Consider the following 72089-nt stretch of genomic DNA (forward strand, 5'->3'; position numbering starts at 1 on the left):
CCTATTCTGAATGGAATTCAAACAATAACAAACCAATAGATTTTATTGCTACTAAGTTATATTTTTTTATTGTATTAATGTTAAAAAAATAGCATTATACTTGATCTAATACTATTAAATGTGGTAGTGGATGAAATCTGTGATGGAGCAAGCACATCAGATATAAGTTGATTACTTTTTAATTTGAGATGCATCACATTCCCCCACTTTGTTGTTTTAATTCCTTAACTTTCTTTCATTTTATTATTTATTATTGTATATAAATATATATATACAAATCTATTTATACCTGTTGGTTATTTTTTCTTAAATAAAATAAAAACAAGGCAATTAAAATTTAAACAATAATTAGTAACCAAAATTGTAAAAAATCGCTTAGGAGTTTGTTTGAAGAAAACAAATTAAATTCTTTCCTACTAATACTAAATTTATAAATATATAGGAATATATATACACACGTACAAAAGTCTTTATAATTACATTGTCATATTCAAAATAATAAATTTAGAAAAGTCAAGATTATATTTGTAATTTATAATTAAACAAAAAATCTGTAAATAGTTATTTACAATAAAATAATCCTTAATATAAATTTGATATTCGGTTAACTTATGATATTGGAATTATTATTAACATTATTATTATTTATTCATAAATACTTCCAAATGTAATTTGTAAATTGCAGGTGTTGTTAAGATAAATATTTTTTGTACTCTTATCCCAGTGATTCAGACACCAGTGAGCAATAAATTTATTGTTTTAATTATTAAGCGTTAATATTTTCAATTGTTGTTAGATTATGTTACTAATATTAATGTTAATTAATAATTATATTTAATTATTAAAATATTAAAAAAAATGAGTATCATTAAACATCACAATTTCTTTGGATTTGTACCAATGTGAGGAAACAAATGTGTTTCTCTTCTTCTTTTCTAAAAATTGCTTTTTACACAACTTTGTGAAAACAGTTATCTATCCAAAGTTGGGATTTAAATTCTATGATGATATATAGTGGCCCTAATTTTTGAAAATATATTACGGATCTAGGTAAGTGAAAAAATTCAAATAATCGTAATTTAAATACATAATTTTTATAAGATGATTTGTCCCCCCATGGTTTTCCCAGGAATTCCGCTGTTCTTTGCCATTCAATTCCATTCAAGAAATCGTACGTAGGAAAAACTTTGTTTTTTAATTTGGTACTTAATGTTCGCATTATGAATTTATGAAGTCAAGTGTACAGCATGTAGGTCAAATTAAACTGTGACCACTTTAGAAGCTAAAATTAACCTGAAAGGTTTTATCATGTTTGGACATCAAACTAAAATATATTACATGTAATTGTCCCCTATCTGTTTTATTATTTTATTTTTGTTTTATAGAGTGCTAGTTATATGTCCAGTATTAAAAATATTTTGTATTTCCTTTGTTTTAGCTTTTTGTATTCTGATTTTACACACACTAGTCATCTAAAGCAAAGGAAAAATTATTCAGTTTAATGGTAACTATAATAAATCTCATGGTGTAATTGGATTTGTATTATATAATGATATAACAGTTAAGTGTTTTCAACAAAATTTTCACAATAACAATGTAATTTTTTAAAATTCCACTTTGATTAATTAAAGAGTCGGTTTTATACCTGAGAAGCACATTTACCTGACACATTGGTTTTATTTCCACAAAGATGACTTATTTAAACTTAAAAGAAACAATATCGGTGTTGATATCAACATGAGATAAATTTGTGATATAAAATTTTATATATTGTGGGCCCATATATTGTATAAATATATATATTTAAATAACTTCTTTCAATGTATGTCTTTGGAGGTGTATGAGTTTAAACTAAAAAAATTTGCCTAATGAAATTTTGTATTCTGTAGCTTTTTTTGAGGGTATGGGGTAAAAACTGTGGATAAACATTTCTCGGCCTTGCAACGGCCATATGAACATCTTACTTTCATTAGTTATAGTTTTGCATCATGGTATGTTATTGCATATTTATATTATACGCTTTAAATGGAAAAATAAGAAAGAAAGAAAAAGATAATGAAAGAAAAAGGAAAAACATAAAATGTTGTCTATATGATTAGTTCCTTTTTTGTCTTCTTTTCTTTTTTCCTTTTTTTTTCTTTTAACAAGGAACTTAATATTTTTAACAAAGTGTTAAATGGATGGAATTTATATGTAATATAGTTTTGTAAAACATTGTTTAAAGAATTAGGAAGTATTTTTTTAGCCTTTACAACATAAATGTACAGTGATGTATATAAGAGTACGGGGTGTAACAACTGTTGTGTCGACGACAGTGATTTTTAAAAACAAATGAACTACAAATTCGTACGTTACGATTAGTACTTGTTCCTAAAAAGAAAATAATGTAACAATTAAAATTATGTTAGGACAATATCTTTTATCTACAAATTTTGTATTTTTAAAATACATTTTTGCTCGCACCATTAATTTTATGGTGTTTAATCGTTCCACTCTTGAATTCTCCACCAAGTTGGTTTACTTTCTTCAAAGTAAAAAATTTCATATCAGATTATTTAAAAGCACATGAATATTAATCATTTTGATAAATTGTAAAAACAAATATTAATTTTTTAGAGGTTTCTTATGCTTAGAAAAATCAAAATCCATCCAGCATTCAATTTTTTTTTGTTTTTATTTTGTATTTTTGGTGAAATTCCCAATTTGCCATATTTAAAAGTCGTTCTTATTTAATAATTATTTTTTAGTAAAGTGTAAAAAAAAGAAGAAAAATAAATCAGTTGTTGATTATAGATAAATGGAAATTTGTACATTTCCAACTTCCTATAGTTGTTAGAAAATTTATGTCTATTATATTTAGCATTGTATAAATTATATAGATGTGTAAATATATTTTAATAATTATCTTAAAGAGATAACACTGTTGTAAGAGTTGTACTATACATATAATAAATATATATTGCAAGTATTAACAGCTTATTTTAATCGAACCTTCTGTCAAACATTAGATCAAAATTGAAGGATGTTTCATACAAAAAATGACGTTAAAATTTAGTTTTCTTGTAATAATAGACTTACTTTGTCTTATATCTAAATACCAACAAATATTTTAATTATAATTTAATAAAATGTTAAAACATAAATGAACATTTCAGAAAGTAATTGCTTGTTAAACAATGTTAGTGTGTATATCATCTTTTCATAATAAAATATGTATTATAATTACTTGAAGTGCTTATTTTGGATGTCTGGTTAAATACGAAGTATTTAAGTAAAAAAGTTAAAAATGAATTAGTCTCTTAGTAATAGCACACCATGACCAATATTGGTCTATTATACAAAATTTTATCATTGTCTAGAGCTGTTCATTAAGCTTAAGCTTTTTACTAAATACCAAATCTTTTTTATTTTTTATATAGGGGTTTGCAACAGTAGAGGTCATATCAACCCTCTCAGGGTGCTGGTGTTTTTGAAAAAAAAAGCCCATCTGTCAAGTTTGTACCTGGGATCTGACCATAAAGTGATGAGCGTAATATCAATGCCTAAACTGTAGTTGCCACTGCCCCAACCAAATCTTTAATAAAGGTTCTTGAGCGTCCTTCAGGCCTGGATTGCTGCCTCATCCAGGAGTAGGAAGTTTACTTTCGCACCAACAGAGGACATGTTCCACTGTTTCTTCTTCTTCCTGGCAGTAAGCTTGTTTCTGCTGCTTTGAGTCTATACATTCATTCTATGCTAATGTTAGTTTCTTTGGATGAATTTTTTTGCATGCCTCTATCCTGTCATACATTACCATTGAAACAAGGACTTATACCCATTATCTGATGGGTCTAAGTTTTTTTTTGGCATGACGAAAGTGTTCACATGGTGTCCTGATCAAACTTTCCTTGGCCAATTTATTAGCCTCCTTGTTCCCGTTTGTCTGATATGGCCTTGATGCAATCCAACAATCCAAAATGACTGGATTTTACTACCAAAGAGGTACTTTAGTGCAGTCTTTCAAGCAGAAATACATGCCATCAATGCTTGTGTCCTGGAAAATCTTAAAAGAGGTTACACTGACAAAAACATCCTCATAAGATCAGATAGCCAAGCAGCCATTAAAGCATTAGCATGTAAAAGAAACACATCAAAATTAGTCAGTGAACGCATCCAAAATCTCCAAAACTTGGGGAACACAACACCCTGATGATATTTTGGGTGCCAGGGCACTGGGGAATTTTGGTTAACAAGAAAGCAGACAGACTGGCCAGAGGAGGATCTGCAAGACCATACATAGGCCCCAAACCTATACTTGGGGTAACAAAAACAAATATTGAATCCTCCAGTGCAGAATGGATCCAAACGAAACAAAAGGAGAAGTGGATAAACTCTAGCGGCGCTAGAAATAGTAAACTTATGATGAAACAACCCTCACCAAGACTGGCAAAAGCATTACTGCAATTGGAGACGGCCAAACTCAGAGGAGTGGTAAGACTACTAACTGGTCATTGGCATCTGAGAAAACATCTACCCAACATGGGTATATACAGCGATGATCCCATTTGTATGTAATGAGGAGGAGGAAATAGCCACTCGTATCATCTTCGAATGCGAAGCAAAGCTCAATGGAGATTTAACCTAACGTACGGAAAAAAATTAGGTTATCAAATTGCAGCAGGAGGTTCTAGTTCCGTAAGGAACTAGGAAGGTACAATAAGCCAGAAGGCTGCAGTGCCTGGGGAGTGCAAACCCCGCTTCCTGCAATCCTTTTTCACCATACCATACCACCGCCTGGCTGTTTGAATAGATGGTTATTCTTTTGCTTATAATATCTAGCCTTTTGATCAACAGCCACAGTTTCAGCCTGAAATACAGTGCTATATTGTGTTACGGGTTCCGTGACAACCAACCCAGGTTGTGGGTGTTTGGTGGTTTCGTGGGGCTGTACAAATGAATATATAGTTCAGGCGCCACATTATTCCCCCCCCCCAGGGAATAGTGACTCGATGAGTTAACCAGTCTGGTTGGCAACAACAAACTAATAAGGCTTGAATCAGTTCAAAAGACAAAATAAAATAAAAAGAAACTTGTATTAACTTAATCAAAACCAGAAATTAACACTCGTTCATAACTTGAAAATTATAAATCCCTGCTGCCCTCACTTAAAAAAAATTATAATAATAAAATAAAATAATACAGCTCTCTTTCTAAAATAAATAAAACTTCACTTATATTTAAAAAAAATTAAATAAAAGTCTGGCCTGATTTTCACTGTCGCTTGGATTCCTCTGTCACTCCTCTCTCCGGTTTCCTCTAGTTTTCTAGATTCCCCTGACGTCCTCTGGATACTCGCTACCCGATGAAGAAGCACTTAAAAAGTTTGGAAAACAATCTTTTTCCTGTTGTAAGCTTGCATCCTCTCTCCGATGGCCTGCGGTTTCTTGCCTATCCTTGCCAGCCAGGCCCCTCTCCGTTCGGGTGCTCTGGCTGGCCCCTGCTCGTCCTCGCTACGCTTTCCTCCACTTCCCCAACCACCCGAACGTTTTAGGACCTTCGCCGTCATTGCCCAGCTTTCTTAAGGGGTCCTCTGTCTTCTGCCGTATACATATACCACCCCACAAAAATTTCTCACTTATATGACAAGTATAAGTTGGTATGTGTTGCAATTGCCCAAGGCTATATAAATTATAATCCTTGGTTTATTTCCCATCAGATACCCACACTCGGTCTTGGTATCTCTTTCTCCCGGTCTACTCCAAATTTTGGGATCATGACGACAAACATCCTAGAACTCTCTTGTACTAATCTAAGTAATATGTTTTACTCTAAAAGCTTAATTTCAAATGTATTTAACATTATTTAAAAGATGGACTGGTCTATAACTTTTTATATATCGTACATACCATTGATATATGTACTTAAATATGTTTATGGAATAAACCCAGTAGACAGTTTTTATCCATGCTGTTACTCTATGTTATGGCATACATTTTGTTTTGTTTTGTAAATTTTTGTAATAATAAAGCCTATTTCTATTATTATAGAATAAAGCAAAAGTGTTATTTCTTTAAAATTTGTAGCAAAACTAATTAGGAAAAATCTAACAACAAAAGAAAGTTTTAACTGTATAGGTTTATTTTTATAAAAATGTACATGTTTACAATTTTTATTTAGTCTTCATCATCTGACTCGATTACAAACCGTTTCTTTCTCTTAACTTGAACATCATTATCCGCTTCATCATCAGAAACAATCCTGTCCCTTTTCCCTAGGTTGATCTGTGAGTTTGAATCAGAAGACTGCGAAGATAGAACCCTGCTCGCTGAAAATGAAGTTGTGTCTGGTTGGCTTTCACAGCTTTCTTGTGATGCCTTGCTTCCGTTGATTCTTTCATTATTCTCTTCTTGACACGCCCCATTTTGGACAATATCATTTGAGTTTTGTACAAAAACATTTTCTACTTCACTCTCTATTGGTTTTGAAAGAGAAATTGGATCACAATCGTCATCACTGCTGTCGGATAAAATTCGCTTTCTGACTGAAAACACTTCAGCATGTTCTAAGAATTCATCGTCAGATTCATCGCTTGATTTACTTGAAATACTGGTTTTCCTGAATCGTGATGATTTCAGTTTATGAACATTCTTCTCATAGGAACTTTCCGATTCCGATCCACTTAAATTTAGTTCTCTTCTCAAAGTATCTTTACACTGTTTACTTATGAGACTGTCAAAATCTAATTCTTTATCTTTTACATCATCAACCAGCACATCTTGCACTTCGCCAGTGATTTTTCTAAAATAAACAGAGTTGATAATTAACAAGTTTTTCAAATGTTAATATATGGGAATAATTACAGTATTAAGGAGTTGATCTCTTCAGCACAAGATGGAAGATAACTTTCATAATTATAGGCTATATAATTGATTAATGCTTTTCGGTCATTGAAATCTTGCATATTCCAACCAGATGGTATTCTCCAGTATACTTCCTACAAATATATTTAGTCCAATAAAATAATAAATTCAATTAATTAAGGTTTTAAGTTGAGATAAAAAGTCAGTGTCACGAGCGGGGTTCGAACCCACGACCTTCGGCTAGATAGGTTAAATACCGCTCAAGTGGTAGAGCAGGGGCGTATCTGGTCAAGATTGTGGGGTCGAATCCCGCTCGTGACACTGACTTTTTATCAACTTAAAACCTTAATTAATTGAATGATATTAATTGGTCAAGCTGACCATGAAAAATAGTGAATAAAATAATAAAGTGTAATGATATTTTCATTTGACTAAATTTCTTAATTTGTTTCTATGTAGACAGTTTTTATGCATGTACGACATATAAGGTATGATAATAATTATGAAAAAAATGCTGAAATGCTACTTTGTGAGAAGGTGATTGTATCATCTATGTGATATGCCTGCTAATTATCACTTGATATGAAAATGTTTAGCTATTCCATTGTATTTTATGGCTGCTTAACAATCCATCAATCTAATCTGATGCAGATTATTGAACTGCCAAGAATTGTATAACACGTGAAATATCTCATGTTGTCTTGATTAAAGATAGTCGTCAATTAGATTGTTTAAAAAATTCATTAGATTTTACTTTTTGAACAAAAGTGGAAAAACAGGTATCCACCTGAGGCTAAAAACAGGAAATTGAAAGTCTGATGTACTAACCACTCAGCTATCGCAATCCCAAAGGAATTAAACGTTAATAACCTAGATTTCAGACATCATCGGATTATAGTCAGCATACCTGTTGTTGAAATGGTTTTTGAAAATTCAATGACCAAAGTAGATTTTGAAAATTGACATTTTCTATCGAAAGCATTGAATCCTGAAGTAATGGAAGCAAAGGGACGTCTGTATCAAGTTTGTCGTCGAGATCTTCTAAACATTCGTCAATGCAAGAGCTGATCCATTTTAAACCTTCGATTAAAACTAAAAGAAAAAAAAAAACATTTTTTTAAAAGTGATTATTTTCTCAATTTTTAAATAGGCGGAAATTACATTTATTTTCTGGAACAGCCTGGAGAATATTTTTGATAGAAGAGGCCAGTTTTGGAGCATTTTCTATTACTTCCTCCTCCTTCTCCTCCTCGTCCTCATCATCATCACTTGAATCTTCAATTTCTGTATCAAGATCCTGTTCAGGCACTGAATCGTTGATCAATTCTAGGGAGGGATAAGAAAAAATTAGAACAAATTAGAATGACAACAACAATGAAAACTTACTGGGTTTATTCTTCTTCCGTTTTTTAACAATTTCTTTTCTATCCTGGATCAAACCGAGTCTTAATAGAGTGGCTACTATGACCCTATGTGATTTCTCTTCGCTTAATCTCTCAGAGATATTCACCAAGGGATCTACAAAAAATTTTAATTAGTAACTATACTAGATTTTCATTCACTAAAGACTTTTTTTTAAAAGTACCCTCGGTGTCTTTGAATTCATTGTACAATTTTGTCAACTCTTGTTCAAGCTCTTCTGTCCACTTATTGTTCCTCTTTTTCTGTAAATAATCAAATTTAAGTACTGTTTTAATGAGAAAATATAAAAATTTTAAACATATATTATAAAAATAGTGGTGCTCTTACTTTGTTGTCCACAAGCAAAAACATTTCTTTAAGTTTCTTGATAACTGTTTTCTTCGATCTATCTTTTCTTATCATATTGTCCATTATCCAATCAACCATCGCTAAAACAAACCTAGTGTTAAATTTGGAAAAATAAAATACAAAATCAACTTACGTTCGGAAGGCTTTTTAGTGTCATATTCTAATGATAAAGTACGAAGTTCTTCCTCTTCGTGTTCTTCCCAAAATCCTTTTGGTTTGGCTCTTAAACAAATAAAATAATAAATTACTGAAAATAAACTATGAGGTTTTTTTAAAATAAACAGATATTGAGATTAGCTTGAGAATGATTACTTTTCTTTATTAGAAGATCCATATCCTTCCTCAATTTCATAAGCATCTTTGGTAGTTTTCAGAAACAACAATTCAGCAAAGACTAGCTGATTTTTCTGAGCTACTTGAACGAATTTCCTTGTAATGAAAACAGCCAATTTTGCCAATTCCTAATTTGTGAATTAAAAAACAAACATTAATTACATAATTAAGAGTAAAACCAAATTATATAAAACATTACATTATACTTAGGGTTGTTAGCCCTGAGGATCTTCTGGAATTTGATGAATAGCGAAGCCTGGAAAAGCAAAACGTGCATTTTACAGTCCCATGCAATCCGGTGAAGCATTCTCACGATGCACCAATTCGTGAAATTCGTGTTTGTTTCAAAATCAGATAAAAGTTGACAGCAAATGTGTATTATCTTGGGTGAGGCAAACCTATCATAACATACAAATAAAAAATAATAAAAACTAGCACATATCTTTAACTGAATCGATATACCTTTTTAATAAATCCATAATTTCGAAATTTTGCTCTACAACCTCAGGATAAACCTCGTTTTCCTCTTCATCACTTTCTAAAATAAACAATTAGTACATTTAAAAATGAAAAATGAAACAGCAAAAAATAACAATTACCATCTTCCAACTCTTCAGCCAAATTAGTTTTATCTGAAAAATAAATTTAACATTAATGCAAATCCATGGTACAAAATTAGCAGAATAGAATTTAAGATCAAATTCTTTCAATCAGGGAGCATTGATTGAGGAATTGAAAATTCATCAGATTTGCAAAGGAAGCATACAATTTTTTTTTTGTCAAAATTTAAATACCTGACATAGCTAAAACTATCTCCAACTTAGCAGAGAAAATTCTAGGCTTTAAACAAAAAAACATTCAACATATTATTGAAAACAGCAAAATGGAAAAAAAAAAAAACAACCCGAGATCTTCTGTGGTATACAGATGGCTCAAATATGGGGAAATGGTGGGCATAAAAATAAATAACTCAAGGGTGCAACAATAATAATACTGTTACATAGCCAGGTAGCTCTAAAAGTTCTTTAAGGCTACAAGATCAACACAAAATATATCTAAGTATCACAAAAATAGCTGGGATCTATAAAAAATAGCCCAATGCTAAAGGTGGGTCCGGGTTCATGAAGGAATTTCAGGCAATGAGGCGGCAGACCTACTATATAATAAAGAAGCCTTGGAACCTAGGCCCAAATCAATTTTGTGGCATAAACTATAGCCAGAACTTGATTCTTGGGGCCACACACAGAACACAACAAATACTATAAACGTATGCCAGGCATGAGGTAAGCAAAAAGACTATCGAAAAAACAACCCAATGGGAAAAAAAGAAAATCCTAACAGAAAAGAACTAAAAACTAAAAACTCTAACAGGTATATTTACTGACATGCTCCAGTAATATATCACAGAACATATCTTTGAAAAGGTATTCCTTTACAATGAAGTCTTGGATATCATACCCCCAAGAAGAATTCTGTATTTCATTAAAGAAACAAAAATCTACCAGGAAATACATTAGCAGAGATAAGACATAATAGATAAAAGATTAAGTGTTAAACAGTAAAATCCCTTCGACTACAAATAAGGGGGGGTCAAATTTTTCCAGCTCCAGGGACATTACTTTTAATCTTTTTATATTATAAAAAAATAAATTACGCATTTTGTTAACAATGTCTGGTGTTTATTGACCGTTAGATCTCCAAATAATCTTTTTTTTTTTTTTTTTTAAAGATAGTTCCTACTGACAGTAAATTGTTTTCCAACGATCTGGATTTCGAGCCCTTAGCTCATCATCAGGTTGAAGGATTTCTACAACCACGCAATTCACGTCGAGAAACGTGGTTGTAGAAATCCTTCAACCTGATGACGAGCTAAGGGCTCGAAATCCAGATCGTTGGAAAACAATTTACTGTCAGTAGGAACTATCTTTAAAAAAAAAGGATTGAACACCGCACTCACTCCATCATTCATCATTTCTCTCCAAATAACCTGTTAACAGTGCTTAAACATTGCAAAGGGATGGAACAAAGGACTAAAATCTTAATGATTTCATCCATTGTGGCATTATAATTGTAGTTTTAAATTTTTTTTTAAGTGTGTATTTAATTTTTAATCAACATTTTAATTTTTTTTCTCTCTCTCTCTCTCTCTTTTTCTCAGTTAATTTCTCAAAATTGCAATGGGCTTTCTCACTTTCTCTCTAAATTTCAATGGGTTTAGAATTTTTGTATTAAACCCTAAGGCAAAACAATAAAAATGTTATTATAAATCAATATTAATTTAATTTTATATAAATTTTTTAAAAATAATTATGAGTTTTTAGTTTTGTGGTTTTTAATGCACAAAATTAAATAGTTCATCAACATTAAAAATTTCAATGTTACATTTAAACCCTGAATATTTTTTGTGAAACGGCAATTTTAATTTGTTTCATTTAAAGGTGCAACACTGAACTGAATCCACAGATTCAATGGTTGAGAGTGTACTCTCAGCGTGAATATGGTGGAATCTGCACATGCTCAGGTCTGAAATTTGGGCCCAGCTTCCTGTATCCCAAAGGCTCATCTTGGTTTGCTCTTCCCAGTGCAGTTTTCTCATCTTTGTGCTCCGTTTTTTAACCAAAAATGAAAATATGATCGTCTGAGAACAGGCCGGATAAGTGAGACATGACATCAACCCAATGAAATGTGAGTAGAAATTAAAAAAAGAGATAGAAAAAAAATGCAATGGTGCATCTTTTTTTCACCATTTTAATACTACAATATTAAAGAATTATTTGATCTTTTAAATAAATTCATATAAATATTTATTCCTTTAAAAATTCTACTTTACCCATATATAATTTAAAAAATATAATATTCTAAGATATAAAATTTTAAATTAGACAATATTTTCATTTCTTTCAATGTATTAACATACTAAGAAAATTGAAGAACAAGAAACTAATAATATCATAAAAATTAATAAATTATCAATTTTCAACATATTTAATTATAAGTGATATGTACATAACAAGGGGGTTAAACAAATTATTTTTATTATGAAGAGTTTTATTTTATTTTTGTTTATGACTGTTTTAAAAGTGAAAACAATTTACAAAAGTTAGTCAAAAAATAATATAACCAGGCTATTTAACCAAATTTAATGTTAGAAGTTAAAACTATTATACACAGTTACACCATTAAATAAATAAAAAGACATTAACACATAATTGATCATTTACGAGCTAAATGGCACGAAAATGAATGAAAATCATGTTAATTTATATCTTGAAGGGTGAAATCAATAGGAAGGGTGGGACACTCTGAGGCAAAAGTAGGGCCAGAAGATGAAATCAATATCTAAATTTGTGTGTATCTGAGTAGTAAACAAACTCCTTTGGTAAAATTGGAGGTAATTTGTTTTTATTTTAAAAGTAATAATTATAACTAAGGGAAAATCTGAAATATTGACATTCCATCTAATAGGGCATATGCAATCGAATGTTGTAAAGTTCAACTTAAAGTGGTACAAGATGTGATCAAAAAAAGGATAGATAATTTAAATGACTAAAAATTTTACTTTAAATATAATAAACCACCGGTTTAAAGTTTATTAAAAATTAATCATAATTTTGCTTTGTTTAAATTTTTTTAAAATTTACATGTGCATGCATAATAAATAACAGTGCTTATACACATGCCATTCAATTATTATAATTTCCACTGGATTTTGTGCATTCTGTTTTTACTTCGTGTTATAATATTAATGATTTTAATTAGAAATTTGTGTGTTTGTGGTAACGTTTTAAAAATTTTATTTCATATTTTCTTTGTAATTGTGTGTGTATGAGATTAATAAGTGCAAAATTTTACAGTTTATTTAAAAAAAATGTATAATTATTAAGAATTAGTTTTTTCTGACAACTTGGTGAATGCTTAATTAATATTTCATGTTGCACCGGCACTACTGGGTCTGTCTTCATTTGTTTTTTGTTTGAGTTATTCAAACGCGTTTCGGCATTACGCCATCTTCAGTGAGGAGTTTCTCAAACAAAAAACCTGCAGGTGAAGGCAGACCCAGTAGTGGCCGTGTGCCAGTTAACATGAGTTCACCGACTCGCAGACCAAAACCCATAATCTACTATTTAATATTTCTCTTTCTAACCCTGTTTGTGGATGTATATAATTTTTTCTTACTATTTATAATAAATTTATAATAAGAATATTATGATTTATGTTGAAATTGTCATATGAGAATGAATATTTTGTGTATGCAAAGGCACATGTATCTTTGGTAGTTATTAGTCTACTTAAAAATTTAAAGCACACAATGATATTAGTTAGGGAGTAAGTGTAAGTGATTAGTGAATGAGTGATCGATGGAGGGAGAGGGAGAGGGAGACAGAGAGAGAGAGAGTGTGAGAGAGGGGTGAATTAATGAATATAGTTTTATTTAAAAATCTCAAATTTAGGTCACAAACAACTTTTCTCACAATTAATGAGAGACAGAGAGAGAGAGAGAAAGAGAGGGGGGAATTAATGAATAGTTTTATTTTAAAAATCTCATAAATTTAGGTCACAAACAACTTTTCTCACAATTAATGAGAGACAGAGAGAGAGAGAGAGAAAGAGAGGGGGGAATTAATGAATAGTTTTATTTTAAAAATCTCATAAATTTAGGTCACAAACAACTTCTCTCACAATTAATGAGAGAGAGAGAGAGAAAGAGAGAGAGAGAGAGGGGGGAATTAATGAATAGTTTTATTCTAAAAATCTCATAAATTTAGGTCACAAACAACTTCTCTCACAATTAATGAGAGAGAGAGGAATTAATGAATAGTTTTATTTTTAAAATCTCATAAATTTAGGTCACAAACAACTTCTCTCACAATTAATGAGAGAGAGAGAGAGAGAGAGAGAGAGAGAGAGAGAGAGAGAGAGAGAGAGAGAAAGAGAGAGAGAGCGAGAGAGAGAGAGAAAGAGAGATAGAGGGGTGAAAGAGAAAGCGAGAGACAGACAGAGAGAAAAAGAGAGCCATACAGAACAGATAAATGTTATGTTCAATTTGTACAGAAAGTTAAAAACACTTTTTGTTTGTTTTCAGCTGTGCCAAAACATGGATTCTTTTTAAACGCAAATCCACACAGAAGAAATGTAATTAATTGAAACAGGAGAAATGGCTCACTGGCAGCTAGGTGCGATCGTCTTCTTCCTTCGGTTCTTCCTATCTCATCCACAGTGCATCTTCTGCACGGATGAGTGTAATCAGCTTAAAAGCACAAGCATTGACTTTGTAAATATTTCAATAATCTGTGATCACGATGCGAACATAACCAAGTTTGTTGAGGCTAACAACCTTACGAATCCGAACAGTATTAAATTGTTATATTCGTCTTTATTGAAGTCCGGTCTAAGCAATCTGTCTTCAGCCAAAATTGTAGATTTATCAGGTAATGGCTTGACTGTTATTAATGTAAACATTTTTCACAATGTCCAGAGTTTATGTCTTTCTCACAACAACCTAACGCAGATCAAGGGGAACCTGATGAAACTGAAATTTATCGATTTATCTCATAATTTGATCAGCAATATTTCAAAATGTCCAATTTTGTCTGGCAACGTTTCATATATAAGTCTGAACAACAATTTAATATCTTCCTTGAACAATTTTTCAAGTGATACTTTAGAACATTTTGACTTAAAAAACAACAAAATTAATTTATTGAGTTTAAACAAATTTAAAAAACTAAAGATATTAGACTTGAGTAATAATTTAATTGCTCAGATCAGTGCCAACATCTCACACGAAGTACCAAAATTAGAGATATTAAATCTTTCATCAAATGCTATTAAGACCCTGGATAACTACAGTTTTAATTTAACAAATCTGTTAAAACTAGATTTAAAAAATAACAAATTAAAGCACTTGTCACCGAAATGCTTTGTAGGACTGAATAAACTACAGTTTTTAGATATTTCACAAAATAAATTAAAAACGGTGTTTCCCAGTACACTCCAATATCTTTCTGGTCTCATACAACTGATTATTTCTGAAAATAAAGACTTTTCAACTCAAGACTTTGGGCTTCTACTTGCATCAAAGAGATTAAAAAGTGTCAATGCTTCAAATACTAACCAGAAAAAGATTCCGTCGAGCTTGATCCGATCTGTACGATATTTATTCCTTTCATTTAATAATATAACTCAAATACAATGTGGCGATCTAGACAGCTATCCTTTGCTAAACAGCCTCGATCTATCACACAATAACATTAGTTACATTGAGGATGACGCGTTAGGCAGATTAGAATTGCTTAAGACTATAATTCTTAGTTACAACTTCCTCATATCGATACCATATACGTTGCCAAATAATTTAAAGACTTTGTTAATTAACAATAACGTTGTTAAAAAAATAACGACAACGGATTTTTCAAGTATTATCCAGTTGAAACAATTAGACCTCTCTAACAACAGAATAACAACAATCGCTGAAGGATCGTTTGCTCAACTTATTCTTCTTCAGACACTGAACTTATCAGGAAACAACATTAATATTTTGTCAAGCAGTATTTTTACAAATCAAAGAAATCTGAAAACTTTGGATTTGAGTAATCTAAACAATGTGATGAAATGTGATCAAGTGCTTTGTTTTCCTGTCCCTGAATCAAACGAACTACAAGAACTCATACTTATGAATAGTCCTGTTCTTGTAAACCGGCTTGTCAATGATGCTGCAGCATTAAAAACATTTAAGCAGCTGACTATTTTAAATCTTGCTTATGCAAACTTGACAGAACTGCGAAATGACTTGTTGAACTATTTTCCAAGGCTTAAGCAGCTATATTTGCAGGGTAACGATTTGAACTGTACTTTATTACAATCGACATATTTATGGCTAGAAATTAAAGAAGTAGACGATTGTATTTTTAAGATGAATGAAATCGAAGTGACAACTACAATCATGACTGTTGCAGTAAAAAATAAAGTAAGCAAAGAATCGACTGTACCTTCTTCAGTGGAGACAAACTTAAAATCGCCAAATACAACAAAAACTGATATATTTGCTTCAACTACTAAAGATTTCTTCATGGACTTTCAGTTTAAGAACATTTCCGAATTTCCTGTACCTCAAAAAAATGAAGCTTCTAATAAAGTTGACATTTGGTACAAAGAATCTGATCTGGGAGTTGTAGATGCCTTTGCCGATAACACTCCAACCTCCCATCCAGGGCTGTTTATTTTATTAGTTCTTCCAATAGCTTTGGTATCGACGTACCTATGCTGGGCGATACATTACTCAAGATCTAAGAGGCAGTTAGCCAATGAAATAAGTCACGAAATGGACATTGAAATATCAAATATATCGAGTGAACTTTGGTGACCCTTACTATCAACATATAACAATTAAAAAGTATTTATTGTTAATGTAAATTAAGCAGAAGAGGATTGTGCGAAATAAACAAATATTGGAAATGTTATTAAGAAAGATAAATGTTAAAAGAGAAGAAATACCTAATATGTCCGTAATGAATCATTGTAATAAGGCAAGACAATCATGCCCTACAAAAGAAAATACAAATCTATATATTTTTATTAAACAAGAAAATATAAACAAGAGCCAATTTTTCTAAAATTTTAAGTAAATAGAATGTAAGTTTAACATTTCCCCCCTCTAATTTTAAACTGATGTGACAAATTGGTTTTATCGATCTATTAATCATTGTTTGACAATAGCTAATTGTAAAATTCTAGTAAAAAATTATAAAAGTATTATTATATATAACAGAAAAAAAAGTGCGCAAAGAAATAATGCTTTATTATCTAAAAACATCCAATTTAATGTTGATACTGTATGTTTTCTATTTGTTTATATAAGTACAAACAATTTGTAAATATTTGTTTTGTTATAGTACTCAAAATGTAAATAGTATTTATAAGTCCTAGCGTGTTTTATATACATTTTAATATGTAAATATTGGTATGGGATGAGTGATATTTTCAGATTAAGAATAAATGAAAAAAATTTAATTTATATTTGCTTTTTTAATTGACTGACCTGAGCCCAAATCGGCAAGAAAGACTTCTTTGAGGCACATCAGCTCTTCCTCCTGATTTATATTTTCTGAGCCGAATGTTTCGTTTTCAGGCCAGACTTCCCTGTTTAAAATAAGTGTTAAAAATCAACAGACATTTAAATAGATTTTAATTAAATACCTTGATGCTCTAAATAAAGCGATAGCTTCATCAAAACTTCCTGATTTCAACAAAAAGTTAATTCGCTTTATGGCTTCAAACCTACAATTAACATTAAAAAATTAATAGTCTCAAAATAATCAATGAATCATTGGATTAAACAAGTTGAAGAATCATACTTTTGCTGTTCCATATCCATTTCCAACGTTGCATCAAAAGGAATTACAACTTTATCAATTTCTGTTGAAAGAGTTTTCAAAATTTCACTTCTATTTTGCTCCCATATTTCTTCTAAATTCGCTGTTAATTGAGGAGTAGATTCTGCAACCAAATTTGTTTTCAAAGAAAGTAATAAAATTAATTTGATGTGCATTACTTTTTTTATTCTTCTTGCTTTTTCTCTTAGTCTGTTTCTTCTGCACCATTATTTTCTTATTTTTACAAAAATCACAAACAAGTTTTAAAAATATGTGGATAGTTTCTATCAAATCTACTAAATATTGCCTAAAATTGAAGAATCATTAATTAACAAGTACTACAAAATTTTGAAGAAAAAACAAAAACACTGTACTTTGAGAAATTCTGTTTTTTATAAGTGTTTGCTAAGATCAAAAGAAGTTCACGGTACTCAACTACATAGAAAATATTGCTTTTTATCACTTTAGACGATTCTCTAACTCCAGAATCTTCATTCTTATCCATTAACATAAGATTTTGTAAAAGTTCCTGGAGACAATAAAAAAACATGTGAATAGCAATAAATAAATTTAAAAAAAGCGTTTGATTATTTTTTAAAAACCTTATAAGCTTTTAGAGCGAGATGCATGCGGAAGGACCACAGCTTTATCTTCTTTTTGTCAGTAGTCATAATTTCGTACCATGTCTCCAAACATTTTTGGACAAAGTGGAATGTTTCAACTGCCATCGTTTCACTGAAATTGATAAGACGTTATTTCAATTTGTTTACAACAAGGATATTACAACACGGATACCTGACAAATTTGACCTGAAATCTATAAAATCTATTGAATTCCATAAAAAATTTTAAAGCTGTAAGATAATAAGACTCGTCGTTATCTTGAGTCTTTCCCCTTGCCAAACATTCCTAGAGCAAAAAATAAACAATGAAAATTGAAATTAAAAGAGCATTAAAAGAAATATTTACCCTAACATGCTGCATGAGGGGGTTGTAAGCAGCATGCAGTATTTCTATGCAGAACTGTTTTAATATGAGGCGGACGCTCAGGGCTGAACGGCGCTCCGTACTGTTACACCTTAAAGGTTGTTTATTTTTTGGAATCCTTGCTTTTTGCTAATGATTACAAATAATATACATATATATTTTTTTTAGTGGATTTATTTTATTAATTTCACCTTTTCCTGGTCAAATGTGATATACTTGGCTTCTTGAATCCGCTTATGGTATATCATATCTTTATCACTGGTAGATTTCATATTTTTGACAACAAAAGTGCCACCAAAGTTTGAGTGCCTAGAATTGATTTTTTTATTTTTTATTTATTTAATTAATTGAGTTGTTAGGTACAAATCTGTGATGAAATATATTTCTTATTTTTGGCAATGAAAATTTTCAATGAGATCAACAGTAGTTTTGGACCATAAGTATTAAGTGTTATTTCCAATATTTTGAAATTTTACCTGCTATTCAATCTTAAAGAGATTTACCTTGTGCCAAAATATTTTTTTTGTTTTTTAAGCTTTTCTTGTATTTCCGTTTGTCTTATTTGTAACAACTCTTGTTCATCCCTGCATTTTTCATCTTCACTTCTTTGAGCTGTCGTATTCGCCAAAAGTGCAGGCGGCTGTTCTCTCACCATGAGGCATATTATCTGTAAAATTATTTTTTAAACAGTGCCCAATGACAAAATTTAATGTTACAATTCACCTCTAACAAATGCATGTAAAAGTTGACTTCCTTGTCTGAGCTGGACATGTATAAAAGAATGTCAATCATTCCAGATTGATGAAGAGCCCATAAAACCTTTCAAAAATTATCTTTTTAGTTAAGAATCAATTTGTAATTAAATAAACAATAATACCTGATCATGAATACTAGCATCGTTATCGGGTCTCCAGTCGGAAACTGTGTTGGCTGGTACGTGCAAGATATTACGAATAAGTATAAGGATTCTTTCAATTGACCTCTGGTCGTCGTCATCCCGTTCTTCACTCGGCTGACAAATACGACAGAATATAGGGTAAAATTACATTTCGTTTAAAAGTCGATTTACCTTATTGAGAAGTGTGCTGAGCCTGTCTGTAAAAGAGGACCAGACCCTGTAGTCGTTGAAAGCTTCTTTGTAAAATTGCAAATGTGAAACAAGCTCTAGGTACTGATTGTGCTCACATTTATCAGCAGGAATTACATCATTATATACGAGTAGGGCAGGGTTTGTAAGATTTACTATAAGCCTATTAATATAAAAATTAACTTTTAACATGATTTAAGTAGTCTCCAAGAAAATTAAATCAATAATGGAATATAGTTCTTTTAATGAGATTTTTAAGTCAGTATTCTTATATCACATATATTTATGAGAATTAGGAGGAGAGGAACCATCAAAGAAAACTCAAAAAATTGTAGTCAAGCTTCTGGCATATTTAATACCTTTGTCAGGACTGCAATCTATAGCTTAAAAGAAACAAAGAGCATCAGTCCATATGGACCTCACAGAAATGCTTGTAGTCCTGTTGAAGGTATTAAATTGGCTGAAAGTTTGACTAAATTTTTTACATTTTCTTTGATGGCCTCCTCCCCAATAATCATTCAACATATGTAAAATACTGGAATAGGTAACAAATTTATGCTTAAAAGCATCAAAAACTTTCAGTTTAATATTACATATTTACTAATTTAATTATAAACTTATGTTGTAAAAATTTGTGGTTCAATAAAACTGAATTGAAGACTGAATTACTTTGACAAATATTTGCCAAAATGAAATTAATTTTTAATAATATTTTAGATAAATTAAAACACCTTATTGCAACATCAAACAAATCAAGCTCTTTATAATGACACTGAACTATCGGTAAGAGATCAGTTTTAAGAAGTTTGGCATTGCCGAGGTAACGTCGGATCTCATGCGATTCCCCATCCTTCTTAAGATATCTTATAAGATCCCTGAGAGTCTCTGAAATAAGATATGAAAATAAATATTTAGATGGTACTAAGAACGAATTGTAAAATTTGATAAGCACAAACCTCTGCAATGTGGTTCCAAATGGTACTTCTTGCCGTCGTAATAACCGAGTGCGTTACAAGTGGCGGCAAGTTCCGCTGACAAATATCCAGATATTGTTGCCATCTAGAAAAAAAAAATAAAACATATTTTAAATTAAATCATAGCTTGCTAAAACATAAAACTAAAAAAAATAAAAATAAAATAAATCTTCGAGAAAGACAGTGGTAAAAGGGGTCAGGAAAGACAACAACATAAATGTCAAATTCACTAGTTTTCATGGTCCACTTGACCAATTAATATCTGTCAATTAATTAAGGTTTTTAGTTGAGATAAAAAAATATCAAACGTCAAAGTATGTATAAGAAATATTATTTTTGTAATTTATTTATTTGTTTAATAGCAAGGGCTGTCGACAAGGACATTCCCACCTCTTATGCATGCAGAGTTTAAACCTAGACACACTCTCACTCATTCCCACATTCTTTCCAATTTGCATACGATTCACTCATGTAGTGGAGGAGAGTATTCGATATTCCTGTCGATCCTCTTGTACTATCACCTGGCATTCCTACAAGCTGTCTGTATGGAACCTAGGAATGACCCTCTTTAATTAAATGGTACACAAAGAGCAACTTTTTCTGAATGCTGGACACATACGAGGACTTTGGCCCAAAAGTGTCCATGTTTCAACTGCATAGTGCCAATTCTGAGTCGAGTTAGGATGATCCTTCTCATGTGGTTTAAATTCTCTGGGAGATACCTATCAACCGTGCTCTTGATGTGCAAGAGTTTTGGTCGGCCTGGTTCATTTAGGCAGAGTGCACACCAAAAAAACTGATTTCATAAAACTCATTTCCTGAAACCAGTTTCTAGAGATCATTCCCACTGAAGAAATTGTATTATGAAACGTATGTCCAACAAAGAAGCTTTTATTATTTGATGGTGGCTGAAAAATAAAAAAAGGAAGAGGAAGTACTGGGTTCATAACTTAATAAAAAATCAGGAGTACAGTGTGCTTATGAGAAAAAAATCCTTAGGTTTTATAGAATCAAAACCCTTTTTGGACTACTGCTGGAATTAGTCCCCTCATACTTAAAACAGAAAACACTTCAAGTGTGCAAGTCTGTGTTTTTCAACCAATCAAATTCAACTTTCAGGTTTCATGCATCCTGCCTTCTTTTCTTTACCATTTTCTTTATTGCTCGTTTAGAGTCCATGAGTCAGATCGTGATAGTGTCTTCTGGAGGGAAACTTTTACAATTTTCTATGCTGCCCTCCAGCCCGTGTCCAGACTACCACTACTGCTTTTCCTGGATGCTCCAACTCAGTGTATCTTGATAACAAAACAACGACGAGAGGGTCCATTGAAAATCTGTTCTTTTGGACTCACAATGCACTCAGAAGTCGGTGCACATGAAGTAGGAAGGATTAATTCTTTATAAATTATCCTTTTTTTAAATATTTGCTTGTACTAAATGCAATAATGTAAACAATCATTTAACCCTTCAACACACATTCAACCAGATCAACTTATCAATTTTATTTATGTTTTATTAACTTTGTTTAAATGTGTAATATTAGTTTTGAGAAAATATTTTTTAAATAAAAAAGCAAGTGGTGTAATGTTAAAGTTTTTTTTTTTTTGCTTTAGTGAGGTACCATAGCCATTTGCTCTAGATCTTTTTTTTTCTTTATATAGTTTATTTTAGATTGTTTATTTATTTATTTTTTTACCATTAATGAAAATCTATTAATTTATTTATTATATATAGCAAGGCTTGCACCCATTTGGTCTAATACATTCACTACTATGCTATAGATGCTAAAAAGCGGAAATTATCGAATATGTAATTATGATCTGTTCTAAACATGACGAACCAAGGAAGGAAACTTTATACTTGCTTGTTCGCATAATCCCTTGCCCATTTAACTTGAACACCATCTTAAGTTCTCAGAACTATGAGGTATTCAGGGTTTTATATGACAGTTTATAAAAAAGAAGTGGGCATTTAATTTTAAAGAAAGAAAAAAGTATGTTTGTGTGTGCGAATATGTATATGAATATATGTGTCAATGTATGAATGTAAGATATATGATAGTGAGACCAAAAGACTGATTATGAGTTATAGTTTTTAGCATAATGTAAACATTAACTAGATAATATAACAAATAAATAAATTAATAGATTTTCATTAATGGTAAAAAAAATAAATAAATAAACAATCTAAAATAAACTATATAAAGAAAAAAAAAGATCTAGAGCAAATGGCTATGGTACCTCACTAAAGCAAAAAAAAAAAACTTTAACATTACACCACTTGCTTTTTTATTTAAAAAATATTTTCTCAAAACTAATATTACACATTTAAACAAAGTTAATAAAACATAAATAAAATTGATAAGTTGATCTGGTTGAATGTGTGTTGAAGGGTTAAATGATTGTTTACATTATTGCATTTAGTACAAGCAAATATTTAAAAAAAGGATAATTTATAAAGAATTAATCCTTCCTACTTCATGTGCACCGACTTCTGAGTGCATTGTGAGTCCAAAAGAACAGATTTTCAATGGACCCTCTCGTCGTTGTTTTGTTATCAAGATACACTGAGTTGGAGCATCCAGGAAAAGCAGTAGTGGTAGTCTGGACACGGGCTGGAGGGCAGCATAGAAAATTGTAAAAGTTTCCCTCCAGAAGACACTATCACGATCTGACTCATGGACTCTAAACGAGCAATAAAGAAAATGGTAAAGAAAAGAAGGCAGGATGCATGAAACCTGAAAGTTGAATTTGATTGGTTGAAAAACACAGACTTGCACACTTGAAGTGTTTTCTGTTTTAAGTATGAGGGGACTAATTCCAGCAGTAGTCCAAAAAGGGTTTTGATTCTATAAAACCTAAGGATTTTTTCTCATAAGCACACTGTACTCCTGATTTTTTATTAAGTTATGAACCCAGTACTTCCTCTTCCTTTTTTTATTTTTCAGCCACCATCAAATAATAAAAGCTTCTTTGTTGGACATACATTTCATAATACAATTTCTTCAGTGGGAATGATCTCTAGAAATTGGTTTCTGAAAATGAGTTTTATGAAATCAGTTTTTTTGGTGTGCACTCTGCCTAAATGAACCAGGCCAACCAAAACTCTTGCACATCAAGAGCACAGTTGATAGGTATCTCCCAGAGAATTGCATCTTACATTCAAGTAAAGCATGTCCTGTTCTTAGTCCACATATTGATCGGCAGAACTCCTTTCCATCAGCCTGTACGGAAAACTGTGGAACTTTGGATCCTTTTGCCTCTGTGAAGTTTATATACTACTTTTCCTTGGTGCTTTCAGCTTTTTGCCGGTTCCATAATCTGGGTTTTTCAGGCTTCTTCGGAGCGTTAAAGAGTTGTTCTTACAGAGAGGTAAAGTGTTAAATGACAGCAGGAAAAAATGTCAAAATATAGCTAATAAAAAAAACTCAATAATTAAAAAACAAAATTATTCTGTAGGAAAAATTCTGCCAGGTTTTGTTATCTGAAAATCATAAATAGAACATTACTATCTATACATAATGTAGTTGTATATTATCTGTGCACAGTTTTATTAACTAAAGTACCGGCTAATTATAATTTTAATCATACATAGTGTACCCAAGAAAATTCTTTCTACATATAATGTTAAAAGTACATCTTTCTGACAGTAAATGTTTCAGAGCATTATTACAAATTAAAGATAAACAAATAATTGAACATTAAATTATGAGAGAAAAATAAAAATAAATTAATCTCTGACATCCATGAAAATTTCAACCAAAACGACATGCCTTCATCGAGCAAAAGTAAATTTGCAATAACAATAAATATGAAATTAAGAGGAGTTTTTGCATTTTTATTTGTTTAAAATTTTAAGAGAAAATAGATTAAAATTTTACTCTTATAAAACAAGGAACTTACGTTATATATCCAATTGATTATTTCAAACAGTCATCTTCTCGATGAAATAAACTGTCAGTGAAAAACCTGTTAAAATCACTAAAAGTATGTCCCATGAGTTTTTAACAATAATACGAAGGTTAAATGTTAAGGGTGTTAAGTGTTAAGGCAAGGTGGAAATTCTGGCGGGAGTTTCACTGACAATAGGTCACTGGAGTGTATTTTATAAGCAGGATCGATTTTATCCTGTCGACTCTTGAACGTCATTGGAATTGAAATCTCCAAATGCTACTGACCGAATTAAAATTAAAGAAAAGCACATATTATTCTTTTTCTTGTTTATAGATAATACTTAACATTTTATTCGCAGTTTTTAAAGTATTCAGGTGATAAATTGGTTCAAAATGCACAATATAAACACTATTACTGACACTTTTCACTCACAAAAAGTTTGCCTGAAATTAAATTGTGTTGATTTTATCTTTCAAATTAATGCAGTTTAATTTAATTGCAAAATAAACAGAAAAGTATAATCAACATCATCTAAAATATTTTAAAACTAGGTAAATTTATGACATTTCTTGGCTTATAAAACCTTCACAATAATTAATCTATAATGGAAAACAAAAATAAAAAGACCATAAATAGAAAAATTCTAATGCTTAATTACCAGTGCTAATGTCTTAGGAATCACTAATTATCAATCCCTTTTCTGTGTCAGAACATTAGTGATATATTTGTCCTCTCGGGGCAAAATTTGATAAGTCACAAAACTTTCGTGGATTGCAATTATAAATTTTAGACCTTTGGTATAAGTAGAATTATCAAAATGTTTCAAGGTGTCTTAAAAGGCACATTGTGTTTAAAAGGAAAATATTATGAACTCTATAAATTGCCCAGAGACTTACAGGCTTAAAGTCTTAATGAAAAATGCACTTATCTAATTTCCAGATCGCAGTATGGCCTGGATGAAAAAAACCAATCCAGTTGTTAACTGCCAAGCTTTCAATTTATTTTAAGGTCATCAAAATTAAGTTTTGTTGGGACTCAGTGTATCTTTAAAGAACTTTGAAACCACCTATCAAAAAATAAATTATTTAATTTGTAGATATATAATTTTATATATTAACTTATTATTTATTATTTATTTTTGAATTAATTAATATAATTTTTGTCCTAAAGTTAAAAATCTCAAATTATTTTATATTATTAAAAAGGTCCACTCGAGCTTCCATTCACTTCATTGCCTTAGCTTTTTCATTCCATAGAAAACTTCTTTCTTCACCTTATTCAATACCTAATAATTCCTTTAATCTATTACTGTTGCACTATTTTTTCCCTTTCCTTAGACCGTCAAGTGGTCATCGCCTTCAATTTGCTTACCATTCCTATATTAGATTCTGTTATGATCTTAAACCAAGGAATCATATTTACTCCTATAATAACGTCTTCAGCAACCTTCACTTTTAATATACATATTTAAAATTAAATCAAATAATGTCCTCAATATTTATCAACTTTTTTCCCCACATTCCTTATCCTAATGTGCCAATCATATCCCAAGCCTTCAACACTAACATGAAACTTTAGCATTATCCTTCAGAATTCAGAAGATCAAGACTATGGAATTCGCTCCCCTGGGAAGTAAGTTCTGCTCCCTCACTAGCTTGAATACCAACCACTACGTGTCATGCGACTGCCAGGAACATAAATAAAAGTGAGATTACTTTCAGATAGATCTAGTGAAATTTGCGAATAGAAGTACTAACAACTAAAGTGACTTTACTTGTTAGTACTTTAAAAGTTGCATACAACTGACGCGTTAACACACCAATATCCTTTCAAGTCAAGTGTCAGCAACTGGGAAAATTTAGTCAGTTACGTGCTGCAATTACAATTACAAAAAATTTTAATAGAAGAATTCAACTATTATTTAGGAACTTTATATTTCTATATTTATTTTTAAACACATTTGAGTCAATACTACTTCAGATGCATATAGTCCATGTAGTTTGTATTTGTATACTTTGTAATACAAAAAGATGTTTTGTATTGTAAATATTAATGAAATGCATTTATTATTATTATTATATTATTATAGTCAGTAGTAATGCAGTTTCTTGATAGTATATTTTCTTTTGCTTTATTGCTTACGGATTTTTTTTTAAATATGCCTTTTTCTATTGGTTGATGTAACATGATGACACAACGGAATCGATAGTATTACATTTTACAGTCAAATTTACATTAAATACATATACAATTTTTTTATTTATAGTTTGTGAGACAAGTCAATATTTTGTAGAAATGTCACGATCCAACTACCTCAAGAGTTAAAAATGTAATTTTTCGATTATCAATTCTTAAACAGATAGTAAAAGAAAATTAAAAAAAGTAAAAGTAAAATCGATTCAATGTGAAACGTGGGCTTATTGTCCACACTCCACTCTCTAGCGATACCAACCGGTTTCACTGTCACAGGTTTCAACTTTCATTGACAAGTCAATTGTGATTTGTGAAGTTGTCAGATTTAAAGCTAGAGAATCTTTAGAAAATCGATTTGTCCGGCAAGTAAGTTGAAGAAAATAATCTGCTAGTTTCAATCAATTCAGATCTCGTCCAAATGAAATTTATTTATTGTTTTTAATTAGTTTTATTATTTTACTTTAGGGTTTGTGTACCTTATTTTTCATCGATGAAACAATATTCTTTTTACTCGAGAGGTTCCAAGTTTCCAACTGAAAGCTGTAAAATATCACTGACAGTTGGTTTATTGTTTCTATTTTTCCTCTTTAAATCAAACAGGCGATAATATTTATAAAACATTAAAATACCATTACAAGCTTTATATATTTATTGTAAAAATAAGTGCACAATTTTTGATTTACTCATACTCAGTTCGTATTTTAGACTTGGATTTATGTACGCTCAAATCTGCACATGTACGTACATGCAAACATGTTTGCCTCTTGTAGTCCACTGGCAATTCCAGCTTTTGCTGTTTACAGTAAACTGCCGGCAGGCTCGAGAATACCTACGCAGGGTGTTAGTAGCCTGGGGGTAGACCTCAGTCTTATCCTATCCAGCCACCGATGTTCACCCAGGGGGGAGGGTGATCTGAACAGCTAGGGCAATTTAGCACCTAATGCATGCAGTTCCGAACCCGTGAATACTCCCATTCATTCTTAAAATATTCACCCCTATTTAGTTCAATTTGGGTGGTGGAGTACTTGATATTCCTCCATCACCTTTTACACATAAACAATCTACCTAATTGAGGGTCGATGGGGTACTTGACATTTCGCCATAGACCCCTAGTACATTCAAGCTAATAGATACATTCACAATTAGAATAGGAGCTCCAAATACTCACTGCCTTGCCGTGATTCTCAAATTGAGTGGCATTGCTGCGTGTTCAGAATTTATTTTATGATGAGCCTATAGCTTGATTGTCTCGTCTTGCATATCACTTACTGTTTGTTTGTCTTGTATGAAACTTTTTTATTTAATGAAATTTTGCTGATTGCACATAACAAATTTATGTTTAAAGTGTTAAATGTATTGACCATTTTTTATTGATGAATAATCTGGATTTCGGTACGATCTGGATGAAAACAACAAAGTAAATTGTTATCTGTCAAGCTTTTGTAAGCTAAAATTTTAAGATCATCGTCAGCACAAAACAACCTTAAAGATGTCTACAAATTGAGCTAATTAAGTTTTTAATAGTTGGTTTCAAATTTCTGTGAAAACCAACTAAGTCCCAAAGTGCGATGGACTGTAATGACTTGTTAAATTGTAATAGTTATTCAGATATCGTGAAATTAAATTGTAATGTAAAATGTAAACATAAAGTTTTGTTGGAACTAGTAGTTTGAAACCATCTATTAAAAACTTAATTATGTCAATTTGCACATCTTTAAGATTGTTTTGCCCTGATGATGACCTTAAAATAGATTGAATTTGTTTTTTCATTCAGACCATACTGAGACCAGATTATCATGGATAATTAACATATTTAAACTGATGTCTCAACATTAAAAAAATTAATAAATCAAATAGACTGACCTATTTTCAAAGTAAAATACAATAAATTAAATGATTTCAGCAGCACTTAAAATTCTCAAGGTCTTCATCAAAATAGCTTGATTTTTCCAAAATAGTCGTGTTTTCTCTTGTGTAAAAGCTCCTCCAGAGGGAGGAACTAGACATAGTTTCTATGTAAAGACTGGAAATTGTATCTGAACTTACGGCCAAAATCATCAAGCAATTGCTTTAGAAACAACTTACGCTACAAGAAAATGTTCTTAATCTTAACTGAAAATAAACATGGTGAACAACTTAATTAAGTCTTAACCTAACTGAAATAAGGTGAAACATGGTTTAACTTATTGCTTTTAATCAATAAAATTTCATATTTAATGTTCATGACCATATTAATTATTACAATTAATTATTCTTTTTTGGTAACAACTTGAGCTATTGTGACTTAGATCCCCTCGGACTTTATACCCATCCTTTTAACTCATCGAAGCAACTAACTGCCAGAAAGAGGTTTTAGCCTTATGTGTCAGTAGTTGACGCAAGTGTGTTGTATGCTGAAACATGAAATAATATCATTTGTTTGTTTGTATAGTAGAAAGAAGTGAAACATTTTACAAGCACTGTTAGATTCTTCACGTCCCATGGAAATTTTTAATCAGAGCTTTTCTCCATATAGTTTTTATTATAGTCAGGATTATATAATATTGAAATATATTATTTATATTTTTTAAAGAGATGGTTGAGAAGGTAGTGCTGGTCACAGGCGGAACTGGTTTGGTTGGAAAAGCAATACAAATCGTGTTGGAAAAGGAGAGTAATCTTGATGAAAAATGGATTTTTATTGGCTCAAAAGATGCTGACCTAACGTAAGAATCTAGAGGAAATTTTTAGAACTATTTACTTCAACAAAATTTTTTACAGTGATCCCCAAGAGACACGTAAAATTTTTCTAAAGCACAAGCCAACGCATGTGATACATTTAGCAGCGATGGTCGGTGGGCTTTTTCACAACATGGCTCATAACTTGGATTTTTTTGTACGTCTTCATTTGTTAAAATGAATGTAATTTACTCATGTTGAGAAATAATGTTAGTTTTATTTTAGAGAAAGAATATGATGATCAATGACAATGTTCTTCAGTCCAGTTTTGAACATGGAGTTGTCAAAGTTGTTTCGTGTCTGTCTACTTGTATTTTTCCTGATAAAACAACCTATCCTATAGATGAAAGCATGGTTTGTTTTTTATTTAATAATGGTTTGTAATTGTAAGCCAGATTTTATATATAATTTTTTGTCAGATACATAACGGGCCGCCACATCCTTCGAATTTTGGCTACAGCTATGCAAAGAGAATGCTGGATATTCTAAACAGGGGCTATTATGAACAGCATAACAAATTGTTTACGTCTGTTGTCCCTTGTAATGTTTTTGGCCCTTATGACAACTTTAATACTGAACATAGCCATGTCATTCCAGGATTAATAAGGAAGTTACATGATTCTATGCAACGAGGTTTGCCCGTTATATTATTCTTTTGTTACATTGTTAATTATTAATGAATAAAGTTTATTTTATATTTTTAGGTGATGAGACTTTCACTGTCATGGGGACTGGAAAACCTATGAGACAGTTCATATATTCTTTAGACTTGGCCAAATTGATTATTTTAGTTTTGAAAGATTACAATGAAGTCGAGCCGATTATCCTTTCAGGTATTTATATATATTTATTTTTTTTTTAAACAGTGAATTACAATAAAATCGTTTCAGTTGGAGAAGAGAGTGAAGTTTCGATTGCTGACACGGCTACTTCGATAGCAAACGCTTTCGGATTCAAGGGCGAAATTATTTTCGATACAACAAAAGCAGATGGACAATATAAAAAAACGGCCAGCAATAAAAAAGTCCAAAAGCTTTGGCCAGATTTTAAATTCACGCCTTTCTCGGTCGCAATAAGCGAAACGGTGGAATGGTTCAAAACACACCAAGATGTTGCTCGATTATGATATTCGAGACTACTTATATTGTAAAGAAGATTTAAATAACAGTGCAGCTTGTTGCGTGTTAATGTACAAAGTGTAAATTAAAATATTTATTGTATTTTAATTTTTTATTTTTAAATTTTATCCTCAAAATTGCATTTTTTTGCCAAAGCTAGCAAAAAAATTTACCCATGTGGGATTCAAACACACAAGATCGTAGATATATCTATATTGCAAGCCTATTGAGAAATCAACTCGGCTATTTTGGACGACTCTGTATATGCATAAATTTGAAAAAGAAGGCAGTATTTTTTTACATATATATTTAAATATAACTATAAAATGCAAAAAGTACTTTAATATAATAAATTGCATAATTGTATAATAAATATAAATTTGCTTAATTATATATCCTAGAGACTTCGTAAGGTACATATTGAGTCATAAAATTAGTCCATATCATTTTGTATATGGTAAATTCAATGAAAATTTCAGTTACTTGTAAACAAAATTAATCAACAGCATTTAAACCATTTTCCCACTACCTGTTGGTACCGTGCATTACTTTTTGTAACTCCGCCCAATGCTCCTCAGGCTTTTGAGCAATGAACTTCTGCAGTCATCAAGTGAAGTCAAGTGCTTCCCATTAAGGTGCAAAAACACAAAGACAACCAACTGCTTAACTGCTTTGTTAGCCATGATTTGCTTAGTGTGCATGGGAGGTGAATCAGACAAATGAAGCGGTAGGTCTTGGTCGGGGTTTGAACTGCTGGCAGTAAGTTCAAAAGATTTGATGTTGGGTTGGCCTAAAGACCTCCTAGAGTAGACGCTGGCTCTATGGTTCATGCTTCTTGTGCTGAAAAACACTGGAATATGGAGTGGAATAATGAGTCTGTATTAAAACTGGTAGGATTTTATTGTGAACGGGAATGTTTATGGGACCCTACGAACTGTGAATATAAAAACAAATTGAAAATATTAGTTGCTTGGAGGGAAATAAGTGAGCTTTTAGAAGATACAAGGTAGTGTGAAAAAAAAAGATGGAATCTTTATTCGCGTATTTTTGTTGGGAAAGATAAAGAGAAAAACAAAACGAAGTGGTGCAGATGAACTCTACAATTTTTGTTTGTTTTTAGCACCAACTTTGATTCCACATGGCCGAATCCATTGGTTTGACGAGGATGAGCCTAGGTTGGCTAATGTGTTGGTGACCAACGTTTGGCCCAATAAATTGGTTGTCTTTCATTGGCCGAGATTTGCTTAGTGTATGCACCTTAAATAGAGCACATCCCAGCGAAGATCCAACAATTTCTGGTGCATCTGCGGCAATGATCAGCCAATGCATGTCAATTTTTGTCAATTGCTGACTTTAATTGCTCCGATTGTGTGCAGTATTCACTAGAATTAACAGTTTGGTTGGTTACAAGGAGCACATAATAAAGCATCCCGTATGATCTCACCATATGCACATTATCTTCTTGCAATAGGCTGTGATATTCCGGGGAAAAGAAGAATAAGATCTTTTGTACAACCTTGTCCAGGCTTAGTGTAGGGTATGCAATCTACGAAGTATATTGAAATTAATTCAACTGAGATGTGACTCAGGAGGACTTGAGGCACATCAGTTTGGGATGCGGAGTGCATCATGGACATAATCTACTTGCCAAACTTATTATATATTTGATAGTGACTTTATGAGCATACTTGACCCTCAATTGAGCTATTATTTTCCTTGTTGGTTCACAGCTTGTGAGAATTTTTAAACCAAAACTTTTCAGTTCAATCATGAAATTTTCTCCTAGGGTCTGAGGGGTGATGAATCTTTAATTTGATCCTTACCAGTCATCTTGGTCTGTCTATTCTCATATTGTCACACACTGAAGATGGCAAAATGATGAAACGCGTCTGACAGACTAACCCAGTGAGGATAGGAAGACCAAGATGATGAATAAGGATCAAACTACAAGTATTGCATTGATTATTTATTGGCCATTGAAAAATTCCCTATTTAGAAGTCAATGCAAGTTCAAATTTGATCTTATTTTTAAACAAAAGGATGCAAGAAAAGGAAAAACACATAACAATCACACAATATTTAAGTGACAGTTAAATAAATACAATATAATTATTTTATTTTTATTTTTGGAATGGAATGCACTTATATTTACAATAGAAACACATATACAAAATAAGTAGGACTTATTTTCAAATATAGTTTTGGTGCGGGGTAACTGTTTCCCCCAAGTATTCCAATTCATACTTATTCTAGATTATAAGATAAGTGACAGTTTTTTTATTTATCTATATTTTAAATTGTATTTATTTACAATAGTTAAATATATATATATTTACACGGTTAAGTGTCTTTTCTTTTTAAGTTGTTGTTTCAGTGGGTTTGTTAAAGACACCGATAAAAAGTATATTCTTGGAGATGTGGTCGTAAATGAAGTAGACAAATGGGTGGTTGCAGTAGAATCGTGCTGGCTCCAAAGGCCTGGACGATCTAAAGCTGAAAAACGCTGTGGCCGAGGCAGCTGTTGTACCGTCCTCATCCAACGAAACTTTCGACTTATGCAATGCCGAGTCCAAATGTATTCCTGGCTTTCCTGTCAGCCCTGTAAGGTCGCTTGTATCTTTAAAAAGGTCTCCTACGTTCAACTGTTCTAAAACCTAACAAAAAATTAAAAATTAGTTTTAGATAATACAGAATGCCTTGTTAGAGAAAAATGACTACAGTTAAGAGATTATTTTATATTATTTTGATGGAATGGAAATATTATTTTGATACTCACAGGCACCAGGTCTAATTCATGTTCAATGGTGAATTTTGGTACTTTAACTTCGACCAACCTAGAAACGGTATTGTTATTGATAACTTCTTTCAAAGTATTAAGGGTGAGCCTTTCGAGAATATTGGTGACCCCATTAGGGCTGGCAAAAGGAGGCAGCATAATAAACATAGAAATGGCATCACCCTGGTAAGGGAGTTCTAAGATGTGAGCTCCTAGTTTTTCCGATACCACTGTTAAAAAAGTAGAAATTAATTATACTGAAAGACAAAAGGGAAAAAATATGAAGAAAATAAATTACTGTGGTTAAATGTCGATTTCACTTTCATCATCGTAACAAAAGTAGTATTGGAATTTGAAATATAAAACACTTCCTTCTTGGTGTCTCCCTTTACAAATTTAGTTGTCCACATTCCTTTGAAATATGCTGCATTGACCTTTAATTTAAATATAAAACAATATAATATAATATTTTAAATTTTGGAGGAAAAAATTAAAAATTACAAAACATACCAAAACAAGTTTTGAGTTCGGGTCCAGCGAATTTTCTGGAAGGAAATCTTTGATCTGATCTCGTGTCAGATTGGAGACCCATTGATTAATCTCTTTAACAGGATTTTTGCTAAAATCTGTCACTTTTATTTCTTCCTCAAACAGCGATTTCATGCATTCCTTGACTTCCTCCGTCGGCGAGATGAACAAGCGGTTCGCCATTGAAAATTCATAACTGGAAGTGTTGTATTCTCGAGCTTTCTGGTAGTACCTTTCCAGCTTGTATACTTGCATTGTGTTTGCCTTGTCCTAAAAAAATATATATATAATAATATAAGATGTTTCAATCAAATATAAATAAATAATTAATAAGTAAATTTTAACAATTAAAAATCTTTATAATAGCATTTATTACAACAATTGTTTCACGACAATATTTTTTTGTTTAAATCAAAACTGCTAAAACTTAAGATTATGATGTTGTGTAATGTTAATTAAGAATTGAAAGAAAAATACAACTGTAATCATTAATCAAATTGTAAATAATGTAGAAACAGAACTTTCACAATATGATCCCACTTTATTATGAAGTAGTTTCAGTGACCATTGATAAAAAAGTGTCTTATCTGCTTACTGTATGTTTATATTTATATTTTTTGTCATTGACTATCCTGGTCTTGTCTGAAGGCGCATTTTGACATTTTTTATCACTAGTGATTGGTCTTATGTTTACTGTAAAGCTTATTTTATGCTAAGTCTCTGCTTTGATACCTAAAGAAGGAAATAATAAATAAATAAATGCACTATTAATCAGTTAAAATTGAGATGATCAGAGACAAGTTTATTGCTTCATAGATCTCTCCACAATGTTTAACAAATGATTTTATCAAAACAATTTACTTGTTTTTTTTATTTGTTGTTTTTATTATAAAACTTGGAAAAAATGTTGAACTGGCACTGGGTGTGTGGTATACTCATGGGTTTTTATGCAACTCAAACGTGTTCGCTCATCTTCAGTGAGAAATGTTTTTGAATAACATCAAAAACCTGAAAGTTTAGATGGGCCCAGTGCTGGTTTAACACCGCTTACAGACCAACACCCGGCACAAACCATGGAAAAATTGTGCAAATATTTAATAGGCAATATATTTTTTTATTTGTCAGTTTGAAAGCTCTTTAAATATCCGTTTTTCTTTTCTTACATGATTTGCAGGCAATCCGAGCACTTGTTTAATTGAAGCTTCTGTATTGCCATTGGCGGTGAAATAAGCCAGGAGAAGAGCGTTGTAAATGCCGAACGGAGAGAAAAACACATTTTCCGTCTGCCTTTGCCGGTTCACCAACTTGATCATATTTAGAGTGAACTGCTGCTCCCCTGTGCTGAGATATTCACGAGCGTTCACATCCATAGGCTTGCTGTCGGAAGACGTTAAGCATTGCTGTGTTGTTAATGAAGGCAGGAATATAAGTACTGCCCATATTAATTCCCTCATCTGTAATTTGAAGACATTGCATTAAATAAATTATATAATTTAAAAAAATTATTTTGAAAATCTTAATATTTTGTTTGGTAATATATACTGAGAGAAATAAATATAAGTTAACGTATTAATAGTTTTTTTAATCTCTTTGTGAAAAAGCCATTAGCACAACATTATTCTAATCAATAACTGCAAAGCTGAGCAAAAATATTAAGTTCAAACAAAAGCTTATCCTACTCGTCTTAAGTTTATTGAATTAATCAACTTGATTAATGTTAATAGAAACCAAAAGCAATATAAAAATATCTGAAGTTTTGTGTTTGATTAATTTGACAATATGACAAAGTTAAAGTCTGCTTGGAGGGCAGTGTGATTTACACTATTGGCAGTTAATTTTTCATTTAAAATTACTGGTTTGTCATAAACTTTGTAAGATACTCTCGAGTTGAATTAAATCATTAATATTATTAGCATTATTATTAGCATAGGCACAAAAGAAAAAGTAACATGGGTTTGTAATTTGCATACAATTCTTTTTTACGTTTAAGTTTTCATACTTTATTTTGTGGATTCTGTGTAAAAGGTCAAAGAGGAAATTCAACTTGTTTATTTAAAAGTAGGCAAACAACATAAAATACCCTCAAGAGACAGTGATTTCAAATGGTAGAACTAATTTGAATAAAAGACAAAAACTAGACACCCTTATTTTGTTGTTTATCAAACTGTATGTATTTTTATCGTTAATTAATTATAACAGACTTATTTTAGTGTAAACCAAATTAAATGAGACCAAAAAATTAAATAAACGATTTTAAATATTTTTTTATTAATTAAATACCTCCATCACACTCAAGGTGATGGCAACTTCTATATACCATCTGAATAGAATATTGAGCCTTTATTAATAACAAATTTTATAAAGGCATTTTCTAACGATCAAATTTGATCAATAAATTTTTTGTTGTTGTAAAATGTTGTCTTTTTGGTGTCTGAAAAAATGGCAGGCAAGCATTGTTGTATAACAGAATTGATCTATTCTGATTGACCAAAGATAGCTTCTATAATGCCAAGTACTGGTGCATTGCTTCAATTTGAGAGTAATACATTTCAGCATTGACAGTCCTGACAGTATTCAAGAAGCTTCATCAGGCCAAATGAAGCCACCAAAGTCACCACTTTTTTTTTTTTTTTTTTGAAGAGGGGATTTGGAAAGTGTGGTGTTGCTTATGCTTGTCCACTGCCCAGAATGTCTGCTGTTATCATACAGAATTCACTTTTCATCACAAGTAATTCTATGCAGAAAAGGCTCGTTTCTAAACAGAACGATGATTTTTTGCATGAGAAACCGAACTTTCGAGCTTTTTCAGCTTTACAAATATCTTAAAATGCGACGGACGATTTGCTAACTGAAAGATTTCTCTGCAAGTCCTCAAAGTTGTTCTGGGATTTTCTTCGACCAAAGATCGCAGATCATCATCATCTAGGGAAGAAATTCTTCTACGACCTCTGCTTAAAAGACTAAAGTCTCCTTCCGGAATTTTTTAAACCGTCTCTAAATGGTGCTCTCATTCACACTACCATCGCTCCCGACTTCATTAAGGTTTCTGGCCATTTGGGCCCAATCCTGATCAAGTTTACACACGTAAAATCACGCGTTGACATTTCAGTAAAGACTGAATTATTCCCAAGTAACGAAATGCTACTGAGGTAAACAAACATTTTTGTTTGGAAGAAGATAAAAAAATGTTGACATTCGTACAAAAGAATAATGCATCAAATGTAATCAGTTTATTACACAGAGGGGTAATGAAAGAAAACAGGAAAACCTGCATTATTTTACTGACAACCAAATAAGTAAGCAAATAACCTAAAGTGGCATTTACAGACAGCGATTTCATTTGTTTGATCTGATTTGAATAATCTACAAATAGTTTAATTTAATTGTATTATACATAATTAATTAATGATTAATGTCAGTGGGGAAAAAGCCTTCTCTAAACAAAATGGACGACTAAACAAGGCACTCCTACAAATGTTATTGAAAAGCCCCACAATGACTTCATTCGCTAAAAAGTCAATTTGTCAAAATAGGAAGTTTCTTTGTTTACGAACATGTGACAAAATCAGAATTCTACATGCATTAGTTTCAATTGTCCGGGGGCTTTTAAGCCGGAAACAGCGCAATTAGTTAATGATTTTCAGCAACGTTGAGCAACCTGAGGTGATAACGTCATCCAGGAATGTAGTCACTCTCCCGTCGTCATCATTATCATATTAAGAAACATCGCCTAACAAAGTGAAAATTTAATTATTCAAATAAAATATGTTGCGGTGTTTGAGAGAACAGTTTTCAATGGTAAAGTGACGAGAAATAGAACGGTTTTATGCAGCGTTAAACTCTTGAGGAAAATCGATTTAACCGTGGACCTTTTCTCTTTTCACTTTCAATTTATATAATCCTTTGTTTATTGTAAACCTCGGTGGCATTAACAGTAAAGAATAGTTGTTAGTTAATAGTTGTTACACGGTCGTTTGAAGGAGGTAGAGAATAGGAAGGAAACCATTTATCTCTTTGTCGTTGTTTGAGTGATAATTATGATTTTTTGACGTCCCAATAACGATTTTTCTATTTCATATTTCTTTTTTTAAAACATCGGAGTGTAGATGAAATGACAGAACGTAGAAAAGTACTATTTGTTAACAGTTTGTCATTTGAATGATCATGAATTTTCTTGGGTGAATATCACGAATTGTCACTTAGATAATCTAAATTAACTCTTTCATTTTAAGCCCTTTTAAGTTAGTATTTATTAACTATTTTGATTTTGAGTGATAATCAACATCGCGATTTTAGTATATGAATTTAATCTAAATTTTTAATTTGTAATAAATGTAGCAATTTTTTTCATTAATACTGGAGGAATTAATACTGAAAGAAAACATATTTGTTTGAAAAATTCTTTACTTTTTAGCGATATCTTTATTAACAACCCACATCTCGAGTTTTCACTTTCAATTGATATTCCTGCTTAATTTGCAGTTAACTTGAAAACTTTTTCCTTTAAAACTGTTCAGTTAACATTTGTTCAACAGGTACTAAATACATAAAGAAAAAATTGACTTTGTTTTAACACTTCGTGATTTTTGAGTGTTAATCTTGACTTTTTAGTCAACATCGCGAGTTATTATTTATGTAAATCTAGCTTTTTTTTTATCGATACAACACTTTAGTTATCCTTTCTTAAACAGGAATTAGTACCTAGAACACCAAACATTTTTCAATACTGTGATTTTATTTTTGAGTAACATTCTTAATTTTTTACTCATTATCGCGATTTATCCTTTCAGTTTGTCAAAATGATTAATTTATAGTAAATCTTGCCACTTAAAAAAAAAATCTTTAGTTAACCATTCTTAAACTGATGAGATTAGTACGTAGAAAAAACATTTTTTAACAGTTTGTGAATTTATTTTAGTGACAATTGACTTTTTATTCACTATCATTCAATTTATCTAAAACGTTTAAATTAAATTAATTCTTAAACTGATGAGATTAGTACGCAAAGAAAAAATATCATTTTTCTAACACTTTGCGATTTTATCTGAGTGACAATCGATTTTTTTAGTCAATATTATGATTTATTCTTTCAATATATCTATATTCTTAATTTATAGTAAATCTTGTCCCTTTTTTTTTCTAAAAATCTTTTAACTTTTCTTAAAATGGTGAGATTAGTACGTAAATAAAAACATACATTTTTTTAACTGTTTGTGATTTTATTTGGGTGGCAATCGACTTTTTGATCAATATCATTATTTATTCTTTCAATTTATCAATTATTTGTCACTTTTTTCTATAAAACTATTGTCAAACAGGCTATCTTTAGGCTAGAATGCTTAAATTGCTGAATGTGTTCTTTATTTTCCGAGCTATTTCGTCAACTGTTTCTTTTCCAAGGGGAATTTTGTAAGTAAAAAAGAGAAAAATATATTTTTAGGCTTTTTTAAAATTTACAGAGTGTTTATTTATCGAAACGTTGTTACTTTCTTTCGTTTTTGAATTAGTACCACACCCGTTCACTTTCTACAGATTCAACGTAAATTATTTTCCTCACTTCTGTGTTGTTGTTTTATATTTTAATTTAAAATTTTCTTTATTTATTTCGAGGACTTCGCGAAAGTTGGGAAAGTACGTGAAATTAACAAGAAAACCTTCGTGAAATCACATATCACGAGTGATAATCTTTAATTATAAAAGTTTCTCTATCTTTATCGACTCAATTTCTTTTAGGAATAATAAGAGAAGGTCAACATTTTTACAGAACAATTTAAAATTTTCTCTAAAATTTTAAGTCCAAAGTTACTCTCTCTTTTCATTTTCGAATTTCTCCGCTTTGCATAATTAATTTAGTTGATTTTTTCGTTTATTGATTTCAACGACGAGATCTCTTCCTTTGGATTTAAATGTTCAAAGTTGATTTTGGTTTATTTATATACAAAGTTGTTTGTTTGGTTTAGTACGAAACGTATCACGTTTTAAAGTCAATTAAGGACTCTTAATGGATTTATAAACAGAAAATCCTCTTGTTTACTGTTGTGTACCTTAAATAGAACTTAAATGTCTCAATTGTTTTGTAAATTGTCTATAAATCTGGAGAATCTTCATTTGAGTATAATGATCATTATTTATAAACGGTGGAAGTTAGTGATCTCCGAGATATATCTATTTTTCCTGGATTTGACTATTTTCACGATGAAATTCTTCCAAGGGTTTTGTAAATTCTATTATAAATAATAAAATTCTAATTGTTTGGACCGTAATAAATCCTGGAGATTCCCTAATTATACTTCCTTCCCCCCTTTTGTCCGTCCTTCACGTCACCTCACGGATCACGACAAATTGCGGAAAAAGGACATTGAATATTCCGAAAAGAAGACAATCTTGATGGGAATTTTTTTACAAATTTATTATTTATTTAAGTGTAATTAAATATGTTAATTCGTAGGCTTGTATTAACAATTCTACAAACATAGTGTGCAACTTTCACTGAGCCAAAGAGAAACTGTTAGAGCCGCTTTGCCCAGTGACGCGATTGGTACAAAAGAAGTCGAGAAATTCAAGCCGGACAAAATTCAATTTGTCTAAGTTTCCTTAAAGCATTTCACACACATAAAAGTAAAAACAACCCTAAAAAGTAGTTAATAAATTTTTTTGGCATGACAACCCCGGGCTATTTAGTTTGTGCACTGTCTTGGACTCACCTCTGCTCTTCTTTGATGTATCCGACCAATTTGTACTAAATGAAAACCAAACTTTCGCCACTAACGTCGGTTGTAGACTGAGGATAGTGAGGAGATAAGTATATTATGTTTATGGAACAGTGGTTGGAAGGGGAACTTGGGAATACCCGTTCCCTCATCCCCACTTTGTCGATCTGTCATAGGAAACTGGAAGACTCTTGTCCGACGGTATCCGAAAGGATCGGTCAAATTATCTCCTAGGGTTCTTTAAGCCGGATGCAAGGTGGGTGGGGGAGATATAGTGAGATAATCCGGATCTGAACATGGAAAATACATCGGGCTTTGATGAACGTCAATTCCTAGAAATTGTCTCCCTGGAGGCACCTCTTTAAATACATATCAAAGTGTTAAACCAACAACAACACAAAAAAAGCTCAGTTCAGTTACTGCCGGCTTAAGAATTTCAAAATTTTACTCACGACCTGAAGATTTATCTCAGATCCTTTGCAAGCGTCTGATTTCTTAAAATTTTTTTACAGAACAATTGTGAGAAAGTATTCTCAATAATAAAAAGTCTCCTTAAGATTTTTAAATAAAATCCATTCAAAATTGAATTCTGATACTGCCTGTTCTTCTCCCGAAAGTAAAAGATCAAATGTGCTTCTCCTCAACGACATATTTACTTAACGATGTAAACTATTATTATTAAATTACACGTAGGTTTTATAAAAAAACAAGATTATTTATATTTCAATTGATTAATCTTTATGTAAGGTATTGGTTGAGATGAAAAAGTCAGTGTCACGAGCGGGATTCGAACCCACGACTTGAGCTATCGTGACTTCGATCCAGCTCGAGTGGTAGAGCAGCGGCGTATTTAGCCGAAGGTCGTGGGTTCGAATCCCGCTCGTGACACCGACTTTTTTATGTCAACTATTACCTTACATAAAGATTAGTTAATTGAAAGATGTTATTTGGTCAATCGGACCACGAAATCTAATGGATATTGTTATTTTCTTAAATTAAATTTTCGTACAAAACTGTATATAAGACTAAAACTATAACTATATTAGACCTTTTTGTGTATATACAAAAATCAACCACTTTTGTTTTATTACTATCATCAGGGTCGACAAACTTCGATTTTAGTTCTAATGGGGAACGAATATTCACTTTTTGGAAAAGACAGTTCTACTCACAGAAATTTTAGGCAGCTATCCGGGTTTCCAGTAACAATATATGTTTTTTTCTTCTGTTGATGATGAGAATTTACTTCCCACCTCAAATCAATTCTAGGCAATTAATAGTTGGTACCTTTTACTACTATTATAGTATTCAGTGGTTACAAAGGTTCTTGACAATTAAATGAAGACATGACGTCAGGGTTGTAGTGGCGTGATTGATGCAAGCAGTTATAACAATCAATTACCCAGAAACATACTGGACACATTCATAATACAAGTGCTTTTCATTTGGTTTTGTCCCTCCTGTAAACGGTTTTTATCATGCCGTACAATGTTTAAGTAATTTATTTTTGTATAATTTTTTGGTAACTACTAAATAAACAATATTATCAATTATCTATAACTAAAATGATTTTCTTTTCTAACGAACAGAAGGTCCAAGGTCTACTGGACACTTTCATAATACAACGGCTTTTCTTTTGGTTTTGACTCTCCGGAAGAAGATTTTTTTCCGTGCCGTAAAATGTTTAAGTAATTTGTTTTGCATAATTTTTTTGTTACTACTAAATAAACATTATTATCAATTGTCTATAACAAAAATGATTTTTTTTCTAACGAACCGAATGTTCCAACGTCTACTGAACACTTTCATAATACAACTGCTTTTCTTTTGGTTTTGACTCTCCGGAAGAAGATTTTTCTCCATGCCGTAAAATGTTTAAGTAATTTGTTTTGGCATAATTTTTTTGATACTACCAAATAAACATTATTATCAATTATCTATAACTAAAATGATTTTCTTTTTTCTTCGGAAAAAGATTTTTCTTTTCTCCGGAAGAAGATTTTTTTCCATGCCGTAAAGTAATTTGTTTTAGCATAATTTTTTTGTTACTATTAAATAAACATTATTATCTATAACTAAAATGATTTTTTTTTCTAAAGAACCGAATGTTCCAACGTCTACTGAACACTTTCATAATACAACTGCTTTTCTTTCGGTTTTGACTCTCCTGAAGAAGATTTTTACCATGCCGTAAAATGTTTAAGTAATTTGTTTTGCATAATTTTTTGTTACTATTAAATAAACATTATTATCAATTATCTATAATTAAAATGATTTTTTTTCTAACGAACCGAAGGTTCTAAGGTCTACTGAACACTTTCATAGTACAACTGCTTTTCTTTCGGTTTTGACTCTCCGGAAGAAGATTTTTACCATGCTGTAAAATGTTTAAGTAATTTATTTTAGCATAATTTTTTTGTTACTACTAAATAAACATTATTATCAATTGTCTATAACTAAAATGATCTTTTTTCTAACGAACCGAATGTTCCAACGTCTACTGAACACTTTCATAATACCACTGCTTTTCTTTCGGTTTTGACTCTCCTGAAGAAGATTTTTAACATGCCGTAAAATGTTTAAGTAATTTGTTTTGCATAATTTTTTTGTTACTACTAAATAAACATTATTTTCAATTATCTCTAACTAAAATGACTTTCTTTTCTAACGAACCGAAGGTTCCAAGGTCTACTGGACACTTTCATAATACTACTGCTTTTCTTTCGGGTTTGACTCTCCGGAAGACGAACGATTTTTACCATGCAGTAAAATGTTATGTCAGTAATTTTATTTGTTTTTTGTAATCTAAATAAACATTATTATTATCAATTACCCATAAATGAAAATGATTTTCTTTTCCGACAAACCAAAGGTTCCAAGGTCTACTGGACACTTTCATAATACAACTGCTTTTCTTTCGGTTTTGACTCTCCGGAAGACGAACGATTTTTACCATGCTGTAAAATGTTACGTAAATTATTTTATATGTTATTTTGTAAACTAAATAAACATTATTATTATCAATTACCCATAAATGAAAATGATTTTCTTTTCCAACAAACCAAAGGTTCCAAATTCTACTGAACACTACTGAACATGATACAACTTCTTTTCTTTTGGTTTTGGCCCTCGGGAATAACGATATTTACCATGTCAAAATATTTATGTCATTTTTTTATATTATATTATTATTATTACTAGTACTACTACTACTACCATATGTCTTTAATATTTCATGTATTTATAGAAAGTTTACAATTTGGAAATAGGTACTATAAAACAAGAAAGACGTTCCTCGTGGTCTGAAACCGTGTGATGTCATAATAAGCTTACAGCGGTAAATTTAAAAAATTTGGAGGTTTTGGACAGAGGAGGACAGTATTTCTTCTAGGAGCGTAGAACATTTGTTAGAAAAAAAATAAAGTTTACAAAACCTTACTAAGCATTATATAAAGATTTTTCAATTTAAAACTGAATTTTCTGTTGAGAAGGAATTATTCAATTACAATTTTAATTATTCTAATAGAAAATAATAAAAAGACACTAGATGTTTGCAAGTAAAAGTACACCAATTGTTGTGCCTCGAGTTAGAGTCCGTAAACACGGTGAACTAGTGAATGCCCATGCTGGTATTTATTTATTTTAGCTGTTGATCACTTGTCACAGTCTAACCATCCTAAGTGGTTAGAATTTCCGAACGTTGAAATACATCAGGCCATGAAATTGAGTTCCGTGCAGTCTTAAATCTTCAACTGGCTGTAGCCCATGGCACACAATTCCTCTTATTTTCCATATAAAAATTGTAAAATACGCCCAGCCTTTTTACTTTGATGCAAAAAGCGAAAATTGATCATCTGACATTTTAAATTGTGGTTTCTAATCATTGAGGAATTATGTTCACTTCTGTGTACGATGTACTATCAAAAACCGAATGCCTTGTATCCTTTTACTTATAGAAATGTCTCCAAACAAATTTTTTTTAAAAACAAAGTGTTCAGAAAAACTATCTTTTTACATTGTATAGTATATTTAGAATGGCTGTTTTGGATAAAGCATTATTTATACATTAATACAATATAAAATTTATGTAATAGAGCAAATTGGAAGAGGTTCAATAATTTAAAGTAGTTTCGAACACTTTTAAAAACAAACAAATATCTCAAAAAATTGTGCAATATTTTTATCAATCCCAGTTATTGTTGCGAGAAAAAAAAGCTTCATTTCACATCATTTATACATTATTATTAAATAATTACATTGTTAAGGTTGCAGAAATTATAAAGCCCAGTGTCTTTCGCACTTCTAACATAAATGAAAAAAAGAGACAGGTTGCAGTCTGTATATATGTAAATATTCAGTCAAATATACTAGTTTTCCAGTTCCAGTGTCCAAGACCTTATACGTTATTATTATTTACAATTATAATTTACATGCCACTTGACACTTGATAGAATTTTGTATAATAATTATAAGTTATGACAATTTTATTCCTGCCAAAGCAGTTTTTCGTTGTAATTTGGAATGTCTAAGATATTTTGAGGGTATTATTTTTCTATTCGCTTTGACTTCCTTTGTTTTCCTTGGACAACAAAAGGAGGATGACTGGCGCCCAACATTTATTCCTTTCGTTTACATTTTACCACTGCCACCTAGGCACCCACAGCCAGGTGAGGTTTCGACCTAACATTTCCTAGGTTAACTGAACTCTTTGATAATATAACATCTTTTCCTTTGTTTTTGAAAAAATGTTTCTATTCAATTCGAAATGGAGAGGTAAAACCAGAATCTGGTATGTCCGCATTATAATATGAAGTTATCATTTGTATGACACGTCTACTTACGCCTTCGTACGGTAAATACCAAATTGTAGTGTCATATGTTAATTAATTATACTTTTTATCTAAGGTCTTGGTTGAGATGAAAAAGCTAGTGTCACGAGCGGGATTCGAACCCACGACCTTCGATCGCTGCTATAACCACTTGAGCTATCGTGACTTAGATCGGACACCATCTCCTTATCTCAATCTAAAACCTTTCGAATTTTCCCTCTTTTTGCAATATTTTCAAATATGTCAAACGCTTTATTATCCAGCTAGCTACAACCCAATCTGATATGCTCGTTCGTGCATTTATAATGTAAATGATACCCTCCACTTCCTCCAACGCAAGACCAATACTACAATGATTTTATGTCTTTTAGTGTCTTTTAATGATTAATGTAGCTTTGATACCAACAACGCAAAAATGAAAATTCACCATGACTATACGCGTTTCTTAAAATGAAATTTGCGTGGCTAGACGGATAACGACCACATCTCAAGCTGACTAATGACTTAATCTGGCAATGGCTTAAAATATAGCTAGGCTTTATATCCAAGGCGCATACTGTAATTATAGAGCTATGGTAAATTCTGAGGACAGATAACTCAAAAAATATAATACTGGCTAAGCATCAAATGAGGAATACCTTCTGATCATATAATGGCCAGTGATATTTCACATCCCATCAGAAATTAAATTTACGCCGAACCCAGGTTAGATTTAGGTAACTTGTCGGTCTTTTTACAATCATTCTGTCCGCAGTTTAACTTTGTCGGTTGCCGTAAAACTTAAAACCCTGAAAAATCAATGAACCAAAACCATTGACATACGCTCAACCCCATCCTTTTTTCTTCGGGCAAACAACAAAGCCAATACATCCAGCTATGTACACAAACCATAGCACCTAGACATTGAAACGCGACTATGTGGATGGTTCCAAAAATCAGGAAAGGGTTGGAGCTGCTGTCATCTGTGAAAATAAAAGTACCTATACCGCGACCAATATTGCCATCTCTCATCTTTTCGATAAGCCAGATTTTTTCAGGTTCCAAAGCTCAGTTAAGGGCCCTCGTTGATCCTTGAGGCCTTTGGCTTTTCCTCTTCCAAGAATTGGAATCTCAAGGCAAACCCTTTCGCAACGAAAGAAGACATGTCGCACTGTTTGTTCTTCCTGGCAATATCAAGCTTGTTTCTGATGCCTAAGTCTGCAGTCTCCAATCAGTAATCCTATAATTCTGGTCCTAAAAAGTCCTAGGCTTGCGATACTCCTTTGATGAAATTTTTCGCAAGCTCCTGTTCTGAAATATTTTTCCATTGGATCGAGGGCTTATCTTAATGATCGGGTATCGAGGGTAGATAGGTGTCTTGACTGAACTTACCTTACTCAATTTATCGGCTTCTTCGTAGCCCCTCTGCCTTGTTATCGAACGACTTGGGCCAAATTTATGGTTACAGTTTAGCCACTTTAACACTTTAGTCAAGCAGACTATCTCACCCTTACTCAAAGCACTCCCACTCAAGGGTCTCGTAATACTAAGACAAATTTATAATGCAACACTAGAACTATCAGCTCTCACAAAATCCTTACTCTGCGTTAAAAGTACAAGTCATAAGACCACCTCAGATATTCTTCTACAAACGTGCAGATGTAAAAAACGCGATTTTCTCCTATCAAGAAAGCTCCGCGCCTGTCATATAATCTATAAGAATATTGCTCAAGCACTTCTAAAATAGATAAAAACATGATAAACTAAGCCCGGATCCGACAAGGTAATGGCCAATCTGCTTGCGTACCTTGTTCTCCTAGAAATTGAAAAGACGTTAGCTATCTAAAACACTTCATTTTTTAGCATTTAACCTACCTGACACGGAATTAGATTTAGCGCATCCCTTCTGTCCTCGGTAATTGAACAAGTTTGCATATACCATCCTAGATTCCTGTATACTTTTGCCTGGGAGTGTTCCTCGATAGTGGAAAAGTATTTGACCAAGTGTTACTTTCAGAAATTAAAGAACAGCTTTCCTGGTGCAGCAAATGGAGATCCTCTGTTATGACCAGGGTCGACTTTAGGGCCTATAGGCGTCACCCAAATTCCTACCTTCCTTCTAAGACTAGATCGACCACTGACCATATCAAATATCTTGAATCAAAAATAAACCAGCGAAAAACCTCTTGCTATGCTACGCCGCTGCTCTACCACTTGAGCTATCGTGACCTCGATCCACTCGACACCAACCTCCCATCTCAACCACACCTTTTGAATTTTCCCTCCTTTTTACCATTTTTCGTTTTTGCCGTGGATCGAGGTCACGATAGCTCAAGTGGTAGAGCAGCGGCGTATCAAGCCGAAGATCGTGTGTTCGAATCCCGCTCGGGCCATTGACTTTTTTATCTCAACTGAAAACCTTAATTAATTGTAAGATATTAATTGGTCAAGCGGACCACAAAACTAGTGAATTTAATAATTTTAAAATGAAGTATACTTCACTAAAGCTCTCCGTGGCCGTTTCATTTGTCGCCGAGAATCAAATTGATTTATGACATTTGAAAAATGGCAAAAAGGAGGGAAGGATGGTTTCAATCCAAATAACAAAAATTCAGGCAAAATAGGCTTTTTAGATTAATTAGAAGTGCAGCAAGGTACTCCACGATTCAGTATGACCTAAAAGTCCCAACAGAACTCTTCGGTCTAAGTAATTGAATCCTCTTGCTAAAGACTCCACAACATTATTTGACATGCAACCTTAATCCACTAATAATCCAAGATTTAAATAGTGCGCCGCAGCATGACCTCGTAGCAGGTAAAAACGAAAGGCTTTTTATGCTGTTATTGCTGCAATCTTATTTGTAAAGTACAATTATTTTCATATTTATTACAATCTAGTAAAACTTATTGAACTGTAATGCATATCTGTTTTAATAGCAAGTGCGAATCTATTAATTTTGTTTCAAATTTTGTGACGCTACTGGCCAGAAAAATTAAGCAAAAGGTCCAAAAGTGACATAAAGCTGGCCATTTAAAATCATCCAAATGTGTAATCAATATCTACCTGACAATAAGGTTATTGAGGTTATGTGCATCTATTCAACTAACTGCTCAAGGAGTATCAAATTGGACTGTTGCCCAACCCTACATGGCAAACTATACGAACTTTTAATAATCAGTAACATCATGAAGTTGAATACTATAAATAGCAGTATTAACCAAGGTCTTAAGAAACCATTTGTCGATAAATTTTCTTTTTTGTTCAATTTCAATTTTTTTTGTAATTATACAATTCGTATTGTAGCGTTATCCGCAGATAATCTATAAAACGATTAAGACCCCGGAATACTGTTAAGTATGTACTAATGTCAAACCTTGAAGTGGGTTTCCGGATATGAAGGCATAAAAGGAAATGAACAGGCTGACCACCTAGCAAAAAAAAGGGTCACCCATGAGACCATAACTAAGTACTCAAGAGTGTGTGCTTAAGTTGGAGCTGGAAAAATGGGTTGAAAAAGAAAAATTCAAACACTTGACAAATACTCGAGGTGTAAGGGAAGCTAAGAGATTTACAAACATCTCAAAACGGAAGGTGAAAGAACTCCTCCCTCTCAGCAGGTAGAATTTGAGAAAAATTATCAGCCTCTACACCGGCCACTGCCCTCTTAATTATCTCTTAAGAAGATGGGCAAGGCTGAGACAGAAAAAGGCCGGCTCTGCCAGAAGGAACCAGAGACATCGGCACATATCCTTTACGAATGTAAAGTCCGTTTACTTTACGTTTACGGCCACTTCGGAAGGACATTTCTCATATCCAAGGAGATCTACGAAGAAGCACCAAGGAATATTATAAAGAACTTTCCAAGGTATGGCTATAAGTTATAGGGGTTCCATAACAGACCTGTTTGCTGTCAGAGGAAAGAATTGTATTCTGCATCAACCTCCAAAATTAAAAAAAATGTACTAGTTTGGTGCAAACTAGTGTGGTAATTTGGGTTAGATAACTATAAAGGTTATAAATGATTTTACTTTAAAAACTAAAAAAATAATTTTGGATTGACGCAAATCTAATTTGTGATAGTTCAGATGGCGCAAAGAAAGTTATATGAGACATTGAATAAACATATAACATGAAAAATAACACCCAAACACAATGGAATAATTAATTTAAAAAAATAAAAAATATTTTTGCCTTGCCCATTACTATGTTTGGGGCAAAAGGGTATAGAATCCATCCAACCATTTGAGCTGTGATTTTGTCTTTCCCAAGGCATAGTTCCTTAAGTCCTTAAGTTGCATTATATTCGACAGTAGGAAGATTTCCCCGTCTTATAATTCCTTGAGACTGCTGGTATGGCGTGTTTTGGATGAGGGCCTAGATTGCTGGGTCCAGCCAACTTACCTCGTCTTATATGTAGGGGCCATAGGCCGCTTCACAACAGCGCGTAGGTGTGGACACCATGGCACCTATACAACTTCTAACCTCTCTGCAATATAAATTATATTATTGTAACCAAACAATTATTTTAAAAATATATGTTTGATAGCCTTACACGTAATATACTCAAGCCATAATAGTTAAGTTCTCATGTACTTTAATTTTCCAATCTTCCATCAGGCAACCCGTCTCAATGCTGCTGATCTCTTGTCAATGTTTCAATACTATTTTCCTCTGTCATCATCCAACGGAATGATGTTATAATTGTGTGAAGGGTCACTGGTGTAAGGTAGAACAGGATGGGTTCTAGGTCGTTTCCCTGGGGAACGCCAGTCTTTATTTCTAAATTTCGAAGTATTCGTCTACTTGTTTTACTCGAAATGATCCCTCTGATATATAGATATATTAATTAGAAAAAGGGATACTAGAAAAATACAAGGAAAGAAAGATACGGATTATTTTCAAAAATAATTTCGTGTAAATATGGTTTTCCCTCGTTCACCAATCTAAATTAATTCTACTTTGATAAGTGGTAAGTGTTTTTTTTAAATTTTATTTTTGATAATAGTTAAATTATGTATATTTACAACTTTTATAACATTTTGTTTGTAGTTTTTTTTGTATTACTCATTTGTTGTTTCGCTTGACAATGGTTTCGAGTCCTGTTCCTGTTCGGTGGGTTTGTTGAAGACACCGAGGAAAAGTATGCTCTTGGAGGAGTGTTGGTAAATAAAGTAGATGAACGGGCGGTTGCAGTAGAATCGCTTAAATAGAGGAGCTGATCTGGGGGAGGCAAAAGCAGTTGCCGCGGCGGCTGTTGTACCTTCTTCGTCCACTGATATCTTCGATTTATGAATTGCCGAGGTGAAATGTATGTCTGATTTGCCTGTCAGAATTGAAAGATCGCTTGAGGTTTGAAAAAGATCTCCTACATTCATATTTTGTAAAACCTAAAAAAAATATCAAAATATAGTATTAAAAACAGAAGAAATACTGGAAAATGTCACTTTAAAAAAATTATTACGCTTAAGGTAAATTTAGAAAATTTATTAGATTTTAGTCCGATACTAACTTGATCCAGCGGAAGCTGCTTTTCAATGGTGAATTTTGGGATTTGGACGGCGACCGTCTGGGTTGCATTATTTTCGACGACATTTTTCAAAGTCTCGTAGGAGAGTTTGTTGATAAAATTGGAGGGACTGTATTCGCCACGACGAGGGAGCAGAATATACATGGAGAAGTCAGGATCCTTGTAAGGGAGTTCTAAGGTTTTACCCACGCCTTTCAATTCCACTATTAAAATGAATACATAAAAAAATAATTACAAAGAAAGAGAAAGGAGAAAAATATGGAGAAAAATATTACAATATTTAAATTTAGATTTTTGCCTCATCATCGTAACATTGACTGTATTGGTTTTTGACAGGTAAAAACTTTGTGTGGTGGAGCGATTCTTTTGAAATTGCTTTTCCCACATCCCTTTAAAATATGCTGCATTTACCTTTAAACAAAACCAACAAAAATTTTATATTACATTTTAAATTTTAGAGAATAAGAAGGTATTGACCGATTATTAAACAAACCAAAGCTAGTTTTGTGTCCGAATCTATCGAACCTTCTTTTAGGAAATTTTTGATCTCGTTCTTAGTTACATCGGCGACAAACTTGTTAATCGTTTCAACAGATGAGTTGGAAAAGTCTATAGTCATTAACTCTGCACTGAAATGACATCTCATGCACTCCGTGACAGTCTCTGTCTCCGAGACGTAGAACCGATTCGCCAATTCAAATATAACATCTGAAGTTTTGGAGCTTTCTTTTGTCTGCTTCGTAAGAGAAGTATTGGGGTTTTTATTTGTCTGCTTCGTAGTTTTGGAGTCTTTATTTGTCTGCTCCGTAGTTTCGGAGTCTTTATCTGTCTGCTCCGTAGTTTTGGAGTTTTTATTTGTCTGCTCCCTAATAGCTTCGTACATCTGCACTGTGTCTCGTTTGCCCTTAAAAAAACAAAAACAAAATACGTTTTTAAAAGATAAAAACTATTTTTCATTTTATTATTATTATTATTTTTTTTAACGAGGGTTCGCAACAGCAGAGGTTATATCAACCCTCGGGGTGCCGGTGTTTTTCAAAAAAATCCCATTTGAAAGTATGTCGGGTTCGAATGCAGGGCCGCTGGATTCGAACCCGGGACCTTTACCTTACAGTAATGAGCGCCGTGTCATCGCCTAAATCATTGTTGCCCTCGACGCCCCACTGAATACCTTTAAAACCGCTTAAGATTAATATGTTGCGCAAGTTCTTAATTTAACGAAAATAGTCAATACATCAAGAAAGGAGACATAAAACAATATTTGTAATCGGTCATCCAAATGTAACTATTATTGTTAGAATCATAACTTTCACAGCATATTCTAACTTTACTTTCAAGAGTTCTTAAATAATCGAATTATACAATATGATTCAGTTTGTACATACATTTAAAAAAATCTATCTGCTTATTGTAAATTTATGTATAGATGAATCGTTTCAGATCCTGGTCTAGTTCTTGATTTTGCTGTTGGACTCATATCAGCAGCATAGTTTGTCGGCCTTTTCGTTTTATATTTACCACAATGAAATTGATTTTGTACTAAATTTATATTTTATTGGATTAAAAAAGATAATTGACAAAACAAGATGAACAAGACTATTATACCGAACTACTGATGAACAAGACTATTATACCAACTAGGGTGATAGGAGACAGTGAAGATGTTCGGATCTCATAGCTCACGATATTGTTGCACAATAAATTCATGTAATACTAATTATAAAATAAAATAAATTGTCTCTAAAATACAGCAACATGCTGAGTTTTAAAATGGATTTATTTGAAATAAAAAGTGCATAAAATGAAAAACTCGTCTTTTTGAAGATGGATATTTAAATATCTGGTTTGTATCTTACTTTGTCTTTAGGGAGTCCGAGCAATTTTTCAACTGCGGCTAAAGTTGTGCCATTGGCGATGAAATAAGACAGGAGAAGAGCGTTGTAAACGCTGTACGGCGAGAAAAATAAATTCTCATTCGGCTGCTCAGTGTACGCTTGCTTGGTCATTTCTACGGAGAACTTCATCTCTCCTTCCGTGAAGTATTCATAAGCGTCCTTGAGCAATACGCTTTCCTGTGATAAGAGCTTTGTTTTTGAGCAATCATTCGTCGTTACTGACGGCAGAAATATAAGCACTGCCCATATGAATTCCTTCATCTGTAACAGGAGTATGTCACATGAATTAAAATAAATACTATCGTTTTTAAACATCCTAAAACATGTTATTAATAAAATGTCTGCCTCTGGCTTGAAAAATAGAGAAATAAACACAAAAAATATACATCGTTCAAACTATCAACACAGATAAAATTTTGCTACGGACATCATTCCGCTACAAGTATAAATCCCCGCTGGGCTAGAAATTTCCTAAAACTAATAATTTCTATTCAAATATTTGATCGGTGTGGTATGTAGATTATATGTAAACAATAAAAGTAAACGTGTATATTTAAAATTAAGCAAACAGCATAATGACATCTCAAAACTATACGATTTCACATGTTTGAACTGGTTTGAATAATCTAAAGGCTATATTCATTCAATTGAATTAATTAATTTTAGCGAGAATGTTGAAAATAGAAAGAATAATAGGGAAATTAATTTTAGTGGTTTTATTATTATTTTGATTAATTCCATTATAATTAGTGGTCTATTGACCAAATTACTTCTTTCAATTAATTAATCTTTTCATGTAAGGTTTTGGTTGAAAGGAAAAAGTGAGTGTCACGATCGGGATTCGAACCCATGACCTTCGGCTCGATACGCCGCTGCTCTAACCACATGAGCTATCGTGACTTCGATCCAGTCGGACACCAACTCGCCATCTCAACCTACGACCTTTCGAATTTTCCCTCCTTTTTGCAATTTTTCTATTATTTTTATTTATTACAAATGCATTGCACATGGTGCAAGTGGGTGATGGATTGTGCCAATAGATGACCCTTGGTTGCTGTCTACCTACAGCATTTTCTTCCTGTTCGATGATGGCCATGTTAAAACACTAGTTTTTATTTCACCAAGCAAATTTTTACACTAGCCAAATTTGCAACCATTGTGATCAAACTTTTGGTTGAAAACCGCGATAATGTCTTTTATAGCTTTAGTCTGAACATCGGTTCATTGCAACTTTTTAGCAGCTAGATTTGCTACATTGCCTGCTTTAGCAGCACTCTCAGGAACCCAGAAAATTTATCTCAATTACATGTCATGATGCCTATAGCAGCACCTTAATGCTCACAATGCGGAACATTACATACAGATTATTTTTGGTCCAATCAGTATACAGATTAATTAGTACAAGCAGATCGGCGCTATAAGTAGTTAAGATGCTGACAAAGAGGAGACAAAGAGGATAAATTGGCCAAAAAATATTGGTCAGGAATACACCTGAATACGGCATACCACTTTGCCAAAAGCGTAGATTCATTGGGTTCAATGGGTTGACAATAAGTCCTCGGACCATTGCAAAAACTAACGGTAGAACTAATAAACCTAGGACTTGATAGGACTAGAATGATAGTTATTGGCAGAGTGCGGCGATAAATACACTCGAAGGAGCAGATACAAGCAGGTGCACATACTGCCAGGAAGAAAAGAAGCAGTGTGAAGAAGCAGCAGCAATATGTGTTCTGTTGCTTCAAAGGCCTATGTAGGCTAAGATTCCCACTTTTGGGATGAGAAAAGCAAAGACTTAACAAAACTTTGTTATTTAGTAAAAAGCCTTTAGCTTAAAGAAGAGCTTCAGTCAACGATGGAGAATATACCGCGGTGCGTAAGGACGTAAAACGGCTGACTCCTTTTAATACTTAAACCTTTAAGATAGGTTGAACGAAAATCGGCACTTTTGATTTTCACAGATGACAGTAGCTCAAATCCCGTCTTGGTTTTTGGAACCATCCGTCCTACCATCCAACTTGTGGTTGTTTGCTTTTCAATAATAAGGCGCTGTGGCATATGTTCATAGCTAGGTGTATCGGTTTTGTTATGTTTTCCCAAAGAAATAAGCATTGATTTGTAACTGAATGGCAAATAATAAAACAAAAATAAGTATACACAATAAAAATTAAGAAAAAGATGATATAAGATGTCTTTTATGAAAGTTGTACTAGGGTAGAAGAGTTAAAGGTGATAGTGTGGACTTATGGAATAGCTATATCTTGAAGTAGTTGATTTCAGTAGACTGATGTTTTGAAGAAGCTTTAGAGATTTTGCTTGTCACTTCAGGCGTGAAGTCAGTGTAGCAAAGTGTTGCACATACCATGGAGTTACCGTCATCAATCTGAGGACATTAAATGGCTTGCATTTTCTTGATCTGTATTAATTGCAGGTTTTTACAATATAATAAATGCGGACGTTTCATGCGTTTATGATGTGGGCATAGAAGAAGGCTCGCTATGGGACTCATACGAGATTTAACTTATGTGAAATGAGTAAGACCGTACAAAATTTCTCTTGTGTTCTGGGGTTGAGCTTACTATTATCTTTTAGTGGGAGGTTTGCGTTTTACTTACTATACTTGCCATACTTGCCGAGCAGTGAAAGCTCAGCTTAATTCGTTCTTTGCAAATAACCACTTTTAACATATCTCTGGTTCGAGGGTTTTTCTTGTTCTCCCAAAGTCTGCTCGTCTTTTTTCGTTTTATGCGGTTTCTCAACAAATGTAGAGAAGATAATAAGGTGTGTCATAAAAATTGACTGATTTCATTTCCTTGGAAATTTTAATTCTATAGGCTTTATTTTTTTTCAAATTCAATTAGATTTGATAAAACTTTAATCTGTAGACTGTAACAGAAAAAAATGATCTCGTCTTGCCTTCAGTTTTGTCTTAGAGTTTGGTTAAACAAAATGACGATAAAATTTGAAATTTTGGTAATATTACGACATTATTGAAAACTTAAAACTTAACAACCCGGTTGGTATGTGGATGCTCTCTCTGGACGGACAGTGTACAGATGGTTCCAGAAATTTGAAGCCGGTGACGTTAACCTCGAGAGGAAAGAGGATTCTGAACAAAATTCATCATTCAATGAGGAAGCTCTGCTGGAATCTGGCGAGGCAGACCCAACGAAAAGTACTCGGGAATTGGCAACAGAGCTTGGAGTTTTCCAATCCAACATAAATCGGAATGCATAACTTGGGGAATGTGAATCGTTAAGAGTGGTTCTCTACGAGTTGACCATTGAGCAGGCACGTCGCCGAGTAGGAATTAGTCAACATCTTTTGAAAAACCCAAATATCCTTCAGTTCATCAAAAGAAGTTACTTAAGTTATCGCAGTTTTTATCGCAAGTTACTTGCGATGAAAAGTGGATATTATCGGAGAAACCCCAAGATCAAGAAATAATGGCTAGACTGCAATCAGCCTGCTCTACCAATCGTTAAACAAGGGCAATTCGACAAAAAGACAATGCTTTCTGTATTTTGGAATTACAAAGGCATAATTCATTATGAGTTCATTTTAGAAGGTCGAACTATTGATTCAAAACTTTATTGTGAGCAGTTACAATGTATGATGTTTTGACCCAGAGTTACCCAGTATTATTAAATAGAAATCGGGTTTTGTTTCAACAAGATAACGCCAAACCGCATACTTCAAGTTGCACGAAATAAAAAATGACTGAATTGGTAGGAATTGAGCTCTCCTTCATCCTGTTTACAGTCCAAACTTAGCACCTTCTGATTACCTGTTCCAGTCCATGGCTTGGTTGGAGTTGCAGAATTCTTCCGTACAAAACCCAAATAGTGCTTTATGAAGGAATCCAATATCTGGCATCGAGTTGGCAACAAACCATAGAGCACGGTATATACTTTTTATATTAAAAAATATGTCAAGATAAAATTATTTTGAAATTAGCAAAAAAAGGTAATTTTTATGACTAACTAATAATGGTAGGCTTTCCTGGTTGGAGCAGGGCTTAGATTTGTGTTTTAGTGTTAAAGTCGTAAAACCTTTTTGGTTGTTTTATGATGTAGGAAGGTACACATTTGAAAGTCGATTTACATCTCCTGCTTCCAATTTTTTTGACTTTTAAGAGGATATTGGACAAGATACTCTAGATGAAATTGAGAACTGTTCCTTTATAGAAGGAATGTAAGCAAAATCAATAATCTTTGGGTATTTATTCGACATGACTAATTTTCACTTTAAATTACAATACAGTAAATGATTTTCATTAAGAATCTTTAATTAGCTTTTGTTAAACAAATGGGTTCATTACATAAGGAAAAATTTACATTATCTTAACTCTGCTTGATTTTGTTAGGTCTAAGTAAATTGGCCATTTTAGTTTATCTAAATCCCAGAAAGTGTTTGTTTGATAAGTACTTAAAATATTTTAATTTGTTAATTTTTTTGCTACGAAAATTCCCAATTTTTTTTCATAATTCCCATATACTCACCTCTGTTGTTCTTGAAACGTACCGATCAATTTGTGCTATCTGAATTACGATTTTTTTCAACCAATGTCGATTGTAAATAAGGTAGTGTGGACATATGCATATTATGTTTATGGAAGGTCGGTTGGAAGGGGACGTCGGGAGTTATCCCCACTTAAAAAATCCGACACGAGTACAGAAAATTCTTTATCTGTATCCGAAATGATCGGACGAATCGTCTCCCAAAGATCTAAAAGCTTGGTGCTCTGATCTTACAAAAAAAAAAAAAAAAAATTGTATTTAGATAAACTGCAACTTTCATAGATATTGTAAACTGATATACTTTTATAAATATTCGTATTAAAACATACCATGTTTAAAGCCAATAAAAATAAAACTCCATTCCAGCATAACTGATTCTGCATGCTTACGAATTTCAAAATTACCCTCGTAATCGCATGAGTTATTCAAGATTCATTGCAAGCCTGCTTTATTGATTTTATCACTATCATCAGGTCTCCATAAACTTTAATTACTACATTGACTCTTATAATTTATTTTTAATGAGAAAGGGATTAATGGATAAGATGGCAGAACTCTGGAAATAGACAAGTAATAGTATTTCTATACTTTATTCGTTCAAGCTAATTTTTAACTAGTATAGTACGCAATTATTGTGTTTTATTCAATGCAAGTATAATTACTAGGTTCCTGTTTTTATAAAAAGATGTCATGACATCAGGGTTATAAGCAGGGTGAGGCAAGACTCAGGCTTTCTCAATGCCGCACTCGTCTCATCAATGAAAGTATGTTCTCCTGCGAACCAAATGTTCCAAAAATTAATAAAAAGTAAAAAAAATCTGTGTGTGTGTGTTTTGACAATCCATATTTCATCATTTCTATTAATAATTTTTGTTGATACTGATTCTATTGGATTTAAAAATTTTATGTACGTTGCGTCATGGTTGATAATAAACGGGAAAACATTTTTATTTATTCTGTTTCTGAAAGTTTGATGATCGCTTCAAAAAATTAAGTGGTAATTGAAAAGGTTATAAGCGGGGAGAGGCAGGACGTCGGATCGCTTGCTGATCTGTTATTCGTTACGGAAAATTCTTCCCTTCGTCGTTTATTGAATTTGTTTATTTCAAAATTAAATATAAATTAAGATTTTGGTCCCTTGGTTAATGTTTGTGTCTAAATACGAAAAACAAGTTTGCACAATCAAGATAAAATATTTGAAACTTTAGTATTGTTAGAGACGTTCAAATAAACAAACAGATAAACAATAATCATTTAAAAAAAGTCAACAAGTCTCCGAATTTTTTAGATTTCTCACAATCTGTTAATTCTTGATCACACTGGTCAGTCAATTATTGCTGGGTGTTTTGGCATTGAAAAATATTTTTTGAGATTATTAATATTATTGTTAGTTATTAACCGATCAAGTGACTGTCAGTCTGTCACTGGAATGGAAAAATTTAAGAATAAATCTGTTCGGATTTCGGCAGACAATACACTTTTACATACAATATACTTTTAAGTAAGGTCCAAGTGCTTTCGACAAAATCACGAAATTTTATGTTTTTGGCTCCAAACTAGTCTGGGGTGCCTAAATTGCTTAATGTCACTAGCAGAAAATGACAAGGTTAACTTGAGCGTCTAGGACGTGAACGTGTAGAAGCAACAAACTGGGACTTTAACACCCTTGGGATCAGAACCACAACTAAGTCCGAATAAATGTAGTAGAAAAATGGCCTGAGAAAGAAAATTCTAGCACTGGGCAAAAGCACCTAGAAGCAAGGTAATTCACAAATCTCTCAAAAAGGAAGACGAAGGAACTGTTCACTCTCAGCCGGCAAGATTTAAAACTGCCATCTTAACTACCATCTAAGGAAGATAGGCAAAACGAGACAAAGACATACCGACTATGTCAAGAGAAACCAGAGACATCGGCAGTTCATTGTAAATATGAGACACTGGCCTTGTCTGCCTACTTCGGTAAGCCAATTCCCATACCAGGATAAGTACACGACAAAAATGTAGTAAAAACAAATAATTTTAAATTTTAGTTAGAAAAATGTGTGGTATAGAGAAGTTTGGTATGGACGTCAAGTCATACTTACTATCAATATTTGGGTATCGTCTTGCAGCAATCCTTAATGTTTTGTTAGTCATTTGCTTTTAAACCTCTAAGATCACCAATTACATGGATATTAACATTATATTATAAAAGTTAAAAACCGAGATGATAGTTCTATTACTGCCAACGTGTATGGTGATTAGTGACCGTTAATCGATATTTATTTAGAAATCGTGAGATGCGGTCTGGTGCGATGTAGGTTTCAGAAAACCATTTTCTTTATCGTGCCAACGTTTCGATCTTTATTGAGATCATCTTCAGGGCTCAAAGTGTTTGTCTTCTGTGTATTGTGCCATTCTTGCGTGTCGTGTCGAGAGTGTGACAAACACTTCGAGCCTGAAGATGATCTCAATAAAGATTGAAACGTTGGCACGATAAAGAAAATGTTTTTCTGAAACCTACATCATCCCAGACCGCATCTCACGATTTCTAAATAAATTACAGCCAACTTTGACATTTAGTTTTGTGCATGAATGTCTTGATTTCTAAACTCGGGTGCTCGTCTTTCAAACCCTAATATAACCATCCATTGTTTAGATTTGTTACGTACGATGAAAAGTGAATTCTGTACGACCAATACGTTAAGGCTGAGGTTGTAGGGAAAGAGAAATCAACCGCATTTTATCACTTCCAAACCGACGCCGCCCAAAGAAAATCTAGCTTGCGTTTGAACGAACGTTCTCCGGCTCGGAAAATTACACGGAAAATTTTTCTCGACGAAAATTTCACGGTTGAAAGGTTGAAAAAAGACAAAGAAGGAAACAACCCTCAATGTTTGTCTTGTGTGACGTGGCTCTGTTCTAACAAACCGAAGGATTTCAAGGTTCGTTTAACAGTTAACAAAAATCAACTGTTTCATTGCGTATTTCAGCCGTCAGAAAATTTGTAGATTTAAAAGACAATTCTATTTTTAAAGGGGTTTACGAGTCGTTATATAATTTTTACAAACAAGTAACAAGGAGAGGATATGGTATGATATATTGTACATATATGATATACACAATATATATTATTATTTATATATTAATTTTTTAAATTATTATTATTACATCACAACAGCTCTAGAGCGCTACAATCAATTTTTTTGTCTTTATAAATTACCAGGGTATATAAACTACTACGGAGTAGGGTGTTGGGATGAGGGTCTAGGGTTTTATGGAGGTGTTCGTCGAATTCTTCCGGCTTTGACGATAAATGGATTTGGAAGTTTGTGTGGGCAAATTGGATACGAAGTATGGGATTAGTAAATGATTCAATAATTCAAAGGATAATTCGAAGATGGTTGACACGAGTTGTGGAGTGGAGTGACTCTGGTCAGTTGGTCACGAGTTAGTTACATTTCAGAGTTTAAAGTTAGTCACTGATCAGTGGCCTCGTCAGTGATGAGTTAGAAGTTGGATTTTGAATGTGAGAGTCGTTGGATGTAAAAATATAGAAGAGTGGGCTATGAAGGGGTGTTGGAATGAGGGTCTAGGGTTTTACGGATTTGGAAGTTTGTGTTCATAATGTCGCTGTAGTATTTTTATTAACAAACAACAAGGGGAGGATATGGACGTGTGACGACCGAGTTTAATTTTTAAAAATTATTATTATAAGTCACACCAGCGCTAGAGGGCTACAATGAAATTTTTTGCCTTTATAAATTACTAGGGTTATAACTACTAGGGACTAGGGTGTTGGGATGAGGAGACGTCTGTATCGACTTCTCCCGGTTTTGAGGATAAATGGGATTTGGAGTTTTGTGCAGATAGGTTGGGTACAATGTTGGGAGCTTAGGTAATGGTTCAAAGGATTGTGCACTAGATGGACTTGATTTTTTGGAGGGTGGAACGCTTTATTGAAAAAGATCGATTCGGTATGTCCAGGTTGGTTGCAATAATGAAGTGAATATAAATATTTTTTCTAATTATATTTCCCTCTGTGTGGAAAAGAAACCTGCCATCAATGAATGACTGTTGGATTTCTCAGGTGCCATTTGCATGAAAGTTTAGCTAGAAGCAATTTTGGCATTTAAAACTTTTTTTTGTTCAAGGCATAATCACAATTACGCGCGAAGGTCGTGTGCGGTTTTGGTTTGCATCGTTGGGCAAAGATTGGATTAAAATCGCAAAGAAAGATTATCAGGAAAAAAAAGAAAAAAAAAAGGTTGCAAATTAACGCGAAATCGCACGGATCTCCGTTCTTACGATCAAAATTGTCTCTCCTTATCCAACTATTGTTAACTTTTGAAAACCGTCTAAACTTTAGATATAGAAAAATTGACTATTTTATTCGAGTTCAGTGACCAACATAGCGGAAGACGTGACGTTTCGTAACGGCTAACTGTTCAGAAGTCATTTAAGCATGCCTCTTGCATTACCCTTGCCTCTTTTAAAAGCATTTAAAACAATTGATAAATAAATAATTACAATACATGACAATAATGAGCAATTAATTTTCTCAAGACATTAATATTTTGTCTAATGAGTGTTAATTTAGCTTTTTAAAAATTAAATTTTGTTCATTTTCACATAACATATCTAAAATAGAAAGAAGAATTTGTGATATTAAGGTCTTTTAGTTTCACAGCTTTCAAAAAATCGTTTTTAAAGGGATAGAATTAAGTCTGAAGTTAAATCTGGCGTTCCTCAGGGTTCACACTTTGGTCCACTTATGTTTTTCTCTTTATCAATGACCTTCCTTCCATTCTTCATTCTGTAAGATCATTACTATTTTCAGACGATCTAAAATCATTTTACTGCATTTCTAGAATAGAAGATTGTCTTACTCTTCAGCATTCACTAGACAATTTACATAAACGGTTCTATGAAAATAATATGTATTTAAAATTGGACGGATGCCCCGTTATCACTGATTTTCGTAATGTTACAAATATTTCTTTTCAATGATTAATCAAACTCAATAAGGCTACCCGACATTGAAGATTTAGGAATCTGGCATGGTACGAAATTAACATTCAATTTTAACATAAAAACCATTTACGAAAAGGCGTATACACTACTAGGTTTTCTTTTCTTCCCATGGCTTGACAGAAACCACTCCTCTGATCTGCCTGCATACTTTAATAGTACGACCAGTTCTATAGATGCTGTTTGGCCTCCACATACCACTATCAACATATTAATGTTATTTAAGTTACAAGCGAAATTTTTAAAATTGGTCTCCTTCCGCAACAAATCAAGTTCTTTTAAAGTTGATTCCTACCTTGCAAGATGAAATTCGTCCGATTTAATATTTGCCTTCTTACTAGTAATATTGACTCACCAGGATTGCTATCATACCTGAATTTTCACGATCCACCCACAGTAGAATTTTCTATATAATATTCTACAAACAATTTTTTGTACCAACTACACTTCTCTTTGGGGGACCGCGGTAGCCGAGTGGTTAGCATGAGAGACTCTCACGCCGCGGTCGTGGGTTCGATTCCCACCGTCGCCTCTGGCCCTTTTTTCCCGATAACCCCCAATTTGAACACACAATAATTCGTACTATGGCTAATATGCAAGATATAAGGCCAATAAAAAAAAAAAGTGCAAAAAATGCAGTATGATGCATCTGGCCAATATGCTACCCAACAGTATAGATATTAAATAATATCTCTAAAGCCAGTTTAAAGAAGGGTTAGAGAGGAACTCAAAGAACACCAATGATTAGTATACCTGGTATATAATTTCTCCTCTCTCTCTCTCCTCTCTCTCTCTCTCCCTCTCTGTATGTATGAACGTATATTGATGTATATATTGGGTTGTCCGGAAAATAATGCAGGATTTTGGTATTAAACAAAAAAAAAGAAACTAGTTACTTTAAAGCAATGTTCTTTAATCAAAATAATTTCCCATACTCTCAATACATTTCTCCCAACGTGTTGGTAACTTATTAATTCCGTCTGAGTAGAATTCAGAATTTTTAGAATTGATAAAGTCAATAAATGCATTTTCCAGTTCCGTTTGATTTTTGAATATTATGTGTTGTAAGTAGTGGTCCAGGTGTCTAAAAAAATGGTAGTCAGTAGGCGAGAGGTCCGGAGAGTAGGGTGGGTGAGGCAAAGTTTCATAGCCAAGCTCCAATAATTTTTGTGACGTTACACGTGACACATGTGGTCGAGCGTTGTCATGCAACAAAATGGGCCCTTTCCGATTGACCAAAGAGGGCTTCATTACTGCCAATTTCTGATGCATGGTATTAATTTGGTTACAGTATGATTCAGCATTAATGGTTTCGCCAGGATTTAAGAAGCTGTAGTGTATTAAACCAAATGAAGCCCACCATACCGTAACCATTACCTTTTTTTGATGAGTTGGGGGCTTTGGAAAATGTATTGGAGCTTCTCCTTTGTCGAGCCACTGTCCAGAACGTCTAGTGTTATCGTAGAGAATCCACTTTTCGTCACATGTAACAATTCTGGCCAGAAATGGGTCATTTTTGTTTCGACAAAGAAGTGATGCACAAACATCAAAGCGCTGATTTTTTTGGCGATCGTTTAATGAGTGTGGAACCCAATTTTCGAGTTTTTTCACTTTTCCAATCGCCTTGAGGTGGTCAGCGACGGTCGTTTTACTGACTTTGAGTTGCTCTGCAAGTTCTCGAACAGTTGTTTTGGGGTTTTCTTCCACCACTGATCGCAGAACATCATCATTAAGAGAGGAAGGCCTTCCACGACCTTCTTCATCTTCAAGGCTGAAATCTCCCTCCCGAAATTTTTTAAACCACCTTTGCACAGTGCACTCATTAACACAATCCTCGCCCCAGACTTGGTTAATGTTTCTAGCCGTTTGGGCTCCGCTTCGGCCGAGTTTAAACTCGTAAAAGAAAATCGTACGAAATTCTCGCTTTGACATTATAAGGATGACTGAATTATTTCCAAGTAGCGGAATGCTACAGAGGTAAACAAACAATATCATTTGGAAGAGGATTAATAAGTGTTGACATTCATACAAATGAGTAATCCTGTAAACGTAAACAGAATATTTTATATAGATTTTTTTTAATGAAAACTTAAAATCCTGCATTATTTTCCGGACAACCCAATATATGTATGCTTATATTTTTTTATTATTTATCATCGTCAATATTTGACAATGCAATGTTTTTGCGTAAATATTTCTTTGTCTTTTTTTATAGTTATTGCACTAAAATGGGCTATTTTCCGTATGTAAATAAATAGTAGTATATAAAGTATAATTTGAATTTTTGTGTGTATTTATTGAAGATGTTATACCTGCACTACGCCTGACGCGACGAATCTGATAAAAAACAACTAGATAAAGGCAAATCAATATTGAAAGTTATCTCTCATGTTTACCCATATTAAAACAGTTCATTATTGCTGTAAATAACATAGATATAATAGATACCAAAAATTTGAAGGAGGACAAAAACAAAATTTCCGAAGACTTTCTTGATTAGAGACAATAAACGTTCATTTTGTGAGATTTAGTAAATTTTTTCACATTTACGTTCATGTTTAAATGAGTACGCAATATTTTAATGAAGATTTTTTTTACGAAGTGTAATAATTTCTTGTGAAATCTACAAAGGAAAATTCACCGAATGGATAATTTCTTCAGATGACTCTGCGAATGTAGAAGTTGTCCTTGGGATGAATTGCCGATTCATCTGTATGTGCGGCGAGTAAGTTGAAAAAATATTTGAAAAAAAGGCTTAGTAAGCACCATTTTGGGAGTTTAAGAATCCTTGAAATTCAAAAAGAATTTTGGATTTGAGCCAGTTTCTAGTAAGACGTTCAAGTCGATTTTTATTTCAAAATATACTAAACAAATGTATCACTCAGATTTATCATTCAAACGTTTGTAACATTAAAATGTTAGTTAACACCCCTATAATAAAGGACAGGCAGCATTTCCGTCGTTGCAAAATAAGACAAAGCTGTTCACTGTCACCTCAGCTGGTAAAATTTACATTTTTCATTATTTGCTGTTACACATTTTTGCTTCTACGAATATTGTTCACGTTCACAGTTGATTAAACAATATTTTCTTACTATTAACACCACAAATTGATTCCCTAGTAGAGCAATGAAAAAACAAACAAAACAGCATGATTTTGAAATGGTCACACAGATTTGTTAAGAAAAATAAGGCAAGGAAAAACGTGTGTGTGTGTGTGTGGGAAAGTCAGCTATGCATGGAAGTTTAGAAAGCAATTTGGTTATTCTCGATCATTGCGGTCCGCCTATTACCGCTTTATTTCCTATCCAGTTTCCCTTTCCTTGATAAAATTTATCATGCGTGATTGATAACATTCTCACTTAAAACAGGAAGATTCAAGTAAGAACAGGCCGACCAGGATGGATGGACGGTCAATTACACGGGCAACATCAGTTTGACTTTATTTTAGTGTCTTTTTGGTTTCAGTCGTCTTTAACAAACTTTTAATTTTCACGAATGGCATGAAAATGTATAGTAATGTGTCATTCCATTCAAAATAGAAGACCACAGTCCCTTCCTTAAGAAACGAGCTAAAAATCAATAGTACATCATAGAAAAAAAAGCTCAGACTCAACAGCTTACTACATGGAACATTCATTCTGCTTGTCAACAACCATTTTGTCTGGAGCAAGCTCAGACTTAATCGTCCTTCCATAAGGAACACACGCACAATCAATAGCCCTTTCTTCTGGAACAAGCTCGGAGTCAATATCTCTTCGATATCACATAAGTAAATTACACTCCATATGGAACGTGCTCAGAGAAAAAAAAAAAACAAAAAACAAAAATTAGACATTTTGTCTGTAACAAACTCCACGTAATTTTTATTCCATTAGGAACAAGCAGAAAGTCAATAGTCCTTCGTCTGTACAAGCAGGAAAAAAGTGGGCGTTCATTACGGAACAAATCTCTTTGAGTCAATAACACATTCATAAGGACAAGCTCCGAGTCAATAGTCCTTTCGTATCAAATAAGTTTATGGTCAATTGCACTTCCTTATGAAACAACTGCAGAGTAAATATTCAATTCGTGTGGAACAAGCAGGAAGCAAGTGGCCGTTCATTATGGAATAAGTCTCTTTGAGTCAATAATACCTTCATAAGGACAAGCTCCGAGTCAATAGTGTTTTCGTATCAAATAAGTTTAGAGTCAATTGCACTTCCATATGGAACAAGCACAGAGTAAATATTCATTTCGTCAGGAACGAACTTAAAGGAATTGATTTTTCAAAAATAACAAGCTAAAAGTCTATAAACCATTCATATCAAATATGTTTAGAGTCAATTACATTCCATATGGAATAAGCTCACAGTCAATAAACTTTCCTAAAAAAACCAACAAACAGTATACCTTTCGTCTGTAACAAACTTCACACAATTGTGATTCCATTAGGAACAAGCACAGAGTCAATAGTCATTGAAACAAGCAGGAAGCAAGTGGCCGTTCATTATGGAACAAGTCTCATTGAGTCAATAACACCTTCATAAGAACAAGCCCAGAGTCAATAGACTTTTCTTATCAAATAAGTTTAGAGTCAATTGCACTTCCATATGGAACAAGCACAGAGTAAATATTCATTTCGTCAGGAACGAACTTAAAGGAATTGATTTTTCAAAAATAACAAGCTAAAAGTCAATAGACCATTCATATCAAATAAGGTTAGAGTCAATTACATTCCATATGGAATAAGCTCACAGTTAATAAACCTTCCTAAAAAAACCAACAAACAGTATACCTTTCGTCTGTAACAAACTTCACATAAATCTTATTGCATTAGGAACAAGCACACAGTCAACGGTCCTTTCGTCTGAAACAAGCAGGAAGCACGAGGCCGTTCATTATGGAATTAAAATAACACTTCATAAGGACAAGCTCCGAGTCAATAGTCTTTTCGTATCAAATAAGTTTAGAGTCAATTGCACTTCCATACGGAACAATCTGGGAGTAAATATTCATTTAGTCAGGAAAAAACTTAAAGGAATTGACTTTTCTCAAATAATAAGCTAGAAGTCTATAGACCATTCATATCAAATAAGGTTAGAGTCAATTACTCTTCCTTATGAAACATAGCTTTTGCCTGTAACAAATCTCTATGTAATTGATCATCCATAAGGAAGAAGCTTAGAGTCAGTACTCCTTCCATATCCAATAAGTTTAGAGTAAATTGTTTTCCTTAAGGAACTAGCAGAGTCCCTTCCTTGGTCAATATAGTTTTAATAGATGTAAAAGATCCTCCCATCCAGGATAGGGAGACCAAAATGATCGGCAGCCTAAATTTCAGGTCCATCACTCCGCAGACTACAAGCATCTCACTATTAATGTGAATCGTCCAAATATTGAGTCAACACCTTTTTGTAAAAAAGAGTCAAAAACGCCCTTCCATAAGGAGAAACTGAAAAGTTAATAGTCCTTACGTACGGGTCAAGGCCAAGGCCAATTGCCGTTTCGACGATGGGAACAATCTTCCGAGTCAATATGGCCGGATAATCAGAATGTTTTTCTTGACATCTGATGACTACAATCCCATAAAGGGCGAAATAAATACAAATAAAATTCTGGCTTAGGTTTTCCAGTAATTACGCCACGCGGAGTACTCAATGGCAATCAGATCAAGGTTTATCATGAAGGCTGGTGTAGAATACTGACATGAAAGTATAATCTCTAAAGTATAATAGTAAATAAAACAAGAAAAAGAAACTAGGGTTAACAATATTAACCTTTGCAATAGTTTTTATGGAGCTCAAGCAAAAAGTGACAAGATTCTATTATTAACATTCAAACACTAGATAAATCGTTGAAAAACCCATGATCAATTGTTCGTAGTTTGTAGTATTTAATATTCACTTAATATTTAACTAATGTTTTTACTTTGTAATTTTAATTATATTTTCGTGCATTTTAACTGTTTAAAATGCTATATGTTTAATGTAATTTAACTTTTGTCAACATCATCCAGGTAAAGGTCGTTCAGGAGTGTTAAATGAATCAGCCCTGAAGAGAAGCAATCGAGCCATGTTTGTTTTAAAAATTTCTACAAAAGAAAGTCTTGGAAGTGAATCGTTATCCGACTGATTGGTTCATTGATTAAACACATATATTTTTTGTGTATTTGTTTCTATTTCATAAGTTTAAGCTTTTGTGTTTTGTTGTGAATGATTCGACTATTTGAAGAAAAGCTAAACCCTTCTTCCCGTTCGATCCGTGAGTACTCGACTCAATGTCGATCACGTACGAGAAGGGAAGCCCAAGAAAATGAAAGTTGACTCCTTTTGAACGAGAAGTACCAGTTTGGGCCTTTCTAATTCATTGTGGGAGAACGTTGAGTCAGTCTGAATGACGTCCTTCGTGGCGTCATCGGACTCTCCTTTCCTTCTAGAATCTCTTCTACGTCCGATTGCAGCTAGCTTCCTTTTATGATAAAAGAAAAGATAAGAAGAAAATCATACTTTTCTTTCTCATCTTAACGGTAAATTTTGGCAAAACTAACATTGTGTGAGAGTGTTACTGGGGGAAATAACAACAAACATTAAAAACACCCACGGTATTAAGCTAACGTCTACCCAAATACAAGAAACTATAAAAAAAACTCTCATCATGAAGTCTGCCTACAAACCACCTACACCAGCAAAAGAAGAATCTTCCGGTGGAACGACAAACTGGTGGCACTAAGAAAGAAAACTCGCAAACTTTGAAATAGAGCGAGAAAAACATGGAATACTGAAGAATACATTAAAACCCTAACAGAATACAATAGGGAAATCAAAAAGGCAAAACAAGAATCGTGGAATATTCCAAAGAAGTTAAAAACATCACTGAAGCAAGTGGATTCCACAAAATCCTTGCCATAGACCTGGCATAAACCCCATTGGAACTCTAAAAAAGCCAGATAGAAAACACAAGCAATCCGGAAAGGAAACAATAGAAATGCTAATAAGTACACACCTTCGAGAATCAAAAATTATTAACAACCTGGAACAGGACAACAACAAAAACAAACAAACAAACATTAGGAATAGTAAACACCTATGGAAGCATTGACAACTTTAGCCCATTCAAATCGCCAGGCACAGACGGGACCCAGTACTCGTGGGAAAAATAACAACATTCCTTCTACTTTAAAAATAAACTGAAACTGCCCGGCAATGGGATACATCCCAAGCGCATGGAGAACGGTAAAAGTAGTCTTTATTTCGAAGGCCGCACGGAAAAACTGCACAGATGAAAAATCATCAGTCTAACATCTTTTCTACTCAAAACACTCGAATGGTAGTTGAAAAACCAAGGAGTCCAAAAAATGCAAGGAGCAGGTCTCTAAAAGAAAAACCTCTTATCAACATGCCTACCAGAAAGTAAAATCGTATGAACTTCGATCTTGCAAGCGGAAATACTTCCCGCCAATACTTGTGAGAAAATCTTAAAAGAGGTTATACTGGCAAAACATCCTATAAGATCGTTTAGCCAAGCAGGTATTAAAGTGTAGGGTGTAAAAAAATCACACCGAGACTAATCAGATAATGAATCCAAAATCTCCATAAGTGGGGAAACACAAAATCTAAAATTTCGGGTAACGAAAAAGCAGACCCTCTGGCCAAAGAAGGATCTACAAGAACATACGTAGGCCCAGAACCTATGCTTGTGGTAACAAAAACAAAAAGAGAAGTGGATTAATTCTAGGGGCGCTAGACACAGTAAACGCATGATAAATCAACTCCCGCTAAGACTGGCAAACTCACGCTGTAGTTGGAGAGAGTGTAGGAAGTGTCCTTTAAGGAATGATAAAAGTGATAGTGATAGGAGTGAATAACAGATCGCTGACATCTGAGAAAACATCCACCTAACAAGGCATATTCAACGATGACCCCATTTTACAGATTATGCTATGAGGGGGAAGGAATATCATATTCCAATGCGAAGCTTAGGAGACATAACCTAGGATACAAAAAAGAAAAGGAAAACACCCAAGTAATGAAATTGTAACAGCGACAGTAATTGACCTAATACTTCTGAAAAGAAGGATTGAGTCGATCGCACTAAACTAGGAAACTAGAAAGCCAGAGAGATGCAGTGTCTGGGATGCACAAACCCCGCTTCCTAGCATCCATCTCTATCATCATCATCATCAACTCTTCTTATTTCAATTTTTCAAATATCTCGATGGTTTTAATTAAAAACCCACTAACTATGACAAAAGCTGATGGGCTAATTAAATAGCCTTGGAGCAGTTCCAAGGCAAAAGGGCCAAAGACAGATTTTGTGATCGTTCCTTTTTTTTTAAAATGGTTTATTGATTTAAATAAATTTGATTAAATATTGAAATTTATAGGACGTCAATAGAAACAGAAACTAGCCAAATTATCCTATTTATTGATAGTCCCTGACAACTTTGGTCTGCTGAGGTCACTGTGTCCTACCCATATTTTTTAAAATTTTACTTCTCGTTATAAAATCTATTTCTGACGAGTGGGAGAAAAGCCGATGATTTCTGCGGGATGTTGTTTTCAACTTTGAGTATGAGATAGGAGATGAATTTTTGAAGAAGAAACCTGAAAGAAATGTCCCAGTTCTGTTATGGAAATCTACCGTAATTGAAATTGTTACGGATCGTTTAATATTAATTTATTCCCGTAACCATGAGGGTTGGTTAATATACACTTACCATTTAGGTAGTACTCAATGACTGCAAAATTAGCACAAGATGAATAAGGGTAGAAATAGAAAGAAATACCTGAATTGGTCGTAGATATTAATTTATAATAATTGTCAACGCTATGGAATTGTCCATTATCAATAAATGGTACAATAACCAAGGGAAAATATTTCCAATCATTTAGTGATTTTTCGGCTGTTTTGGGAATCTTCCTTTTCAAAAAATTAAAGAAATTTTGTACGATTATTTGGGTTGATTGATTGTATTTCTTTTTCCACCACTCTCTCCCCTCCCTTATTCTTCCCCATATTTTTGATTAGTTTATTGATCTATTTATTTTTTTTTTACAAGGGTTCGCAACAGCAGAGGTTATATCAACCCTCGGAGTGCCGGTGTTTTTCAAAAAAGCCCATTGTAAGTATGTCGAGTTCGAATGCAGGGCCACTGGATTCGAACCCGGGACCTTTACCTTACAGTGATGAGCGCCGTGTCAACGCCTAAACCGTTGCGGCCACCGACGCCCCAATATTGATCTATTCTGTGTCAATCTATCTGTTTGTCGGTATTACTATCTCTCTATCTCACACTCACACACTCTCTCTCTTTCTCTTTTTCACTCTTACCCATGTTTTACATATCTGCCTGGTTCTCTCTCATTCTCTCTTTCTACTGTTCCTTAAGAGATTCTCAAAAAATAATCATCGTAATTTCTCTCTTTATTTCCTGTTTCGATCTATCTGCATCTTACTCTTTCATTATTTCATACATTTACCTATTTCTCCCTATATACTATTTATATATACTATCTATTACTATTTATTTATCTATCTCACACTATTTTCTCTGTATTTCTCTCTCTACTCTCTCTCTCTCTCTCTCTCTCTCTCTCTCTCTCTCTCTCTCTCACACACACACACATTCTTACGCTTACTTCATTTTTATCCCTGTTTGTTTACTCTCAACCTCTCATTTTAATGTCTCTACATACCTATTCATATCTTTATATCTTCCATCTACCTATATTTAATATAATTGCATCCATCTCCTTATCTGCTCCCCCTGCTTATAAATGTTGTGTGAGGTTTTTTCAAGGATTTAAGCAATTTTAGTAGCACTGATCCAACATTACCTCTCCAGTTTTTTCAAGAGACTACTACAAGGCTGATCCCTCAGCCCAAGTACATTTGCCTTATCTTAAACACTATAGTTTACTATGTTCATCGTTTGTTTTTTGAAATTCGATTCTCTTTGGAATAGAACACTGTAACAAAGCTTGGTCGTTTTCAATCATCAATCTTGCTGAATGGTGTATCCACATATTCTGACAAATCAAACCAGCGAG

The 72089-nt window shown here is 32.9% G+C and overlaps 6 protein-coding genes across 8 annotated transcripts in view; 3 read left to right on the plus strand and 3 right to left on the minus strand.

Annotated features, from left to right (window-relative positions):
- LOC106664879 overlaps positions 1-345 on the plus strand; it is a gene marked incomplete at its 5' end in the record, with an annotated part of 15793 nt that extends 15448 nt beyond the window's left edge. Inside the window, one exon of the mRNA XM_024229677.1 lies at positions 1-345. This exon is cut by the window's left edge and continues 168 nt beyond it.
- A 5761-nt stretch (positions 346-6106) lies between these two features.
- LOC106664907 (protein timeless homolog) lies at positions 6107-24408 on the minus strand. Of its 2 annotated transcripts, none has more exons than XM_014390981.2 (28): positions 24264-24408; positions 20344-20446; positions 20119-20272; positions 19370-19550; positions 19178-19312; positions 19024-19119; positions 18804-18967; positions 18492-18609; positions 18283-18429; positions 18110-18222; positions 17917-18049; positions 17689-17843; positions 17494-17621; positions 17297-17438; positions 17139-17219; positions 16981-17081; positions 9542-9574; positions 9405-9480; positions 9142-9340; positions 8922-9070; positions 8743-8831; positions 8589-8689; positions 8425-8503; positions 8226-8357; positions 8001-8165; positions 7747-7931; positions 6840-6973; positions 6107-6777 (listed from the first exon to the last, which is right to left on the minus strand). In XM_014390981.2, the coding sequence occupies exons 2-28, from the start codon at positions 20444-20446 to the stop codon at positions 6153-6155; spliced, it is 3918 nt and encodes a 1305-aa protein (XP_014246467.1). In that variant the 5' UTR covers positions 24264-24408; the 3' UTR covers positions 6107-6152. The 2 variants fall into 2 exon arrangements, with proteins under 2 accessions (XP_014246467.1, XP_014246468.1); XM_014390982.2 differs by having other exon boundaries at positions 20344-20457.
- LOC106664908 (nephrocan) lies at positions 11365-16967 on the plus strand. Of its 2 annotated transcripts, none has more exons than XM_014390983.2 (2): positions 11365-11627; positions 14026-16967. In XM_014390983.2, exon 2 carries the CDS (start codon positions 14098-14100, stop codon positions 16303-16305), a length of 2208 nt encoding a protein of 735 aa, XP_014246469.1. In that variant the 5' UTR covers positions 11365-11627; positions 14026-14097; the 3' UTR covers positions 16306-16967. The 2 variants fall into 2 exon arrangements, with proteins under 2 accessions (XP_014246469.1, XP_014246470.1); XM_014390984.2 differs by lacking the exon at positions 11365-11627 and adding an exon at positions 12139-12333.
- A 2265-nt stretch (positions 24409-26673) lies between the features above and the next one.
- On the plus strand, positions 26674-30386 carry LOC106664953 (GDP-L-fucose synthase). The gene is made up of 7 exons (XM_014391059.2): positions 26674-26813; positions 29020-29152; positions 29208-29322; positions 29391-29519; positions 29585-29798; positions 29870-29998; positions 30056-30386. Exons 2-7 carry the CDS (start codon positions 29022-29024, stop codon positions 30289-30291), a joined length of 954 nt encoding a protein of 317 aa, XP_014246545.1. The 5' UTR covers positions 26674-26813; positions 29020-29021; the 3' UTR covers positions 30292-30386.
- Positions 30387-32349: 1963 nt separating this feature from the next.
- On the minus strand, positions 32350-40395 carry LOC106664930 (serine protease inhibitor 88Ea-like). Its single transcript, XM_014391019.2, has 6 exons — positions 40292-40395; positions 34751-35041; positions 33570-33857; positions 33358-33493; positions 33060-33289; positions 32350-32937 (listed from the first exon to the last, which is right to left on the minus strand). Exons 2-6 carry the CDS (start codon positions 35039-35041, stop codon positions 32641-32643), a joined length of 1242 nt encoding a protein of 413 aa, XP_014246505.1. The 5' UTR covers positions 40292-40395; the 3' UTR covers positions 32350-32640.
- Positions 40396-50071: 9676 nt separating this feature from the next.
- Positions 50072-57105, minus strand: LOC106664949 (serpin B3). The gene is made up of 6 exons (XM_014391057.2): positions 57031-57105; positions 52490-52789; positions 51127-51537; positions 50909-51044; positions 50616-50836; positions 50072-50493 (listed from the first exon to the last, which is right to left on the minus strand). Exons 2-6 carry the CDS (start codon positions 52787-52789, stop codon positions 50167-50169), a joined length of 1395 nt encoding a protein of 464 aa, XP_014246543.1. The 5' UTR covers positions 57031-57105; the 3' UTR covers positions 50072-50166.
- Between the last annotated feature and the right edge of the window lie 14984 nt (positions 57106-72089).

The sequence above is a fragment of the Cimex lectularius genome, unplaced genomic scaffold (genome assembly GCF_000648675.2).
Source record: "Cimex lectularius strain Harlan isolate CLEC.00 unplaced genomic scaffold, Clec_2.1 scaffold5, whole genome shotgun sequence".
In the NCBI taxonomy this organism is placed as follows: Eukaryota; Metazoa; Arthropoda; class Insecta; order Hemiptera; family Cimicidae; genus Cimex; species Cimex lectularius.

Coding starts and splice junctions, on each gene's coding strand:
- LOC106664908 (XM_014390983.2), top strand. CDS start 14,098: ATGGCTCACTGGCAGCTAGGTGCGATCGTCTTCTTCCTTCGGTTCTTC.
- LOC106664907 (XM_014390981.2), bottom strand. CDS start 20,446: ATGGCAACAATATCTGGATATTTGTCAGCGGAACTTGCCGCCACTTGT. Junction 18,223..18,282: donor CCCTCATGCAGCATGTTAGG/GTAAATATTTCT, acceptor TTTTTGCTCTAG/GAATGTTTGGCAAGGGGAAA. Junction 6,974..7,746: donor AAAAACCATTTCAACAACAG/GTATGCTGACTA, acceptor ATATATTTGTAG/GAAGTATACTGGAGAATACC.
- LOC106664953 (XM_014391059.2), top strand. CDS start 29,022: ATGGTTGAGAAGGTAGTGCTGGTCACAGGCGGAACTGGTTTGGTTGGA. Junction 29,520..29,584: donor ATCCTATAGATGAAAGCATG/GTTTGTTTTTTA, acceptor ATTTTTTGTCAG/ATACATAACGGGCCGCCACA. Junction 29,999..30,055: donor CGAGCCGATTATCCTTTCAG/GTATTTATATAT, acceptor AAATCGTTTCAG/TTGGAGAAGAGAGTGAAGTT.
- LOC106664930 (XM_014391019.2), bottom strand. CDS start 35,041: ATGAGGGAATTAATATGGGCAGTACTTATATTCCTGCCTTCATTAACA. Junction 33,858..34,750: donor TCGGATTGCCTGCAAATCAT/GTAAGAAAAGAA, acceptor ATATTTTTTTAG/GACAAGGCAAACACAATGCA. Junction 32,938..33,059: donor ATGAATTAGACCTGGTGCCT/GTGAGTATCAAA, acceptor ATTTTTTGTTAG/GTTTTAGAACAGTTGAACGT.
- LOC106664949 (XM_014391057.2), bottom strand. CDS start 52,789: ATGAAGGAATTCATATGGGCAGTGCTTATATTTCTGCCGTCAGTAACG. Junction 51,045..51,126: donor CGGACACAAAACTAGCTTTG/GTTTGTTTAATA, acceptor TTTTGTTTAAAG/GTAAATGCAGCATATTTTAA. Junction 50,837..50,908: donor AAAATCTAAATTTAAATATT/GTAATATTTTTC, acceptor TCATTTTAATAG/TGGAATTGAAAGGCGTGGGT.